Here is a 72089-nt window from a genome sequence, read left to right as displayed (position 1 = left end):
AGCTTCTAAAGATTGATTTAACTTGAGTAACGCCTGTGTCATTGAATCCATTGAAACAGCTGTCACTTTTTCTTGCCCAGCTGCTCCTGTCGGTGTTAGGCTTGATATTGAGCCTCTTTTCTTTTGTTGTTGTTGTTTTGCTTTAGCTCTGGTAGTTATCTCATCTGCTGGGCCGCTCATGTCCCAAGGACGTTCTCACAGGAGCAGTTTCCTGATGGAAAATCCCACTGTCTTAATCCGTTGCTCTGCAACTGTTACTTCTCAACCCTCTAGAGGGAGCAAACCAAAATGTCCAAGTGAAGGAAACAAAGAACAAAGAACAAAGAGACCAGGATTCCTCAATATAAGTGCTGCAACACTTTTTCTATATAATTACTCTGTCCACACTATCCAAAGAGTTGTTGCAGCAAAGTCCCAACACTGTAACAAGCAGAGCTTCCACAGTATAACTTTGTAACAAGTTGTATCAAGTTCTAAATACAGTTCCTGGTATCTTATTTTGGCAGTCCGTCTCAGGGGATTAAGGCAGCGGAAAACTTTTCTCTTTTAAAAAGTCATGCAGGTTATAAAGTCACTTTTTCTCCCCTCTGCCCCTGCCTGCTAGAGAGGAGATCATGTCCAATGCCAAGGTTAAGCAGTCATAAGATTATTTTCCTTCAGATGCAGCTTTGTGTTTTCGTTGCTTAGTCTGTCATGCAGTTGGGGGAAGGCAGACTTCCTTATTTTTTGCCTTTCCTGTTTCCGGCTGAATTTTAAATTTTAGTTTTAAAGTCCCAAATAATCTTTCAGTCCTACTCACGGGTTTTTCAGTCGAATTTCAATTTACAGGAAGGAATCGGCGCTCTCCGTTCATGGCAACGCGGCTTCACTCCGCGGGCTGGGTTGCGACTCTCAGCACCACGCTCACTCCCGATGCCGTTCCGGAGCCTTTAAAAAGGCTCTTTCGCAGTAAAGGGGGGCGCTTCTGGTTCCCACCGAGTCTCCTTGTTCACAGGCTTCTGCGCCTGTGATTTTAGGGGTCCCCCGCTTGCCGTAGCGGGTCAGACCCGAACTCACGGAGCAGTCCTTCTCCGGAGCTCGGAGAAAGGACCGCCATTAAACGCTGGTGCCGACTGGAAGTCTCCAAGGGGGGGATCGTGCTCGGGGGTGGACACGGACCGCTCTTACTGGTGGGACGATCAGCCAGAAGTGGGGTGGAGCAGGAGGTGGCTAAGGTGGCCTTGGCAAACAGCATCGCCCGAGGTAACAGGGGGAGAGGCGGACATGGACGTGTTGGGGGAGGAGCCCGGGTTCGAGCACACATACACTGAATTGGAAGCAGAGGAGATCGACGTAGACAAGGTCGTCAAGGACTGGCCGGATCCAGTTGGGGGGCGGCAGACCGGGGGAAATGAACTGTTTCCAGCATTACCCCCCACGGCAATGGAGCACCCGGAACCAGCACCCGAGCAGCGGGAGGGGGGAAGGGGGGGCTTCGAGGGGGGATGGATGTCAGGGGTTCAGGAGCAGAGGCACATGGGAGGCAGGAGAGGGAGGACTATTGGGAAGAGTCCGAGGACAGCGAGGAAGAGGAGGACGGTGGCCCGAGGGATTCCATGAGCCTTTCCAGCGAATCGGGGGATTCCCAGGAGGGGGCGCCTGTAGCCAAGACAAGAGGAGCCCCAGGGGGGACTCATCAGGGGGGAGGAGCAAATAGGGAATCCCAAAGCAGCAGCTGGAGATCGGGACCGGCTTCCCCTCCAGAGCGTAGCGAAGGGGGGGAGGTTCCAGTGTGTCAGGGGAAGCAGCTCCGTCGGCAGGAACGGAGGGGAGGTCAGAACAAGCTATCCTCCCGGAAGGGGAGGGGAGCAGTGAGAGGAGTGATGTAACGATCAGGAGAAAGGTTGGAAGCTGGGCGCGCGCGCCAAGTTCAAATGTGCAAGCGCGAGGGGAAACGGAGAGCCCGGGGGAGGAGCCAAGTCCCAAAGCCCGCAGGAGGGAGGGAGAGCCATCTGGGGATTCAGTGTCAGAGGAATCCAGGAGGGGCGAAACTCCAGCGGGCAGAAAGACCCTGCGGAAAAGGAAAGACAGGAGGAGGTGGAGCAAAGCAAGCATCTTAAACTGGTGCAGGGGAGGGACTGGTTCAGAGGGGACTTCAGCGGTCTAGCGTTACGGACGTGGGGCTGCGCGCCTCGGCTGTGAAACGAAAAATGAACTGCAATAAACGTTTCTGTATATAAAGAGAGACTGGCGTTGGTCCTTTGTGAGCTGGGACCTGAGGTAGCCCTGACAGGCGCGAAAATGATCCCGCCTTCCAGGATTCAAACGCATTTATCGAGGCTATGGACGCTTGTTTCAAATCAACGGTAGATGTGGATGTGGCCAGGAGGGAAACGCACGGGCTGCAGCAGGGCAAAGCCATGGTGAGACAATATCACTCCCGCTTTTTTGCGTTGGTAAATGTGCTGGGCTGGGAGAAGGACTCTGATGCCGTGAGGGATCTGTTCTGGGAGGGGCTAAATGGACCCGTGAAAAATGAGCTGGCGAGGGGGGAGAGACCTACCACTACCACAGAAGTCGTCCAGAGAGCGCTGATGATAGGGGTACGCCTGGAAGAACGCCCTTGGGGCAGGGATGAGGGTCGTCTGGCACGCACACCGGCCAAAACACCTCCCTTCATACCCAGAGAAACAGGGCACGCGCACTCCACGCCTCCACTGGGGGAGGGAGAAGAGCCGATGGAGATCGGTGGTGCCAAGGCTCAGACAGCGACCAGAGCCCAAACACCAGGAGCAGTCAAGACGAAGGCTCCTAGAGGGAGCAGGAAGTGTTACATCTGCGACACTGCACAGCACATGGCCAAAGAGTGTCCCAAGAGGATCCAGAAGCACACTGCAGCCTCAGCAACAGTAAGAGGAGCAGTTCAGCAGGGGGAACAGCTGCAGGGAAACGACGAAGCCTGGCTGGAGGCAGAGGCACTGGGGCCCAGCCAGGCGAGTCAGTGAAGCAGTCCCCAGAGATTTTGCAGCCCACAGACCCCCTCCCACCCAAACCAGTGGTGCAACTCACCGCATCACTCCAGCTGCCAAATGGATTCACCCTGGAAGTCCCTATTACCATTGACTCTGGTAGTAATGCAGACTTTGTGGGGGTGGACTTCATCAGGCGACATCGCATAGCGCTCCTACCAGCCACGATGCCCCTAAACGTTGTCACGGTCGATGGCAGGGAGCTACTGGGTGGACAGGTGGTACAGCAAACGCCGCCTATGGTACTGCAAATTGGAAATCACTGCGAAGTCATCAGCTTCAATGTCACCCACCTGTCGGACACGGCCATAGTGTTGGGCATGAGTTGGCTGGATAGGCACAGCCCGGCATTAGCATGGTACCAGCGGCAATTGACCTTCTGCTCCTCCTACTGCGCAGAACACTGCATCCGAACCGGCCAGGAAGAGGAGGGACAGGAAGATGAACAGCAGCTACACCTAGGCATGGTGCAGGCGGTGCCCAACAAGTACAAGGCAATTTTGGAGGTCTTCTGCGAGAAGGAAGCGGACAAGCTGCCTCCCCACCTGCCCTACGACTGCACGATTGACCTCCTACCGGGGGCGACACTGCCGACTGGAAAACTATATTCCATGTCTGAGGACGAACTGCAAGAACTCAGGGAGTTCATAGATCACAACTTGAATCCAAAGCAGTGGGGGGCAGTCCCCTGTTTTTCGTGAAGAAGAAAGACACGCCCCAACGGAGAATCGTAGTTGATTCCAGGATCATAAATTCCAGGACAAAGCCCACAGCATTCCCCATGCCCAAGATCGACGACCTGCTTGCGACGGTGAGGAAGGGACGGATCTTCACCAAGTTGGATCTACGAGGGGCGTACAACCTTATACGCATGCGGGAGGGCGATGAGTGGAAGACGGCCATGTTTACGCCTTTAGGCACCTATGAATATAGAGTTATGCCGTTTGGTCTGCAAAATGGCTCCCATTGTTTCCAAGCCTTCATGCACCACGTGTTAGCGGGCCTCCTCTACAAGAAGTGCGTATGCTTCCTAGACGACATCCTGATCTTCTCGGAATCGCAGGAGGCTCACGAGGGAGATGTCAAGGAGGTCCTGCAGAGACTACGGGAGCACAGACTTTACGCCAAACTGGAGAAGTGCCAGTTCGACGTGACGGAGGTGGATTTCCTGGGCTACAAGCTGTCCGACAAGGGACTCGCCATGGACAGCGCCAAGGTCCGCTCGGTGTTGGACTGGAAGAGCCCGCGCAATCGGAAGGAGGTCCAGAAGTTCGTCGGCTTCGCCAACTTTTACCGCAAGTTCATCAAGGGGTTCGCGAAGGAGACGGTGGCTATCACGGACACCCTCAGCTCCAAGAAGAAGAAGTTCACCTGGACGGACCAGGCGGAACAGTCTTTTCGGAGACTCAAGCATCTCTTCGCGTCCGAAGAACAGCTGCTACACGTAAACCCCGGCAAACCAATGAGGGTTGAGACTGATGCATCAGACAGAGCGGTGGTGGCGGTCCTGTTGCAGCAAGATCCGCAAGGGAACTGGAGGCCCTGCGCATTCTACTCCAGGAAACTCAGCAAGTCGGAACAGAACTACACCATCTGGGACAGGGAGTTGCTGGCCATTCATGCAGCCTTCAAGGCGTGGCGGCACTTCCTCATTAGAGCCAGACACACTGTGCAGGTCCGCACGGACCATAAGAACCTGGAGTACTGGCGCACGGCGCGGTTCCTGAACCAGAGACACATCCGCTGGGCGGAGTTCTTTGCGGATTTCGACTTCCGGATAGAATACATCCCGGGAGACAACAACGTCATGGCAGATGCACTATCCAGGAAATCGCAGTATCTTGAGGAAGCGGCACTGGTGGCGGCCAAACACATTTTTGCACCGAAAGCGTGGGCATGCGCTTCAGCCACCGTGGACCTGGACGCAGTGCGTCGCGCACTGCAGACGGATGCCTTCACACAATCCAAGATGGAGGAGGTGCGAAGAGGCACAGCGAAGGATGACGAGTTCCAGATACGCGACGGACTGCTCACCCGCAAAGGAGCTCTCTACGTGCCTGGGGACGACCTCCGAGCTAAAGTCCTGCAGCAGTTACACGACGCGCCCAGTGCTGGGCACTTCGGCAAGGACAAGACGGCGGAATTGGTGGCCAGAGACTTTTGGTGGCCCCAGATGAGGGGAGAAGTCGCGGATTACGTCTCTAGGTGTGACACATGCCAAAGGGCCAAACCAGTGCACAAGAAGCCGGCGGGACTGCTGGAACCGCTACAGACGCCGCTCGAACCGTGGGAGAAAGTGGCCCTGGACTTTGTCACAGATCTGCCCAGCTCGCGAGGCAAAACAGCGGTACTCGTGGTCGTAGACCTGTTCACCAAGATGGCGCACTTCATTCCTTGCGCGAAGGTGGCCACAGTGGAACACACTGCCAAACTGTTCATAGACCACGTGTTCAAAGTTCACGGCTTACCACGGTCCATCCTGTCCGACCAGGGTCGCCAATTCGTCTCGAGCTTCTGGCAGAAGCTGCTGGGCATCCTGAACGTCAAGATCAACTTAGCGTCGGCACGACACCCGCAGACCAACGGACAAGCGGAGTGGGTCAACGCCATCATGCAGCAGTACCTGCGATGCTACGCGAATCAACAGCCCTTGACCTGGGTGGACTACCTACCGCTGGCCGAGTTTGCCTACAACAACACGAAGCACGGGTCTACAGGGGTGACACCGTTCTTCGCCAACAATGGACGGCATCCCAGAACCTTCCCGGGGTTAGAGACGAAGGGGGAGGGGGAGCCACGGGGAGCAGAGCACTTGGCAGCAGAGTTACAGGAGGTCCACGAGCAACTCCGAAGGACCTTGGAACTAGCAAAACACGCCTACAAAATGCAGGCAGACAGGCACAGGAGAGTCGGGGAAGACATCCAGGTGGGGGACTGGGTCTGGTTAGCGGCCCAGGCAGTGCCGGCCAGAACGTTAGCTAAGAAGAAGCTCAAACACAAGCAGTTAGGGCCTTACCAAGTCGAGGCACAAATCAACCCAGTGGCCTTCCGGTTGACACTCCCGGAGGGCTCCAGAATGCACCCGGTATTTCATAGGTCAGTCCTCACACCCTACAAGGAACCCCACAGGTTTCAGGCGCCAGGGACCGCACCTCGCCCACTTAGAAAGTCGCCAACGGGGGAGGGGTCACCGAGGGCGGCGCCACTCAACGAGGTCACGGAGATTTTAGACTCAAGATGGGGGAAAGAGGGAGTTGAATATCTCCACGCCAGGGAAGGTACCCCGGCCAGCGCCAACAGGTGGGTGCCGGACTATGCCTTGGAGGAGCACTACCTCAAAGACGAGTTCCATGCACTCTTCCCACACAGACCTATGCCGGCAGATTTTCACACCCACACTTTCAACCAGCACGTTCCAGGGGTTCTCATCTGCTGAGGAAACGGCGCCAGACACAAGCTCCCTGGAGGGATCACTCTTGGGGTCTGCCACGGACCGCTCTTATTGGTGGGACACTCAACCGGAGGTGGGGTGGAGCAGGGAACTGCTAAGGGGGCCCTGGCACGCAGCATCACCCGAGGTAACAGGGTGAGAGACGGACATGGACGTGTTAGGGGAGGACCTTGGGTTCGAACACGAATGCAGAGAGATGGAAGCAGAGGACATCGACGTCGGCGAGCCCATTACGGGCTGGCCAGATCCAACTGGTCGGCTGCACGCCAGGGGGAAGGAACTGTATCCCGCACTCACCCCCACAGCACTGGAGCACCCGGAACCCGCCCCAGAAGAGGGGGAGGGGGGAAGGGGGGCTTCGAGGGTGGGATGGATGTCAGGGGCTCAGGAGCAGAGGTACAGGGGAGAGAGGAGATGGAGAGCAAAGGGGAAGGATCTGAGGGCAGCGTAGGGGGCAAGGGGGGGTCCCAGGGGAGACACACCAGAAATAAGGGGCCAGCGGGGACTCCCAAAGCAGCAGCTGGAGATCAGGACCAGCTTCCCCACCAGAGCATAGTGGGGGGGAAGAGTCCCAGGTGTCAGGGGCAGCGTCTCCTCCAGCAGGGAGAGAAGAAGAGTCGGGACTGACCACGCCTCTGTCGGAGAGTGGGGGAACAGAGGGGAGGTCAGGTCCAGCTGGCCTCCCCGAAGGGGGAAGCAGTGACAGGAGCAGTGTAACGGTCAGGAGGAGGGTTGCCGGCTGGGCGCGCGCGCTAAGTTCGAATGTACAGGCGCGCGGGACAGCAGAAAACCCGGATGGGGAACCAGGTCCTAAAGCCCGCCGGAGGCAGGGGGAAGACTCAGGGGACTCAGCGTCAGAAGAGTCTAGGAAGGGCGAGACCCCAGCTGACAGGCGGACCCAGAGGAGGAAAGAGCAAAGGAAGAGGTGGAGCAAGGCTAGGGTCTTAAACTGGTGTCTGGAGGGAGGAGACTCAGACGGAGCTTCGGCGGTCTAGAGTCTCAGACGTAGAGCTGCACGCTCCTGATGTGAAAGACAAACTGAACTTCAATAAAGACTTTTGTATATAACAACGGACTGGCGTTGGTCCTTTGTGAGCTGGGACCCTGGGCAGCTCTGACAATAATGAACTAAAAAAGGTATTTAAATATACCTTCCCTAAGAAACCAGAGGCCTTCCTTTTGGGCATTGTTGGCCAGAGGGTGCTAAAGAAGGACAGAATTTTATTTATGTATGCGACAACAGCAGCAAGAATACTCATCGCAAAGTACTGGAAGACAGAAGATTTGCCCACTCTGGAAGAATGGCAGATGCAACTGATTGACTACGTGGAATTGGCAGAAATGACTGGCAGAATGCGAGACCTGGGAGAAGAGACAGTGGAAGAGGACTGGAAAAAATTTAAGGACTATTTGCAAAAGTACTGTAAAATGTATGAATGTTAGAATGATGCAGGATATAAAGACAACATGGCATTAGTAACCTAGTTGAACGAAATATGAAAATAACTGAACTATAAGAACAAAGATGAAATTTGAATAATATTATGTCAAGTTTAAATATCTAAATATTTGATAACAAAGGGTAAAATTGGAGACATAATAGCTGAAATGTTTAATTTAAAACAAATTCTGAGAGAAGGTGAAGCATTGCTGAACATGATTTGGTAAATGGGAACACAGGAAAGGGAGAGGCGAGGGGGGTCAAGAAAGAGGGTTATGGAAGTTTGGTTTAACTATGTTGTATGTTTTATGTCTGTATTTTTGTATCGTATTGTTTTTTGTTTTGTGTGATTTCGTACTTTTTTTGTCTTTTACTGTGAAAATTTAATAAAATATCTTTAAAAAAAACATAAAAAACAAACAAAAACACCAATTTGAAATAAGCCCAATCAGAGCTTTATCATCTTTTTATGTAGATGGAACCCAAAATACCTTTTTCCATTGGTTTGGGGTGATTCTGGCACACACCCAAATAACACCATGCGAATTGAAAAAAGCCCAATCAAAGCTTATATGTCTTCTCTCTATGCATATGGAAGCGAAAAGATGGTGTTGTGTTATTTTGGTCTCATTACACACACTTTGCGATTTCTGTGTCAATGTGCATTAAAAGCAAAAAACACGAAATGAAGTAAACGCAATCCAAAATTCTTTTTTCTATGTAGTTGGAAAACAAAACAACCTGTTTGGCTTTGTTTAGGCTTATTGCACCACTTTGCTATTTGTGGGTGAATGAACACCGAAAGAGCAATCGAAGCTTATTCGTCCTTTTACTATTGAGATGGAACCAAAACACCTATGCTTGATTTGGGCTGGTAACAAACATGTCACCTGCGATTTTTGGTTGAATGTGCATTCTAACCCCAAAAACACCAATTTGAAAAAAGCCCAATCAGAGCTTTATCATCTTTGAATCATAGAATCATAGAATTGGAAGAGACCACAAGGGCCATCGAGTCCAACCCCCTGCCAAGCAGGAAACACCATCAGAGCACTCCTGACATATGGTTGTCAAGCCTCTGCTTAAAGACCTCCAAAGTAGGAGACTCCACCACACTCCTTGGCAGCAAATTCCACTGTCGAACAGCTCTCACTGTCAGGAAGTTCTTCCTAATGTTTAGGTGGAATCTTCTTTCTTGTAGTTTGGATCCATTGCTCCGTGTCCGCTTCTCTGGAGCAGCAGAAAACAACCTTTCTCTCTCCTCTATATGACATCCTTTTCTATATTTGAACATGGCTATCATATAACCCCTTAACCTCCTCTTCTCCAAGCTAAACATGCCCAGCTCCCTTAGCCGTTCCTCATAAGGCATCGTTTCCAGGCCTTTGACCATTTTGGTTGCCCTCCTCTGGACACGTTCCAGTTTGTCAGTGTCCTTCTTGTACTGTGGTGCCCAGAACTGGACACAGTACTCCAGGTGAGGTCTGACCAGAGCAGAATACAGTGGCACTATTACTTCCCTTGATCTAGATGCTATACTCCTATTGATGCAGCCCAGAATTGCATTGGCTTTTTTAGCTGCCGCGTCACACTGTTGGCTCATGTCAAGTTTGTGGTCAACCAAGACTCCTAGATCCTTTTCACATGTACTGCTCTCAAGCCAGGTGTCACCCATCTTGTATTTGTGCCTCTCATTTTTTTGGCCCAAGTGCAATACTTTACATTTCTCCCTGTTAAAATTCATCTTGTTTGTTTTGGCCCAGTTCTCTAATCTGTCAAGGTCGTTTTGAAGTGTGATCCTGTCCTCTGGGGTGTTAGCCACCCCTCCCAGTTTGGTGTCATCTGCAAATTTGATCAGGATGCCCTTGAATCCATCATCCAAGTTGTTGATAAAGATGTTGAATAAGACCGGGCCCAAGACAGAACCCTGTGGCACCCCACTAGTCACTCTTCTCCAGGATGAAGAGGAAGCATTGATGAGCACCCTTTGGTTTCGGTCAGTCAGCCAGTTAAAAATCCACTGAGTGGTAGCATAGTCAAGACCGCATTTTACCAGCTTCTTTATAAGAATATCATGGGGCACCTTGTCAAATGCCTTGCTGAAATCAAGGTAGGCTACATCCACTGCGTTCCCTTCATCTACCAGGTTTGTAATTCTGTCAAAAAACGAGATCAGGTTAGTCTGACATGACTTATTTTTCAGAAATCCATGCTGACTATTGGTGATCACAGCTTTCCTTTCTAGGTGCTCACAGACTGTTTGCTTAATGATCTGCTCCATAATCTTCCCTGGTATTGATGTCAGACTGACTGGGCTGTAATTATTTGGGTCCTCTCGTTTCCCCTTTTTGAAAATAGGGACAACATTTGCCCTCCACCAGTCTGCCGGGACTTCGCCTGTTCTCCAGGAATTCTCAAAGATGACTGCCAGTGGTTCTGAGATCGCATCTGCCAGTTCTTTTAATACTCTTGGATGAAGTTCATCTGGCCCTGGAGACTTGAATACATCTAAACTAGCCAAGTATTCTTGTACTATCTCCTTAGTTATTCTGGGCTGTGTTTCCTTTGCTGAATCATTTGCTCCAAATTCTTCAGGTCGGGCATTGTTTTCTTTATTGGAGAAGACTGAGGCAAAGAAGGCATTGAGGAGTTCAGCCCTTTCTGTGTCACCATCTTCTCCTCTGAGTGACCCCACTGTTTCTTTGTTCTTCCTTTTGCTACGAACATACCCATAAAAGCCTTTTTTGTTGCTTTTAACCTCTCTAGCAAGCCTGAGTTCATTCTGTGCTTTAGCTTTTCTGACTTTGTGTCTACACGTGCTGGCTATTTGTTTGAATTCCTCTTTGGTGGTTCCCCCCCTTTTCCATTTTTTGTACACATCCTTTTTTAATCTTAACTCAGTTAAAAGTTATTTAGATAGCCACCCTGGCTTCTTTAGGTCACCTTCCATGTTTCCATCTCATTGGTATTGCCTGACGTTGTGCTTTTACTATCTCCCTCTTAACAAACTCCCAGCCATCATGAACTCCCTTTCCTTTTAGTATTACTGTCCATGGGATCTCACCCAGCACTTCCCTAAGTTTTATGAAGTCGGCTTTCTTAAAGTCAAGAAATTGAGTCCTAGTATGCTTGGCTGCTCCTTTCCGCTGTATAGTAAACTTCAGAAGAGCATGATCACTCGCGCCTAATGATCCTTCCACTTCTACCCCACTAACCAGGTCATCAACATTGGTTAGGACCAGATCTAAAATGGCTGTTCCTCTTGTTGCTTCTCCCACTTTCTGGACAATGAAGTTGTCTGCAAGGCCAGTGAGGAATCTGTTTGACCTTATGCTCTTGGCCGGGTTTGAAATCCAACAAATATCTGGGTAACTGAAGTCCCCCATTACTACTATCTCCCTTCCTTTTGCATGCTTGGCCATCTGTTCCAGGAAGGCATCATCTATGTCCTCCGTTTGGCTTGGGGATCTATACTAAACTCCCACAATGAGGTCTCTGTTATGTTTCTCTCCCTTAATTTTGACCCAAATGCTCTCACTTTGGCTTTGAGGTTCTAAATCTTGGATCTCTTCACAGGTATACACATCCCTGACATATAACGCTTCCAGTGAAATCAGCGGAGAGAGCACAGGACCTCCGCTTGGCATGCCCACGCTGCGCAGAAGGCTTCCACGCAGAGAATCTAGGAGGAGACTTGGAGTCAAGCAACTTTTATGTTGGAAGAAATTTAGGTCACACCCACTGACGGATTCTGCCAGTGACTAAGACAGTCGCGTTTCAAGGGCTGTCAAACCAGGGAAAGTTTTAGCTATACGACTAGCTTGCAGCAGTTAGCAGTTTACGCACAAGCAACCCCAATTCCCATTACAGCAATCCGTCAGTCCCTTGTTGCTTGTGCGGAGAGCAGCAGAGGCAGTGTCATGAGTCAAGCTGGAGGAGCAGGCGCCGGAGAGGGGGCCAGGAAGGAACCAACGCTCGAAGAGAGAAACAGAGAGTTGGAGCAGCAACTGGCTATAGTAGCGGCGCGGCTGGATGAAAGGCGGACTCAGGATGCCCAGGGGAAGCCCAACCCCATCGCAAGGAAGGTACCGGGACTAGTGCAGAAGTTTTCAGGCAACCCCAGAGACTATAATGCTTTTAAGACAGATGTGCAATATGCGCTGGACCTGCAGTATGAGGACTTTGCAGACGATGGGGGGAGGGTCGCTTTTGTGATAGGGCACCTGGAAGGCGGGGCCAGAGAATAAATTAGGCCCTTAATGGCATCGGAGAATGCCGCCTTAAAGAACTTGAGGAAATTTTTTAGCGCCATGGGCCATATGTTCTCAAGTGATGTGGAGCAAAGCGTGACACGCCAGCAGCTGATGGGGTGCAAACAAGGGAACCAATCAGTGAGAGAGTACTGGTCACGATTTGCAATGCTAATCCACAAACTCGGGTGGGAACTGGGTTCAGAACCAGTGCAAATGCTATTTGAGGAAGGCTTAGCCTCTTGGGTAAAAGATGAACTTTCCCGCTCGCCCCGCCCGCAATCGATGGACCAGCTGACTAAAATGGCGCTTGCTGTGGGAGTACGCCAAGAGGCGCGCGCTCTGGAAAGGCGGGAAGGGAGAGTGGAGCGTTGGCATGACAATCGCATTCCAGACGTGCCTGGGCCACCTGCACCGCCCGTGCTGCCCGCGGAACCAATGGAAATTGGAGGAGCACGCGTGCGCGGGGTTTCAAACTCCGGCGAGGTTCGCAAGAAAGAGGGGAAAACGACCAGGAAGTGTTTTCTCTGCCTACAGCCGGGACATTTTGCCAGAGTCTGCCCTCAGAGAAAAGCGTGGTAAGGAATGGTGGGGGCCGCGGGGGGAGAGCAGGAGCAGGGAAACGGCAAGGCTTGGCTGCAGGAGAGCGGGCACAGCAGCCAGGCGAGCAACCAGTGAAGGTGCCCAAACCAGACCCCCCCCCGGGCAGCAATAGCCATAGAGGTGGTGTTAGAACTCCCCAACGGACACCCTATTAAGGTGAAGGCATTGCTGGATTCTGGCAGCTCTTGCAACTTCTTTAGCAGGGATTTTGCACTAGAACACCAACTCCAGGTGGTGCCTCTCGAACACCCCCTGCAAGTAACAACCATTGATGGGAGAGAACTCTTGGGGGGGAGTGACCCACTAGACCCCTCCCATGAAAACGAGGGTCTCCAGACACACTGAGACAATTGCCTTTCACGTTGCCACATTAGCAGGGCCACCAATCATACTGGGAATGAGCTGGCTGGCACTGCACGATCCAGTAGTGGGGTGGCACCAGCGGACAGTCACCTTTGGGTCAGCTCACTGCGTAGAGCACTGCCACGAAGGGGAAGCCCCAAGGATGGCAGTAGCCAGGGTGGCAGGGATAGCGGTGGGAGAAAAGGTGAGAGTACTGTTATTGGTTTCAGAACTCACAGGGTTAAGGAGTTCTGTGTGACGTCTCTTACCTGAGGCGTGGTTAGAAACTCTTATGGGAGTGGATTGACTCTGAGAGTTTCAGTCTGGTTTCGCTTTTGCGGAGAGAGGACGCAAGATGGGTGAGCTTTCACCAGGTTTGAAGTTATGCTGTTAAACTTCATGATTAAAGGCTAAGAAGATAAGGAACGCCTTTGTGTCTGAATTTATTACTGCAATTGCTTCACCGCTGTGTTTATCTCTGCTACCGGCAAGAGGGAGAGGCAGGAAGGATTTTTGGATCAGCACGGACAGACAGCAGAGCTGCGCAAAGGGAAGCGTGCTGGACTCCATGTTTGTTTTTCTTGGAACTCATGGCAACTTTGGCCTCTCCGTTGCCATAGGTTATGGGTGCTTGCCAACGCTTTGAAGCATTGCAGGAACGTCCCACGTGTGTGTGGGGGAAGCCAGCAGGAGAGTTGCTGGGTCCAGCTGGAGCTCTGGAGCTGTTTCTCTGAGGCTGGAAGGAGCTCGCTGGGAGGAGAAGCCGATCTGCCAGAGGCCGGAGGAAGCTGATACCAGTCGTGAGTAAGCTTACCCCGGGGGAGAAGGAGATGGCTCAGTCCCAGGAACATGGCTTTGAGCTTAAGCTGCCATGTGAGAAGTTAACCACTAAAACGTGGTTGGAGTGGAGTTATTTAGCAGAGTTGTCCTTAGTTGGAGCCAAGCTCTGGGAATTGGTGAAGCCGATGTCTTCGTCAGCTGGGGCTGTTGCAAGCCAACGTGAAGCTGAGGAGCGTGTTCTGGCTTTTCTGGCTGAGAATGTAAGTGCTGATTTAAGGCCTATAGTTCTGGATGCAAGGAAACCTGCGGTCGCTTGGCTAGCTCTACAGGAAGTGTGCAAAGCTGGGGGCGGAAGCAAGGGCCGGGAGATGGCTGCATCAGAACAGGAGAGGCAAGAGGGCACTGACCACCTTCGTGGAAGCCGGTGCACAGCTGGGAAAGGCTGTGGGACCCCTGAGGGGGACAAAGGGACTATTGCCACTGCTGCTGTTGCTGCCAGTTTCGCAGGGTCTCAAAGCTGCGCAGGTGATGCAACATGTCTGCGTGAGGAGCTTGGAGAGAGGCAAGCTGCTGGGGGCCCTTTACCCACCACTGGGGGTGCAGGAAAGCGTCCTGGGAGCCCTGGGAGCAGTGGGGGGGCGGTGAGCAGTAAAAGCACAGAAAAGCCTCTTTTTCCAAAGGCTGCCAAGAGTTGTTTGCGTCGTAAGTCGAAGCCTGGGAAACAGGACAGAGCTAGATGCGTCAAGGTCAGCCATCTGCTGCAGAGGGAGATAACGGCTGCAGAGTTGTCTGGGAACTCTGAGATAAGTCCAGTCTTCGGAGCAACGAGAGAAGTTGCGGTTTCGGACGCTGCCAAGGACAGGGGGTGCAGCGGGACGTTTGTTGGCATGGCAACACTACAGAACAATTCCAGCAGGGACACAGCTGTGAAGTTTATAATCGACAGTGGAGCGAGTCATCACCTGATTGGAGAGACACCTGCTGGGGGGCTGCGGGACTGCAGGGCTGTTTTGGATGGGAAAATTGTGCAGTTTGCAAACGGTTCCCAAAAGCAAGTTTCTGACATTGTTGACGTGTATGTTCCTTTTTTGCAGGCGCAGCTGGAGATCTACGTTGTGCCGGGAATGTATTGTTGTCTGTTATCTGTACCAGCTCTTGTAAAAGAAGGGTACAAAATTTGTTTTGAAAATAACACCTGTTCTATTTCCAGAGGGGGGAAGCTGCTTGTCAACGTGGAAGGCAAGGACAATCTCTTTGTTCTGGAGACACCTCTAGAGGGTGGGGGGAATGCAGGAAAAGCACAGGCGCAGTGTGCTAGTGTTCCCAGTCATGATTCATGTGTTCATGTATGGCACAAGAGAATGTCTCATGCTTGTTCGGAAGATGTTAAAAGGTTGCCCGGCTGCACCAAAGGTTGTAAAATCACACCATGTGAGGGATCCCTAGTGTGCAGGGCATGCAGCAAGGTTCAAAGGTGCAGGTTTCCCGGGGTAAAGAGGGTAACCACAAAACCTTTTGAGTTGGTTCACACAGACCTTACAGGACCCATGAAGTGTGAGAGTCTGGGTGGGGCCAGGTTTCTGCTAACAATGGCAGATGATTTTTCTCAGAATTTATGGTGTTTCTCTCTCAGGTCACAGAGGGAGGCAGCGCAACTGATCCAGGATTGGGTTGCGGAGGTGGAACTAAGGTTCTCCACCAAGGTGCAAGAGTTCAGGAGCGACCGTGGGTCACAGTTCACTGGGTCTGCTCTGAAGGAATTCTTCAAGGAAAAGGGAATTCGTCACCAGGTGACGGGTGCAAAGTCTCCTCAAGAGAGAGGCGTGGCAGAGCACAGGAATGAAACACTGGCTGAAGCTGTCAGGGTTTTGCTGTGTGACTCTGGGCTGCCTCAGAGCTTTTGGAGTGAGGCTTGGAAGTTTGCCAGCTTTGTTTTTAACAGGTCCTACAATCACGATGTAGGTGACACACCGTATTTTCTGTTGCACAAGAGGAAGCCACAGGTGCATTTCTTCCGTTCGTTTGGTTCTAGGGCTTCAGTGCCGATACCAACAGCGCAACGGAAGGAGGGTGGTCCTAGGTGCCAGGACATGATCTTCTGTGGGTATGATCCTGCGACAAATGGGTGGAAGTTTGCATACCCAGAGGGTGATCAGACCAAGCTGCTGGTCAGCAAGCATGCTGAGTTCTTTGAGCAGGGTGGTTGGTCACGGCCTAAGGTTGGTTCTGATTTTCTCTCAGAATGTCTGTCCGATTCTGAGGGGGAGGAAGAAAGGGAGGAAGGAGAGGCAAAGGCGGAGCCTGTTGCTGAAGACCAGGTTGCTGATGATGGTCAAGCACAGGGGTGGGTTTCTCCACAGGTTAAGATGGAACCCAAGAGCGAGCCTTCATCTCCTGTTAGCCATGTGCAGGAGGCCCGAAGACGCAGCAAGTCAGAGGGGGAATCTTCTGAGCTTGCTGGAGACACACTTGCTGACCCCAGTGGGTCAGGAGGAGCGCCCGAGGTTGTACTCCGGCGGTCAACTCGGACCACAAAGGGGATTCCACCTGAGAGGTTTCAGGTCACCAGTGCGTGGGTTGGTTTCGCACAGTGTGATTCTGGGAGTGTGGAAGGGATTCAACAATTGCCTGGGATAGATGCCAGTGGGAGGCAAAAGGCAATGGGAGGTGAGTTGAACTCAAAGAGGTCTGTAAATAGGGGTTCACAGTTTCCCTCAGGGTTCGAGACGAGAGGGGGTGTTATTGGTTTCAGAACTCACAGGGTTAAGGAGTTCTGTGTGACGTCTCTTACCTGAGGCGTGGTTAGAAACTCTTATGGGAGTGGATTGACTCTGAGAGTTTCAGTCTGGTTTCGCTTTTGCGGAGAGAGGACGCAAGATGGGTGAGCTTTCACCAGGTTTGAAGTTATGCTGTTAAACTTCATGATTAAAGGCTAAGAAGATAAGGAACGCCTTTGTGTCTGAATTTATTACTGCAATTGCTTCACCGCTGTGTTTATCTCTGCTACCGGCAAGAGGGAGAGGCAGGAAGGATTTTTGGATCAGCACGGACAGACAGCAGAGCTGCGCAAAGGGAAGCGTGCTGGACTCCATGTTTGTTTTTCTTGGAACTCATGGCAACTTTGGCCTCTCCGTTGCCATAAGTACCACCTCAGTATGCAGACCTGGAAGAAGTTTTCAGTGAGAAAGAGGCGGATAGACTACCCCCTCACAGGCCCTTTGACTGTCAGATCAACCTACTCCCAGGGGCTCAGTTACCAGTGGGTAAGCTGTACGCCATGTCAGACAGGGAGATGCAGGAGTTGCGGAAGTTCATTGACAAGAACCTGAAGAGGGGCTTTATACGAGAATCAAGGGCGGTGGGGGGCAGTCCAGTGTTCTTTGTGGACAAAAGAGACTCCAAGGAGCCCCGCTTGGTCGTAGATTATAGGTCGGTCAACCGGGTATCGGAACCAGTGACCTTTCCTATGCCCAGAATTGATGACATTTTGGCCAGGGTAAGGAAAGGGAAGGTTTTTACCAAGTTGGACCTTCAAGGGGCGTACAATTTGATAAGGATGAGGGAGGGGGATGAATGGAAAACCACGATGTTCACCCCTCTGGGGGCCTTTGAGTACCTCGTGATGCCCTTCGGATTACAATCGGGTTCCAGCACATTTCAAGCTTTCATGAACCACGTGTTGGGGTCCCTGCTGTACAAGAATTGTGTGGCCTTCCTGGACGACATACTTATCTACTCAGAGAACGAGGAGCAGCATCTGAAAGATGTCAAGAAAGTGCTGAAAAGGCTGCAGGAGCATCAGCTGTGGGTCAAACTGGAGAAATGCCAATTCCACGCCCGAGAGGTGGGGGGAGAGCTTCCAAGATGGCGCCGGCAAGGGCAGCCCTGCTCTAAGCTCCATGCTAGTCGTGCAGTTTTTTATTAGTTTTTAACAGTTTTATTAATTTCTTTTTACCTGTTTTAATTGCTAGCTAAGGCATTTAAACCTACAAGTGACACAGCAATTTGTCTCCTTTGTTGGAAGGACACTGAATCACCGGCTACACAAGGAACTAGAAGGCAAGCGTTGGTTAAAATTACTCCCGGGCACTGGATCACCGCTGCTGTAGCTGTAGCCTGGAGACAGTGTCTGAGCGGAGTCTCAATACTTGGGGAAGGGAAAGAAGCCAAGCCGAAGTTTTGAAGCCAGGCCAGGGGAGGACCAGAGGAGACCATAGGAGTCCTCAGGTGCCTGGACAAGCAGCTGAACCCGACGGGCTTGAGGACCCAGCCTCCCTCCCGAGCCGCTTTCTCCAGCTGCACTTCGTCATCCTACCAGCTAGTGTGGAAAGCTGTGAGGCTGTGAGGCTTCGGGTTGCTGAAATTACACTTTGAGAGGCGAAGAAGAAGTCTACGGCAGAGAGAGGTGAGAAGAAAGGAGACGGAAGTTCCAATTAAACAAAACAAAAGCCTGGAAGTTCGCAAAGCGGTGAGACCCTTCTGTTTTAAGTAAAGCCTGCCTTCACTTACCCCAGAGACCGAATAGGGGAGGGACGGGGGACCGGATAAAGATTTAAATTGAGAGCCCTTGACTTGTATAATTAACCGTGAAGAGGGCTGAGCTGGAGAAGATTTACTAGAGCCCTCAACAGGAGTAAATCTCTATCGGAATTTTACTCTTATTATAGCTCTTCAACGAACTGTGGAGAAATCCCTGGAGTTAAATACTCAGCTGCACAGCTAAATCACTGACTGTGGTAGGAAGTTCCCTTCTTCTCTCCTGTATTATTTATATTATTTAGTTCATATCTACTGTGGCTATGGGCAAGAGGAAACGCCTCAGAGAAGCAGAGGAATTACTGCTTCTCCCTATCCCCAAGCTACAAGCTAAGGGAAGAAGAGTCCAGTCAAATCCTCAAGCAGCAGTTACTACACACAATAGATTTCTTCCACTAAGTGACTTGGATGTAGCCATTCCCAAGCCCCAAAATACCATCTTACACACTTGTAATCTAACGAGCACTCCCATTAAAGGTGGGTCCGACGTGGATGGAAAAAAGATCCAGGATAAAGAGAACCAGCTGGGAAATGAGTCCTCCCATTTACAATTAGTCATTAGGACACTGGACTGTATATTTAAAAAGATAGACTTTCTGACGTGCTCAATTTCCAAGCTAACTGAAAAAGTGATGGATATGGATGCCAAAATTGCCCTCAAAAATAACTACCAGAGGGGACCTCCACGGATAGCCCCACCAAAATCTGGGGCAAAGGGGATGAGAAAATACAAACTAAACAATCTCATGTGTAAGCAAAATCTAACACTGCAACCAAAGAAGGTGTGCCTAACGATAAGGTCAGAGATATGGGACTGGTCAAGCTTAGAAGGAGCTAAAATTGCCCTAAGTAAAATCCTGAGAATAAGCACAGTTCATATCGATCTTCGTGCTTTACTTCCGCTAACTCAATCAAATGGCCCTTACAAAGTTATTTTAGCCTTCCATTCGCTGAGATTACCCTTATTAATAATAAGAGAAAAATGGAAATTCATAAAAACAAAAATCATACCCACAAGGGTTTTTGCGGACAGCATAGTAAATCCACTACTTGTGGAAAAAGGGAAAGAGACATTAGATTCAGAAACAAGCTCTATAAAATCGCCAGACAAAGAGATCTTGCTCTCCCCACAGAGAACGGAGGAGATCGTCTGCAGCCCACAACTAGGAATGAATTTGGGTAGTTCCAGAATATCCAGTGGTGAAAGCGCCCTTATGAATTCATTTGATGAATTACAATCACAAGAAAAAGAAAAAATAATAAATAAATTAGACAAATTAAGAGAGAAGATGTTTCAGGCCAAAAGTAAAATAGGAAACAAAGAAATTCAAACAAACAGGGCCATTGAAGGCTCGGTGGACCTTCTCCAATTTAGCCCACAGCCCCAAAATAGGTCTATAAAATCCAAGGCAACGATACAGACAATCGTCCCGCCACCTTCATTAGTTAATTTGGAACCAGCTCATCCTGTACCAACCGGAATGGATATATCTACTAAAGAACAGCAAAATGTAAACAAAATTTTGACACATTCCTCAATGCCTGACCTGGAGTCATCATTATCGGACGGAGAATCCCTAGCTGATGATCTAGAAGTTCAATCTGTTAACGATACGGACTGGACAGAAGACCCCTTGGGCCATATAAATAAGATGATATACCCATGGAAGGAAAATCTAATAATAGCTAAAACTTGTACCGACCTAATCTCTGCCCCCCTAGGTGATAAGCTCTCTGATAAAACAAGGGATTTCAGAGAGGAGATCAGACCAAACCAGGACACTACCCCTATAGGACCGAGCGAGCAGAGCATAATTATAAACAGCTCAAGTGGCACACCTGCGTCAAAAGGAGAGAAGTCATCTACTATTAGTCAAAGGAAAATTACTGACTTCTTTAAATCTGACAACCCAAGATCAGCGTTCCCCCCTTCTCCATTGTGACTACCCAAACCCCAGTCAAATCTCTCCCCCCCCCCCCCCCGTTCTCCTTTTTAAGCTGGAACATAGCAGGTTGGAAGGGGAAAAAATCTGACCCGGACCTTGTAAAACTAATAAACTTACACCAAGTAATTCTTTTACAAGAAACATGGGAAGAGGGGAGAGTAGATATTAATGGTTTTGATGTTACATCATTACCGGCATGCCCGTCTACTAAAGGAGGCCGGCCTAGTGGAGGATTAGTTATAGCAATTTCCTTGAAAATACAGGCAAAACTCACGCTTGTAAATGCTTCCACCTTTGCAATTACAGCCCTGATTACGGGGAAAAATTTTGAACTTGTTATAACAAATGTCTATCTTCCTCCTGGAGGCAACACTGCAGACTTATACAATAAATGGGGAATTTTGGAGGAACATCTTACTCTTTGTCTCTCCAAATACCCCAATATACCCAATGTTATAGCAGGGGACTTCAATGCTCGCATTGCAACAAACTGGGAGTCTTTAATCAAAGCCAAATGGTGGATAACTCCAGAATTCATTAATGACCTCGCCCTCCATACTCAAAGACTTTCCAAAGACAAAAGGGTAAATGAAGCAGGAACCCTTCTTTACCAATTGGTACTACGTCTAAACTTAGTGATTCTAAACGGGAACTGCCCGCCAGACGTACCGGGTGATTTTACACACATAAGCTCCTCTGCAAACAGTGTCCTGGATTATATGTTAGTATCTCATGACATTTTCCCCAAATTTTCCCATTTTAAAGTTGAAAATATTCAACTGAGCGACCACCTACCGTTGGTCGCCACAATGACTATAGACTGGACCCCAGATGGAGACAGGCACCCAACACATCTGATTACGAACTCAGTATTGCAAATCAAAAGTGTTAAATGGTCCGAATTACAGGCCCCAAAATACTCAGCATATTTCCAACAAGGGCTAAAACAAGCATATTCAGGCTTAATTGAGGACTACTACGATTATGACCAAACTCTAAGACTATTCTCGAATCTGTCAGAAGATCTATCGTCCTTCTTCTCTGTTCCGACGCATAAAATAAATCGAACACAAAGGAAGATAGGTGCATTGTGGTTCAATAGTGCTTGTAAACAGGCTAGACAACTTCTTGGTAACATCTACAAAGAATATAAAGCAACGGTCCTGCCAAAAGAATATTTCCAAGCAAAATCGGCCTACAAGCAAATTCAAAAGGGAGCTAGACAGGAATGGCAAGTGAATCAATGGCGGGCAATCATAGAAGCCTCATCATTACGGAACTCCAGACAATTTTGGCTCCTGGTAAATCAAAGAACTAAAAGATACCCTTTAACTATTATTCCTGCCCCGGTTTGGGAATCATACTTAAAAAATTATTTTGCCACAACTGACTGTACTGCTAACACAAGAGATGAATTTCAAGAACAGCTTCCCCTCTGGCCCCCCACTGATCCGGAGGACATCCATGATTTGATCGTTAAACTCAAAACAGGGAAAGCGCCTGGGCCAGACCTGATCCCGGCAGAAGCTATAAAATACCATGCGGACTGGTGGGCTTAAGTCCTGGCGACCATTTTTGATGCCGTTAACAACTCTGGAATGATCCCGGAAGTATGGAAGGACGCTATTATCGTTCCAATCCACAAAAAGGGCTCACCAGACGACCCAGGAAATTATAGAAATATCAGTCTGCTCTCAATAGTGGGGAAACTGTATGCCCGCTTCCTGTTGAACAGACTTACCCAATGGGCCGAAGAGAAAAAATTAATTGGGCCCGAACAAGCTGGATTTCGCCCAAAACAGTCAACAATTAATCATATTCTAATTTTACAGCATCTTGCCTGGAAATATTCCACCCCAAAGGGTGGCCAACTCTGTGTGGCATTCATTGATCTAAAGGCAGCATTCGATAGTATCCCCAGGAACATCCTCTGGGAAAAACTCACCCGCTGGGGCATCGACAGAAGGCTTCTCTGGCTAATAATTAAACTCCATGAGAACTCAGTGGCCAGAGTGAGACTCACTCCGGAGGGCGATCTCACCAATTCAATTCCCATTAACAGAGGTGTCCGACAGGGCTGTATATTGGCTCCATTCCTGTTTAATTTATTCATAAGCGACATGAGGACTCCCCTAACAGAGGCTCAAGAAAGGATTCACGCACCCCGCCTAGCACTTTATCGTTGCCCTCTGTTACTATATGCGGATGACGCAGTCATCCTCTCCTTTTCTAGAGTAGGTCTCAGGAGGGCCTTAAAATTTTTTGGATCATATTGTAACACAAATTCCCTTACAATTAATTATGGAAAATCTAAGATCCTAGTTTTCTCAAAGAGCCGGAAACTCCATAATTGGAGAATTGATGGGAGAGTCATCGAACCAGTTTATAGATTCCAATACTTGGGAGTTTGGTTACAACATAACCTTAGATGGAAGGCCCATGTAGCTTATGTTACAAACAGAGCCAAAGCTATCTCCTTGGCGATCTTGCGATTCTTCTTCACCGATGGAGCCCTCCACATCCCATCGGCGTTGAAAGTGTTCAAGGCCAAGGTGATCCCGACAATTGCTTATGCCATCTCAACTTGGGGGACTTTTGTCAACCTATCTCACCTACAGGTTATTCAAAATCAGTTTTTAAGAGGGATATTGAAACTGCCCAACTGTGTAAGTAATACAGCGTTACACATGGAACTTAATATTGTATCCCTGGAAAACGCCCTGTGGAAGCACATACTCTGTCACTGGTTATCTCTATGGCACAATCTCCCAAACTTGTATTTGATACAATGTATGTGGAGAGATGATTTCCAGAGCCCATGGGTAAAAAATTTACAACTGAAAATTACGGCAATGGGAATCTCCCCATCTAAATTACTAGAGCAGGACATAGTTCCAGCTAAAAGAACAGTAACCTGTAAACTAGAGAAGATGGATTTGCAGCAGAAAATGGTGTTGGGCAATGGTACCTGCTCACCTCAAAACCTTGGTTTATTACCCCTCTTAAGGCTCCCAAACTATTTGAATTCCTTAACTTCTTCGACTCATAGATATGCCTTTATAAAGGCAAGATTCAGCGCCTTCCCATCGAACGTGCTGAGAAATAGATTTTCCAATGGACAGATATCGCTCTTATGTGATTGTAATTGTGGGGCACCGGAATCGTTGCATCACATAATCTTTGATTGTGCTTCTCACTCATCGGCCAGGAGCAAGTTTCTTGATCCATATCTAAAGGGAATCGCCGATGATTGGAATGAAGCCAAACTGAGATATCTACTAAATGATGAAGATCCCCTAAGATCACTCACGGTTGCCAGATTCTTGATCAGCGTCCTATCCCTAAAGAAGAAAAACGGACTCCTGTGTGGCTCGGATGACCCTTTTAAACCATGATATATGTTTTAGGATGTAACTAGGTGATATCACCACTGATGTCTTTTATTAATTTATGAGCAGAAGACGATGTCTATGTTGCAAATTTATTGTAATGTATGTTGTTGGGTCTTTTGCTTATTTTGCTTTGGTTCTTGTCTGTTCTTGTAAGTTTTTAGCTGTTTTAAATTTGGAGGTTTAAGTATATATATGTTGGTGGGAAACTGTCGTGTGACGGGCCAATGGCCGTAATAAATATCAATCAAGAATGGAAATAAAAAGTCCATTGTATAAAATACATTTGAGGGTCACTTGAGCAGGAAGCACGTGAGGCGCAGCAAAACACAGGCCGATAAACAGTAGACAAAGCCCATCTTTCCCAAACATCGCAGGAAAAGGCCAGAATTTACGAAGCGCATGAACCATCACAGCTTTCCTCAATGATGAAGCAATTGCTAATATATAATCATAGAACTAGGGAGTTTGAAAGGGCCACGAGGCTCATCTAGGCTTACCCCCTGCAATGTGGGAATCTTTGCCAAAGAGCTTCCCTCTTGTGGCTTATCCCCACAACAGATACTGACTTTGGGTTTTAGTCAAGCAAACAGTCTAATCCAGGCATTCCCAACCTGCGGCCCTCCAGATGTTTTTGTCCTACAACTCCCATGATCCCTACCTCACAGGACCAGTGGTCAGGGATGATGGGAATTGTAGTCCAAAACATCTGAAGGGCCGACGGCTGGGGATGCCTGGTCTAATCTGTCAGTGCCTAAATGATCTCAAGTGTCAGAACAACTTGACTGCCATCAGGAAATTTCCCACCGTCCCATTTCGACTCTCCAGCACCTGATCTGCATCACCAAGCAATCCCAAAATGCCGACAGCTTTGAACCTTGCAAGATCAAATGTCTCGCCCTGGACTGGACTCGAGGGACGATTCCGACATATTCCACATGGGAAACGCTCATGTCCCATGTAGCACCAAATCAGTAGTGCATGTGCTTTATAAAAAGCCTTGAGGAGATGATTGTGTTGTTGTTTAGTCGTGTCCAACTCTTCGTGACCCCCTGGACCAGAGCATGCCAGGCACTTCTGTCTTCCACTGCCTCCCGCAGTTTGGTCCAACTCATGCTGGTAGCTTCGAGAACACTTTCCCACCATCTCGTCCTCCGTTGTCCCCTTCTCCTTGTGCCCTCCATCTTTCCCAACACCAGGGTCTTTTCCAGGAAATCCAGGAAATGCTGGGTGAGATCCCATGGACAGTAATACTAAAAGGAAAGGGAGTTCATGATGGCTGGGAGTTTGTTAAGAGGGAGATAGTAAAAGCACAACGTCAGGCAATACCAATGAGACGGAAACATGGAAGGTGCCTAAAGAAGCCAGGGTGGCTATCTAAAGAACTTTTAACTGAGTTAAGATTAAAAAAGGATGTGTACAAAAACTGGAAAAGGGGGGAAACCACCAAAGAGGAATTCAAACAAATAGCCAGCACGTGTAGACACAAAGTCAGAAAAGCTAAAGCACAGAATGAACTCAGGCTGGCTAGAGAGGTTAAAAGCAACAAAAAAGGCTTTTATGGGTATGTTCGTAGCAAAAGGAAGAACAAAGAAACAGTGGGGTCACTCAGAGGAGAAGATGGTGAAATGCAAACAGGGGACACAGAAAGGGCTGAACTCCTCAATGCCTTCTTTGCCTCAGTCTTCTCCGATAAAGAAAACAATGCCCGACCTGAAGAATTTGGAGCAAATGATTCAGCAAAGGAAACACAGCCCAGAATAACTAAGGAGATAGTACAAGAATACTTGGCTAGTTTAGATGTATTCAAGTCTCCAGGGCCAGATGAACTGCATCCAAGAGTATTAAAAGAACTGGCAGATGTGATCTCAGAACCACTGGCAGTCATCTTTGAGAATTCCTGGAGAACAGGCAAAGTCCCGGCAGACTGGAGGAGGGCAAATGTTGTCCCCATTTTCAAAAAGGGGAAAAGAGAGGACCCAAATAATTATTGCCCAGTCAGTCTGACATCAATACCAGGGAAGATTCTGGAGCAGATCATTAAGCAAACAGTCTGTGAGCACCTAGAAAGGAATGCTGTGATACCAATAGTCAGCATGGATTTCTGAAAAATAAGTCATGTCAGACTAACCTGATCTCCTTTTTTGACAGAATTACAAGCCTGGTAGATGAAGGGAACACAGTGGATGTAGCCTACCTTGATTTCAGCAAGGCATTTGACAAGGTGCCCCATGATATTCTTGTAAAGAAGCTGGTAAAATGCGGTCTTGACTATGCTACCACTCAGTGGATTTGTAACTGGCTGACTGACCGAACCCAAAGGGTTCTCATCAATGGTTCCTCTTCATCCTGGAGAAGAGCGACTAGTGGGGTGCCACAGGGTTCTGTCTTGGGCCCGGTCTTATTCAACATCTTTATCAACGACTTGGATGATGGATTCAAGGGCATCCTGATCAAATTTGCAGATGACACCAAAGTGGGAGGGGTGGCTAACACCCCAGAGGACAGGATCACACTTCAAAACGACCTTGACAGATTAGAGAACTGGGCAAAAACAAACAAGATGAATTTTAACAGGGAGAAATGTAAAGTATTACACTTGGGCAAAAAAAATGAGAGGCACAAAAACAAGATGGGGGACACCTGGCTTGAGAGCAGTACATGTGAAAAGGATCTAGGAGTCTTGGTTGACCATAAACTTGACATGAGCCAACAGTGTGACGCAGCAGCTAAAAAAGCCAATGCAATTCTGGGCTGCATCAATAGGAGTATAGCATCTAGATCAAGGGAAGTAATAGTGCCACTGTATTCTGCTCTGGTCAGACCTCACCTAGAGTATTGTGTCCAGTTCTGGGCACCACAATTCAAGAAGGACACTGACAAACTGGAACGTGTCCAGAGGAGGGCAACCAAAATGGTCAAAGGCCTGGAAACGATGCCTTATGAGGAACGGCTAAGGGAGCTGGGCATGTTTAGCCTGGAGAAGAGGAGGTTAAGGGGTGATATGATAGCCATGTTCAAATATATAAAAGGATGTCACATAGAGGAGGGAGAAAGGTTGTTTTCTGCTGCTCCAGAGAAGCGGACACGGAGCAATGGATCCAAACTACAAGAAAGAAGATTCCACCTAAACATTAGGAAGAACTTCCTGACAGTAAGAGCTGTTTGACAGTGGAATTTGCTGCCAAGGAGTGTGGTGGAGTCTCCTACTTTGGAGGTCTTTAAGCAGAGGCTTGACAACCATATGTCAGGAGTGCTCTGATGGTGTTTCCTGCTTGGCAGGGGGTTGGACTCGATGGCCCTTGTGGTCTATTCCAACTCTATGATTCTATGATTCTCTTCTCATGAGGTGGCCAAAGTCTTGGAGCCTCAGCTTCAGGATGTCCTTCCAGTGAGCACTCTGGGCTGATTTCCTTCAGAATGGATAGGTTTGATCTTCTTGCAGTCGATGGGACTCTCAAGAGTCTCCTCCAGCATCATAATTCAAAAGCATCAATTCTTCGGCGATCAGCCTTCTTTATGGTCCAGCTCTCACTTCCATACATCACTACTGGGAAAACATAGCTTTTACTATACTGACCTTGTTGGCAAGGTGGTGTCTCTGCTTTTTAAGATGCTGTCTAGGTTTGTCGTGAGATGATTACCCCTCCTTTATTGCCTGTTCCGGGTTGCCCAACCACTACCCCAGAGTCCTCTCTTGGCAGATCAAGAGGAGCAGGTGACGGCAAAGGCGGCCGGGTTTTGAGCTGGGGCAGTCAGAATAAGGTCCACTCTTGATTCAAAACCCTCAAATGTATTTGATATCATTGATTTTTCATTTCTATTCCTTGCAGATCATCTCGTTCTTTTATTGCTACAACCAAGGGCTGATGCAAATTAAGAGGATAATGATAATAATAATAATAATAATAATAATAATAATAATAATAATAATAATAATAATAATAATAAACTTTTATTTGTATCCTGCCCTCCCCGTCCGAAACCGGGCTCAGGGAGGCTAACACCAAATATGTAACACTGGTATAAAATCAAGCAATAACGAAATTACCTCCTGAAAACAAGCCAGGATCAAATTCAAATCCAATTAGATGGCTTTCCGCAGGATTAGGGTTGGGAACAGTAAACGCTCATCAGGCCCAACTCTTATATGGGCCTGTGAGAACACTGGGAGGCCTCTTTCATACTAGTCCTTACACAAAAAGAGAAGGGGAGTCAGGTTGAACCAAAGGCCCGGCGGAACAACTCCATCTTACAGGCCCTGCAGAAAGATGTCAGATCCCACAGGGTCCTGATCTCTTGTGGCAGAGAGTTCCACCAGGCCGGGGCCAAGGCTGAAAAGGCCCTGGCCCTGGTCGAGGCCAGCCTAATCTCCCTGAAGCCCAGGACCTCTAACATTTTTTTATTTGCAGACTGTTAGATCCTCCGTGGAGAGGCGGTCCTAGGCTGTATTCATTCGTTTGGCCCAACGTGGGGCTCGTACCCATGACCCCAAGATTCAGAGTCTCAGCGCTCTGCCGCCTGAGCTACTCACACAGCTGCCCTCTTGTGCACCTCACCTCAAATTTGTCCGAATTGTGCATGCCTGGGATTCACTGCATGAGATGGGAGGTGGGGTGGTTCCCAAAGTCAGAGCTCACGTAGCCAATGCGGAGCCGGCCCTCACTGCCTTTCAGGTCCTTGGGGTGCTCGTAAGGCGGCTTGTGGAGCACGTTGATCTAGCAAGGGGATTCAAGAAAGCCGGGTTACGGAAATGACATGGGGGTGGGGGACATGAGGCCACATCTTTGAAGTTGTTCCAATGTTACAAATATACATACCTTTGACTTGACAGCCCAAGAAAGACACGCAGAAAATCTATGCTTTAACCGACTCTCCTCATTCCGCCATTTGAACGAATTTGGGCTCCACCTCCCTCCATGAGCCAAGAAGCAGGAAGTCATGTAGGCAGCAGGAACAGGGCATCCCGCCAGAATTCCCCAAGCCTGAGAGCACATACATGGCACCCCACCGAGGGAGGGACCAAGGGGGCAACCATAGACATCTGCCAAGGCAGTTTAGCAAGGCAGGTGTTCTGAATGCCCATCTCCAGACAAGTCCAGTGGGAAAGGACGTGTCAAGAGTTTTATTGTTCTTTCAGTGATGGAGATTTAAGGGGTCTGATAAAGGGACCTCATAGTGAATGCATAACCCTTGTATACCCCTCCTCATTTGTGATGTGCTAGTGATGTAGTGATGATGTATCAACGATGCTGCTTGAAGTGTATTCTGGGGGGAAGAAGGAAGTTTTAAAAGTTGACATTGCCCCATGCTCGGGGTTCTTACTCCTGGGCAGACCTGTAGTGCAACAGTAAGAATCATGGTCTACTGACCACTGTTTTGCTCCAAATTACCGGGCTGGGACTTCCTCCTTTTACTGACAGCATGGACCCATGGGGGACAAGTGCCCCGGTGAGCTAGGCTGTCAAGGAGTCACTCACCCTGGAATTTTTTCGCTTAACAGCCATTGGCGCCAATACAGAGCAGGCTTCCTAAACCTTGGCCCTCCAGCAGTTTTCAAACTACAGTGCCCATCATCCCTGACCACTAGACCTGCTAGCTAGGGACCATGGAGCTGTAGGCCAAAAGCATCAGGAGGGCCAAGGTTGAGGAAGCCTGATAGAGAGCTCTACCTCTCTTTCAAATCAGAGCCGGCAAAGGCGGTGGAGTTCCTGCGCGGATGCCTCGAGGCAGTTGGAGGATGGATGGCAGCTAACTGGTTGAGGTTGAATCCTGACAAGACTGAAGTTCTGTGGTGTGTGGGCGGGTGGGGGGGACTCCCTGGTCCTGAACGGGGCAACTGTGCCCCTGAAGGACCAGCTGCACAGTCTGGGGGTCATTTTGGACCCATGGAGGCACAGGTCTGTTCTGTGTCCAGGGCAGCTCTATTTGGGATGCAGGATAAGACCCTCCCTGCCCACGGACTCTCTTGCCAGAGTGGCGCATGCTCTTGTTATCTCCAGCTTGGACGACTGCAATGCGCTCTATGTGGGGCTACCTTACTGCAATTAATCCAGAATGTGGTAGCCAGACTGGGGGCCGTGAACAGCCGCAGAGACCACATAACACCAGTCTTGAAAGACCCGCATTGACTCCCAGTACGTTTCCGGGCACAATTCAAAGTGTTGGTGCTGACCTTGAAAGCCCTAAACAGCCCAGCAGATGAAACTTTCCTCTGGTTGTCAATATTAAGAGGATGCCAGCAAGATCAAACCTTTCTGTAAAATAAAGGATTTAAATCCAGTCTGACTGAGACCACATACCACCGGTCCCAAGAGATCTGCTTTGGCTCCCAGTACGTTTCCAAGCACAATTCATAGTGTCGGTGCTGACCTTGAAAGCCCTCAATGGCCTCGGCCCAGTAGACCTGAAGGAGCATCTCCACCCCGGACACCGGGGTCCCTCTCCCGAGGGCCTTCTGGCGCTTCCCTCCCTGCAAGAAGCCAAGTTACAGGGAAGCAGGCAGAGGGCCTTCTCGTGGTGACGGCCGCCCTGTGGAACGCCCTTCCATCAGATGTCAAAGAAATAAGCAATTATCTCACTTTTAAAAGACATCTGAAGGCAGCCCTGTTTAGGGAAGTTTTTAAATATTTAATGCTGTCTTGTGTTTTTAATATTTGGTTGGCAGCCACCCAGAGTGGCTGAGGATACCCAGACAGATGGGCAGGGTAGAAATAATAAATTATTATATATTATTATATATCCAAAGCCAACATGAAAGCATTCAAACTCTGACGAAACGGAGCGGCGAACACCTCTTCACAGCATAGACCCACCTTGTCCAGGCAAAGGTTCCCATGTCTCTCGGCAATAGCCTTTCGGAAGCCGTGAGACAGTGGATACAGCATGCTGTGATGCGGGTGCACCGAAGGGAGCCGGTTCTTCTCCAGCTGGTCAGCCACAATACTGACAAGCTTCTTCATTCTCTCGTCGTAATCGGTCCAATCACAGACGATCTGAAAGGGGGCAAAGAAAACCAGGGTTCTAGATTCAGGTAGGTAGCCGTATTGGTCTGATGAAGTCAAAATATATATAAAAATTGTCCAGTAGTGCCTTAGAGACCAACAAAGTTTGTTCTTGGTATAAGCCAGGCACCCCAAGCCTTCGGCCCTCCAGATGTTTTAGACTACAATTCCCATCATCCCCGACCACTGGTCCTGTTAGCTAGGGATCATGGGAGTTGTAGGCCAAAACATCGGGGGGGGGCGCAGGTTGGGGGTGCCTGATATAAGCTTTTGTGTGCATGCACACTTCTTCAGATACACTGAAGCGGAAGTCCCCAGACCCTGATATACAGAGGGAGAAGTCCCCAGACCCTGCTATATAAGAGTAAGGAGAAGCCCCCAGACCCTGATATATAGTGGGAGGGTGAGTTGGGGTTTTTCTCCGAAGGGTAGTAGGAGTCAATGGGTATGGTCCACCTGCTGGCAACTGTGAATGACTGAAAAAACAAGGGATGGTACACAGATGACCTGAAATAGTTTTAGGATATGTAATGAGACACAGTCGTCCACAGGTTGACCATACCGATTGAGTCCTACTACCGTTCAGAGAAATACCCCGCCCCACCCTCCCTCTAAATATCAGGGTGTGGGGACTTCCGCTTCAGTGTATCTGAATAAGTCTGCCTGCACATGAAAGCTTAGACACAGAACAAACTGAGTTGGTCTCTAAAGTGACATTGGACAATTCCTGAATTAGGTGACGCTTTTACCATTACCGTGGTACCTTGGGACTCAAACGCCTCGGTTCCCAAATGCCGGAACCCTGGGAGTGTTGGCCCTTAAAACTCTTCCTCACCTGCAAACAGTGCGCCAGGTTGCAGTAAGCGTCAGGAAAATCCGGCTTCAGTTTCAAGGCGGTGCAATACGAAGCAATTGCCTCTGGGATGTTTCCGGAATCCTAGAAAGGGAGGGATATTTCAGCAATTGCCACTAGCTTTTTTTCTCAACCATCAAAACCAAAGATGAAGAACAGACAGAAGGCACGATGATCCACACCTGGTAGACTTATAAAGTAACATTCAACAATCATTGGAATAGAACAGGGGTCGGCAAACTTTTTCAGCAGGGGGCCGTCCACTGTCCCTTAGACCTTGTGGGGGCCAGACTAGATTTTGGGGAGGGGGAAAAAGGAACGCATTCCTATGTCCCACAAATAACCCAGAGGTGCATTTTAAATAAAAGGACACATTATACTCGTGTCAAAACATGCCGACTCCCGGCTAGATTGAGAAGGCCATGGGGCCGTAGTTTGCCTCCCCATGCTATAGAATAATATTGAGTATCAGCATGTAAAAATTCAATAGAAACCTACTCTTAACAATTACAATAAATTGTAATTAATCGTACAATAAATGAATATTACAATGAATGATTATTGTAATTGATCATAGAATAAATGTTACAATAAATGGTTATAAAACAATGGCAAGTCACAGTGTCTACAATAGCCGCAGCGAGAATCTTAACAGACAAAGGATGGAAAGGAGAATCCCATCCCTACTAAGTTGGCGTAGCTAGCAAAAAGGCTAAAATACGCAGAATTAGCAAGATTATAATACAGGCAGAATTACGAGAGGTTTTGGAAGAAACATTTCATAGAGAACAGGACACTTGCAGAGTACAGTGGTACCTCTGGATGTGAATGGGATCCGTTCCGGAGCCCCGTTCGCATCCTGAAGCGAATGCAACCCGCATCTGCACGTCGCAATTCGCCGCTTCTGCGCATGACATCATTTTGAGGGTCTGTGCATGCGGCGAAACCCGCAAGTAACGTGCTCCGTTACTTCTGGGTCACTGCGGAGCGCAACCCAAAAATATTCATCCTGAAGCATATTTAACCCGAGATAGGACTGTATTGTCTAAATTTACAGGGGTGCCCAAATTTTCCCAAAGAGGGCCAGATTTGACATGAGGGCGGGGCAAATTTGTTGAGCTGTTTTAGGATTTAACCCCAAGGTTGTTGAGCTCTTTTTAGGATTGAAGTTGTTGAGCATTGGGGGGGGGGGGGTTGCCCCAGTAAGTAAACCAGGTTACGCTCCCTGGCCACACGCTGGACATGTGTGGTCTAAAAAAAAATGTTGGGAAAATTTAAATTCTTTGGCAGGTGTGGATTGACAAAGGACAGCAGGAAATATGACAAAACCAATGCATTTTGAGATCTAGGAGAGACGAGCAAAAGGGCGCCATCGGAAATGTGACGTAGGGGTGATTGGAAGTCACAATGAGATTTTTGGGTGTGGAACTCCACCATACTTTCCGTCTATATAAGCCACCCTCTATTTGGGGGGGGCTCAAATTTAAGAAAATGAGCCATTCACCCACCCAATCACCCGTATAAGACCTCCCCCCCCATTTTTATTTCAAAGTAAAAATAGCAATTTTTTCATTTTCCTTTTAAAAAAATTATTTACAAACAAACACATAGACACAAAACAAAATTCGTATTACCCTACCACCCAAAATTTCAGACATTAAAACCACCCTTGTGGCTTCCCTCCACCGCCCCTCACCCTCCTATATAATATTTCACATTGCCATTTTTATTTCCCCCCTATTTATTTATTTATTTTTGATTTCATTTTACATGCTAGTTGCCGTACATTTTCAACACTATACATTACTTATATGGATTCCCCACATCTAACCCTATACACAACTCAGCATTTACCCAAATACCCACGTGACTTCCTTCACTCACATTCACATTGCAATTTTTATCTAAATTTATATTTCTTAACTCTTTTAACTTACTATTTATTATTATTATAAACCAGATTTACAAACATTAAACCAAACATATCAACATGTTAGTTTTTGAGCAGTACTTGAACACATAATCTTCAAACCATTTCCATTATATTTTTATTTTCCAGTTTGATTGGTACTGAAAGGGACTTCAGAAATACAGACCAGGAATGTAAAAATCAGGCAGCAAAGTTTCTTAAAGAAAAAGTTTTTTATTTGGTTTTGTCAGACAAAAGCAAATGTGGGTGCATTTAGGAAAATGAGAAAATGCCCACCTCTCCTTGGGGGCAGCTTACCTATATACCTTTCTGCAAAGCATAGTTCAGCCCCTTGGCATCCCTTTAGCCAATGATTGACAATTTCCTATGGTCATTGATGCATATTCATTAAAGCCCAACCAATTAATAAATTGGTGTGTCCTTTCGGTTCCAAGTTGCCTATTCCACTAGGTGGCGCTACTGGCTTATAATCTACTTAACCTCTTTACTAATTCCAGGAAGTACCCCTGAACCCCTTGCTTCCAAGAAATGTACTTGTGGTTTAGCCACTTCACACCTAAGAGTTATATCTGGACCCTGGCGGTCAGCAAACATCCTGCTACTTGCCTTTGTCAGGGGTCGTTTCTCGAAAATGGCTTAACCTCAACTGGCAAACTTCCTGCAGGGGCAAGCTAGCTGCACCTGCAGAATCTACTTGCTGTTTGCAAAGCTTGCTGTTTGCAAGGCAAGAGAGAGAAAAATAGTTTTAGCTGCTTGCGTTTATGAAATGGCTTTTAGAGGTTAAACCTGGCTCTGGCCTGGCTCTCAACTGGTCATTCTGACCTTCACCCCTCCATTCCCCCCTTTCCATCACGAAAATGCTGACCGGTCACGGTTCTCCACTTTCGCTTGATGGACCTATAGGTACAATATCATAGAGAGCCAGGATATAGGTACGTGTTGCTGCATTAACTGAGCGGCTTACCATTTGGCGTACAATCTGAATAAGGCAAGGCAAAAAGCATGATAAGAGTAATACGGTAACGAAGAGAAGTAAAATCACAAGCAAAATCTCTTTTAACCATGACCAACCTGGGAGCTAAGAACTAATTCAACTACATACACTGGGGAGACCTGCACCATCTAGACTAATTTTGTGGTACAAATCAGCCTGTAACACTCAGACCTGTTCAGGCTCTTAGCTACAGCTGTTGTCATATTCAGGAAGGTGTTTTTCTTCCACCCTGTGGCCATTTGAGAGGTGAGAACCATCAGGAGGCAGGGTATGATCCACATCCTGATGCGAGGGATGTTCGGTGCCCCAGAACAAAGAACTGTACCACCAACACAGAAATACCACAAAAAGGGTAATACCACAAGCCAAAGGGATGGGGGCCCACGAAGGCCAGGTCATGTGGGCCTCTAACTCCTGGCCCTACTGAGGCGTGAACAGCGTCTACACACAAAACGTTCCCACTCTACACATGGAAAAGTGGCCGTCTGGGACTGATACACTGTTAGGCCTCGGGAGCTATAGGGATGGCAATAGACTCTGTAAAGTTCAAAGGCTGGTCCTACTGGGTGGAGGTCACCTACGTGGTCTCTGACCAGGGCAAATGGAGGCTGAAGCCTGGGGTGGCAACCCTTATGTAGCCACAAGAATACCCTACCACATTCAAGGGTATTATGTGTGGAGTTACCAGGCCAGGTATTCTTCTGGGATTATGGGAGGCTCGAGCCACCACGACAACCACAGGTGGGGCTGCAGGATTTACTGGCACTTGTTCAGCAATTTCAATGCACACCTGGTTCAGGCTCCCTCCCCTGCAATATTTGCATTAAGATAGGCTCTGTCCCATGCAACACCTGGATTAAGATTAGGACCTGGTCTACCAGATGGGGTTGGTACAGTGCTCTACCCCCCCAAGTGACAGTTGGTTACCCCCCCCCCACAACAGCAAGAGCTGTCCAGAACTCGGTAGATTTCGACCGTCTCTGCAACTTCCCGTAGGAGCAGTACCCATGTGCGCTGGACAGTGGTGTGGAAGAGAAGCCACAGTGGGGTAGTGGGATGTTTCAATACGGCAACCTCATCAAAGCCCTGTTCCCAATAGCCAATGAGCACGCCATTTCTTACCACTGGCAAGACGATCCAGTCATAGCAGAGGTCCGCAGGCCAATAGGGTCGGTATGGCTCAGTGGGGTCAGGACAATAGGACATAGAGCAAAAAGGGCAGTAGGACATAGAGCAAATCAATACAGAACATAATAGAGAAAAGGGGAAAGTCCTTGTGAAAGTCCTTGTGATGATCAGTCGCAGGATCTTGTTGCCCGTGGCCCAACGCGTTCCCGGTAGCGTCAGACACAAGGTGATGATCAGACGCGTGTGATGCACCCAGGGAATCATGTCGGCTACTCTCACCGCAGTTGGGATGGAGAGGAGGACGGTATACGGGCCTCGCCACTTAGGGATGAGGGGGTTGCGCTTCCACGCTGTCACCCGGCTGGAACTGGTGGACCGGCTCAGCGAGACTGCACGGTGTAGCCTCGAGGTAGTACCTGGAAAGGGAAGCAAACACACACGGGGACAGGAATTGCACTTGTTCCTGAGTGATGTGATCTCCCACCCGCCCCAAACTGGCGGGGATGTCTCGGACGAAAGGGGTTGGTCTGCCATACAAAAGTTCAAAGGGTGATAGTCTCAGTCTCTTGGTTAGAGCGCTCCGAATCCGAAACAAGGCAATGGGCAGAACATCTATCCAGTGTAGTCCCGACTCCTGGGTCAGCTTGGCCAAGTGGGTCTTCAAGGTGCGATTCATACGCTCAGGTTTTCCCGAACTCTGGGGTCTGTAGGCTGCGTGTAGCCTCCAGTTGGGTATGACTTCATTCAGCAATTTCTTGGTCACCTCACAAGCCTTCTCTATCCTAGTGGGGTACGCCTCTGTCCAGCCCGTCAGCATGAAGACAAACACAAGCAGGTATTTGATACCCCTAGCTGGAGGCAATTCAGTGAAGTCCACAATCAGGCTCTCCATAGGGGTGAAGCCCACGTGTTGTACGCCCGGCGGAGGGAGGTGGCCTTGTCTGGGGGTGTTCTTGGCGCACAGGACACACCTCTGGGATATAGCAGCAACTAGTTGAGAAAGGTCAGTGATATAGAAAAGTCTCCCAAGGTGTGCTCTGGCAGCTGGACCCCCTACATGAGTGGACTCGTGGTAATTCTTCACAATCACGGTAGCCAGATGTTGGGGCACAAAAACACGGTTTTCTGGTAGACGGAACCATCCCTCCTGGAGTGTTGCTCCTTCCTGGCGTGCCCACTGTTGCTCCTCCGATGTGTAGCGTGGTTCCACATCGTCTGGAGTGAGTTGTGGGATGAGGGCTGCGTTGAGTGCTGGTGGAGGTTTCAAAGCTGCTTCACGAGCTGCGTTGTCTGCCTTCCGGTTGCTCCTAGTGACCATGTCCCGGCCTCTCCCATGGCCTTTGCAGTGCATCACGGCAATCTCTTCGGGGCCCCATACTGCTTCCAGTAACATCTCAACTTCTGGACGTTAGCCTTGCATCTAGCTGCCAATTGCAGGGCAATGCCTTTTGCTGTTGGACTTCGCCTCAGAGCACAAACAACTCTTGGAGACTTTGGCTTTCTTAGAACTCTTGGAACGGCTTGCCTGGCTTGCCTGGCTTGCACCCCCACTTCTGGGTGCTCTGCTGCCTGAGGAACAACTTGTAACTGCCTTCCTCTTCCCAGGTCTCAGCCTCTCTCTAGCCCACAGTCCATCATACAGATTTATTGAAGCATAGAAACAGCTTCCCAAAACAGCCTCAGCCCCCTCTGGGCTTGGTACTTTTCTGGGCATCCTCTAGTCCCCTCTGGGCTTTCTGGGCGTCCTACAGCCCAGCCCCCTCTGGGCTGGCTGCCACTGTGGCCTGACATGCTGTCTTCAGTTCCTGCCACGCGACCCAGGGCTTCCTCCCTTGGAGTATTGGCAACAGCCAAGAATCAAGGCTGGCCCTTAAAATGGCTAGGACCCTTTGGTCTCTCTAGACCATCAGGCACGTCTGTTTCACAAACTTCCACTGCGCCTGCAGACTTCTCAATGGGTTGGGCAAAGCCTGTTTCAGCCTCCTTATATTCCATAAGGGTGAGAACCGAATGGGGAACATTCACATGCATCTCCTGGCCAGACATGAACTTGTCTGCTTCTTCCACTAGTGTGGCGGTGGCAGTGACAGCCCACAGACAGGGTGGCCAGCCTTTCACTGTGGAATCTAATTGCTTGATAGTCTAAAAGGCTTCTTGTTGGGCCGGTCCCCACTCAAAGGGGTCTCTTTCCCTTCCTCTGGTAACTTCATTTAGAGGTTTTGCTCTTTTAGGGATATCACAATCTCTGCCTTTTCTTGCAGTGACCTTTTGACAATTTCTAGATGGTCAGTATGTTCAGCAAGTTGTCTGGATAAATTAGCTAAATCTTCATCCCCTTTTTTTGCATTTTGTAAAGTGAACTGGTTGTGTGAATCTTTCACTGATTTCAGTTCATTCACAAAACTTTGTTCTTTGTTTTTCTTTTAATTTTAGTAACTTGTTCAATTTCTCCTTTACAGAGATATGTTCATCGACCTGGGATTTAAGATGGTCTGTTCCTCCTTACATTCTATTTCTGTTTCTTGCAATTTTTAGCTGATTTACTTATTTGTTCTTTAAGCAATTTAATTTGTGAGTCACACTCCATGAGTTTGTTGTTGTAAGTAACATCACAAGTCTTAATTGCAGAATGAAGATCTTTAACTATTTGGCTAGTCTCTTTGATTTGCCTAACAAATTCTTCATTCTCTTTTGTTTTACTAGCGTTTTCAATTTTTTTTTCCTCAGCCAGTTCTGATTTTATTGCACTTAACTGTTCAGAAAGTTCTGAAAGCTTTCTGCCTCCACTGTTCACACCTTTGGTTTGTAGATCTTTCAGTAACTGGACTTCCCTTTCAGCCTTAGACAACACTATTTCCCTGTCTTGCATTTCATCCTCTTTGCACTTGATCTGACATTTCAGAATATTAATCTGCTCAGAATACACATTTGTATTTGAAATAATAGCAGAAATTTCTTTGTCTTTCTCAGCTAAAACCTCTCTGAGGTTGTCAAATTCTCTTCCATGCCTCTGGAGGTCTTGAATTAGTTGAGACCTCTCTTCTAAATGACTTGTGTTTAATCTATTAAGTCCTTCATTTGTCTGTTCAAGATCCTGTTACATTAATTCTATAGCAGCATCCTGTTTCATGCTCTTTTCTTTTATTTTCCTCTGTTAATGCAGTAATAACTGCTTACTGTTCTGTACACTCTTCTACATAAACACTGCACTTCTTCTGGACGTCTTCCCTCTCCAAAAGTTGACATGAGGGAGCTGTCCCTGTCCTCCCAAGGGGGGGGGGGCACCACGGCCTCTGGAACATATGGGGCTGGGGCCAGGACTTCTGCCTCGGGTCCCTGATAAATGGGCTTCTTGAGACATCTTCCTGCCTGCCCTCCTCTAATTTCAGCCCTAAGGGCCATGACTTTGCAATGTTCAGTCCTGCATTTCTTCAACCGGGGGGGGGGGGTGTCATCTACCACCTTCAGTCAGTTGTCTATATAGGGGATCTGGTCAGAATGTCCCCCCTGGTCTATGCCATAGTCTCCGCTGAATCCTTTCTTGAAGTTGTTTAACATGCATTGAAGGGGAATTACTGGACCTTTCAAGGCTTTCGAGCCTCCCCCTCCCATTTTCAGTATGGCCCTGTACAGCGTCCCCACACCAAACACTCACACATTCACTTCGCAAGGAGTACTTATTGCTACGACCCCAGGGGAATGCCCTGGGGTAACACACATACATGCACAAAATGCCTCTTTCGCTGGACGGTTGTACCATACGCTAACCACCCTGTGCCCCCCCTTTCTCTCCTTCCTAATACTAAAGCGTGGGTGGTTGTCAGGGGTCAACCCTTCTCCTTAATGCTGTTGATATAGCAGAGTCCTGTGCACAACGGAATGACGAACAGTACGTGCCACATGCTTAAAGTTGCTTTATTTTCAGTTCATTGTTGAGAAATTACAAACATGCATCTTGCCTCTGCTGGAGCAGAGAAGCAACCGTCCTTCTCCTCGGAATGAAGAACACCGAGAGAACTGTGAAAAACAGGAAACCAGTGTACGTCACATCCAGCTTCCCATTCCCGTGGGAAAACCCAACAGTACTCTGACTGTGGAATGTAAACATTGTCTTGTGACAAGCACTTTGCTGCACAGTGAAGAGAGCAGAAACCAACATTCTCCCCCTTTCTGTGAACATCACTGGGCAGCATGTTCGTACAATATCAGTACAAACCCAACTTCTGTACATAGGTACAGTGTTGATCCCTTGATACAATCTTGGACAATACATCAGCAGGAATTTCATTACCTGGCATATAGGACACCGTTACGAGTCCCTTCTGAATATGTTCCCTAGCATGATGCAACTTCAATTGCAAGTGCTTCGTGCTTTGCTTACAACCTTCCGAATTCAGCAAAGCCAAACATGCTTTGTTGTCCTGGTAAACCTGGATTGGACATTTGACAGGAATTTTCATGTCTTTGCACAATTGTAACAACCATTCACAATCCTTAAGTGAATAAGACAGTGCATTCAGTTCAGCTTCACAAGTACTTAAGCTAATTGTTGTTTGCTTCTTGCATGACCAATCAAATAGACCCTGATTGTACATGTAGCAAACTCCAGACGTACTTTTCCTGTCTGTAGTGTCACTTCCAAAACTTGCATCTGCAAAAATTTCAAGACCACCAGACTTCTGATTGTTAAATCTCAGTCTGTAATGCATAGTGCCTTTCAAATAGCGCGCTATGCGTTTCAGAGCTTTCCAATCCTTAACGGTAGGATTGTTAACTTGTCTGCTTAGCAAATTACAGCTAACAGCAATGTCAGGTCTTGAACATCTGGCAATGAAGTTTAGCTTGCCTAGCACACTTCTGTACAGTGTAGTGTCAGAAAATGCTTCTTCAGTGTCTTCTACCTGATAACCTGTTGTCATCGGTGTGTCTACAGGGTTAGCATCCATCAGGTTCAGTTTGCTTAACACATCAGCAATTTTCCGTGACTGGTGTACTAGAATGTTACCACTTTGATCTTTCTCTATTTCCAGAGATAGGTAATTGTTTACCTCGCCAAGATCTTTCATGTCAAAGTGCTCTTTTAGTTGAGCTAGGGCATTATTGTACATTGTGACATCTTTCCAAAAGAATAAAATATCATCAACATAAAACAAACAATACAGCTTCTTTTGCCCTTCCTCTTTGACAAACACACATGGATCAGCTTTCCCTTGCTGAAAACCTAGAGAAAACAATGCTTCAGTGAGTTTTGTGTGCCAACACCGTGCACTTTGTTTGAGACCATAAAGGGACTTTTTCAGAGCACAAACAAATCCCTGTTTTACCTGTACGCCATCAGGTGGAAGCATATAAAGTGATTCACCTAGAGATCCGTACAAAAACGCTGTATTTACATCGTGGTGACTAATGTGTAGATTCTCCTCTGCAGCTAGCTTGAGCATAAGCCTAATGCTCTCATACCTCACTGTGGGTGAGTAGGTCTCGTGATAGTCTTCACCTGGTACCTGTGCAAAACCTCTGGCTACCAATCTGGCTTTGTGTCTGACTATCTTGCCATTTTGATCTGTCTTCGCTTTGAAGACCCATTTGCTTCCAAGCAGTTTCATTCCTGGAACTACTGGAACTAGCTCCCAAGTTTTGTTCTTTTCTAAGGAATCAAGCTCAGCCTTCATAGCATTTAACCATGGCTCAGCTTCGTTTGAATCCAAATCCTGGATTTCTTGGAAACTTGAAGGTTCAAAAACCTTCTTGGAGCTTTTAACAGCTGCCACTGCTGTCTTGGCAAATTCATCAGCAAATCTCTTTGGCGATCTGCTTTGTGACCTTCGAATCAGCCTTTGGTCTTCAACACTCTCCTCTTCCTTCTTAGGAGAAAAGTGACCTATTGTGAACAACGGTTCTTCCAATTCCTGATCAGAGCTTTCAGAGGGTCGCATAGAGGCTTTCGCACTCTTGAAATCCTCTGAAGTATCCGATTCAGTTTCAGACTCAGAATCAGAACCTTCATCAGTGGGTGTGGGTTGTTGTTGCTTATCCTCAGTCTCATCACTGTCATCAGGATAACATTGAAAAATTCCCACGTTCTCCCCCCACTTGGCATTGTACTCAACACTTCTTGTGAGCTTAATTGTCTTAGAGTCAGTCATCATTATTCTGTAAGAACCTTTCTGATAACCTAGAAAGATACCATGCAATCCACGTTTGCCTAATTTGGAGCTTTGTTGTGAATGAATCCACATGTCAGAACCAAAAATTTTCATGTGTTTGATGTATGGTTTCTTGCCAAACATCTTCTCATACGGGGTACAACCAATCGCTGAAGATAACCTGCGATTGTAACTGTAAATAAAACACGAGAGAGCTTCGGCCCAATAACTCTCTGGAAGATTTGCATCATGCAGCAAGGTTTTTAACCCTTGAAGCAATGTTTGATTTGCCCTTTCGCAAAGTCCATTCTGCCATGGCGAGCGAGGACTGGACAAATCGTGTTGAATTCCTTTCTCAGTCAGAAAAGCTTCAAACTGCTGAGAAGTGAATTCTCCCCCGCGATCTGTGAAAAGAATTTTTATCTTCTTACCATGCACATTCTCCAACCAAGCACAGAATTCCTTGAACCTTGGAAAAGCCTCTGATTTCTGCTTGAGATTGTACACGTAAATATACCTGGAAAATGCATCAATGAGAACCATGAAGAACCTATTGCCACCCAAAGAGGGCGATAGTGGACCAACTAAATCAGCATGAACAATCTGGTATGGTTCTGTAGCTTGCCTACTAGACACCTTACCTTTCACAGCCATTTTCACCTTGTTTGCTGCGCATGCCTTGCACTTCATGTGGTACCTGCAGGGTTTAATAGTCATACCTTCAACCAAGGTAGGCATCTTAGATACTGCCTCAAAATGCAAATGACCAAATTTCCTGTGAAAATCATGAATACATCCTGCATGCAAACTTTTGTTAGAACCTGCAATGCAACAAGTATCATCCTGCACAACATCATCATAATACAAAACAAACAAACGATCAACACATTCAGCATGCAATACATAATCGTCTTTCTTTGTGATGGTGCATTTCTTGTTCTTGAAGGAAACGTCAATGTTCCGTTCATTCAGCTGCATCACACTTAGAAGATTGTGTGTGGCATCTGGAACATAAAGTACATCCTGTATCGATAAGTCCAAACTATGAAGAACAACAGTTCCGTAGCCTTGACTGGGAATCGTGTGGTCATCCGCCTGGTGAATCGCACCTTCCTGCGGTGTAAAAGACATGAACAGTCTCTTATCATTGCACATGTGGTGGGTAGCTGCTGAATCAACAACGAAGAAAGATCTAGACGTCTTCTGGACCTTTGCAACCTTTGGAGTGAAACGTGAGACCATTGCCTTGTGCTGCGTTGTCCTGGACACCGGACCTTTGCCTTTGCTTTGGCCTTTTCCACGCGTTGAACTTCCGCTGCGCTGCTCTGTCTTGGCCTTGGGATATTTGCATTCCCTCTTCATATGGCCTAGACGTCCACACGAGTAGCATTTCACTGCCTTCAAAGCTTTGGCGCCCTCTGGTGGTTCCACTGCACTCTGGGATGACGTCTGTGAAGACTCCCCCATACCCATGCAGCTAGCACCCCGGCGATCTGCTTCATTCTGGATCACGGCAGTAACATAGGCTACTGTGAGCTGAGCAGTTGGTTGAACAGCAATCTGAGTGGCAACGGACTCCCAACTTGGACCCAAAGAATGTAGTATCATGAAGGAATACACAGCCTCTGGAAAGTTGAGTCCTCTCTGTTGCAGCTCGTGTCTCAGATTCTGCATCTCCATCAGGTGTTTACGCACATCTCCACCTTCAGCAAGAGCCATACCATGCAGCTTGGCATAGTAGTACATTGAGGAACCAGCTTCTGTCCTCAAGTGAGCCGCTCTTAAAGAGTTCCAAATTTCTCTGGCTGTGGTCTTTCCACGCAACAGACAGAGCTCTTCTGGGGATACTATCAACGTAAGCGTTCCCCGTGCTTTGGAATCCTTAGCATTCCATACAGCTGTAATTGGAGCTGGGGGGTTGTCTGTAATAACATTAAACAGACCTTCTTTCCGCAGAATTGCCTCTGCATATTGCACCCACTCCGTGTAATTTTTCTTATTGAGCTTAGGAATCCCAAAAGCATCAACCAGCTTTGCATCAGCCATCATTGCTGCTTTAATCGAGCTGCGTCACAGTACTGCAGCTTCTTCCAAAAGCACTTTTAAAAAGTACTTTCGTTTTCCCCAGCCATTGCCTTAATCGCGGCAAAACGGCTTTAAAAGTTCCAAGTCCAGCCATTAAAGCCATAAACTAGAAACTGGGAGGCTTCCCGGAGCATGAGCACATACCTTCATCAATCAAAACTTGACGCGCAGAGCAGATAACGCGATCCGTTCCTCTGTACCTCTGCCGGCATTCCGACTCGACTGCTGGAGTCTTTGATCTTCAGTTTGATTTACGTCTTTCTGGGCCCGGAACCAAAATGTTGATATAGCAGAGTCCTGTGCACAACGGAATGACGAACAGTACGTGCCACATGCTTAAAGTTGCTTTATTTTCAGTTCATTGTTGAGAAATTACAAACATGCATCTTGCCTCTGCTGGAGCAGAGAAGCAACCGTCCTTCTCCTCGGAATGAAGAACACCGAGAGAACTGTGAAAAACAGGAAACCAGTGTATGTCACATCCAGCTTCCCATTCCCGTGGGAAAACCCAACAGTACTCTGACTGTGGAATGTAAACATTGTCTTATGACAAGCACTTTGCTGCACAGTGAAGAGAGCAGAAACCAACAAATGCCACTATCCACGCTGGAGATTTGATCAGGATCTCCCTTCTCCTTAATTAAAAGGAGGATTTCCTATCCCCTCAGGGCTTGTTGCCATGTACTCACCCCAGCCGGCTGTTCTCTGCCCTGTCCTCCCAACCTCGGCTCTTCAAATCCGTTGTCCTCTGTCCCAGGATACAGCAAGAGGGTCAAGTTGCCTTCTGTCCCCCTCCGAAGAAAAAGTTCGGTGTGCACTTGGAAGCCAGGAGGTCCGTTGGCCCTCCGCCGTCTCTGCCCAGAGGGCAAGGGAGCTGCCTCCTGGTCTCTAAGGACACTTAAAGTCCTTCTGATCCGAGTCACGGCACCAGAAATGAAAGGGACTTCAGAAATACAGACCAGGAATGTAAAAATCAGGCAGCAAAGTTTCTTAAAGAAAAAGTTTTTTATTTGGTTTTGTCAGACAAAAGCAAATGTGGGTGCATTTAGGAAAATGAGAAAATGCCCACCTCTCCTTGGGGGCAGCTTACCTATATACCTTTCTGCAAAGCATAGTTCAGCCCCTTGGCATCCCTTTAGCCAATGATTGACAATTTCCTATGGTCATTGATGCATATTCATTAAAGCCCAACCAATTAATAAATTGGTGTGTCCTTTCGGTTCCAAGTTGCCTATTCCACTAGGTGGCGCTACTGGCTTATAATCTACTTAACCTCTTTACTAATTCCAGGAAGTACCCCTGAACCCCTTGCTTCCAAGAAATGTACTTGTGGTTTAGCCACTTCACACCTAAGAGTTATATCTGGACCCTGGCGGTCAGCAAACATCCTGCTACTTGCCTTTGTCAGGGGTCGTTTCTCGAAAATGGCTTAACCTCAACTGGCAAACTTCCTGCAGGGGCAAGCTAGCTGCACCTGCAGAATCTACTTGCTGTTTGCAAAGCTTGCTGTTTGCAAGGCAAGAGAGAGAAAAATAGTTTTAGCTGCTTGCGTTTATGAAATGGCTTTTAGAGGTTAAACCTGGCTCTGGCCTGGCTCTCAACTGGTCATTCTGACCTTCACCCCTCCAGTACCTTATTACTGCACTTGACCTTGCCAGTTCTATAAATTCAATTAGTTTCTTTATCCAGTCATCCTTTGTGGGTATATATTTCCTGTTCCAGTTTTGTGCAAGGAGTAGCCTTGCTGCAGCTGTCGCGTATAAGAATAATATCTTCCCATCTTGTGGTATTTCTTTACCTCTTATACTCAGTAAATATGCCTCTGGTTTTCCCCTCTAAATTAATTCTGATCATCTTTTTTATTTCCTCATGAATTTTTTAACGTTTCTGTAGCCCCACCATAAACGTATCGGCGTGCCCTTTGCCTCCTCACACTTCCAGCATAAATTCCAATTCTCCCCTTTTTCTTTTTGTGCCCCATCTCGGTTTGGGACGGCTTTTGCCAGTTGTTTTCCTTTTGTAAAAACTAAGATTCCCCTGCTGCCCCCCCCCCCCAGTTTTTTTTAAAAAATAGATTTAGCAGAGACACAAAGCTTACCTTATGGATGGAAGCGAGGTTGCTGTGGGCATCGGCAAACGCAGGATTTATCTGGATTGCTCTTGTGTAGCATTGCAGAGCTCCCTGGACGTCTTGCATTTCCTTCAAGGTGTTCCCCATGTTGGAATAGGCGTCTGCAAAAGTGGGGCTGATTCTGACATGGAGGGCGAGAGAAAAAGTGCCATTTTGGTACAAAAATACTCTGAAGTTATGCTGGAAATGTAAGGGTCAAGAAGGCTCTTTCTATCCTATACGGTGGTCTTTAGGGCAGTTCATTAAAAAAACTTTTTTAAAAAATGCCTTCTCCAAAGCCTTCACAAAATAGGAAAACGTCCAAGAAAACAGCTATTTTCATGGAGGGTTGAGATATTAACTGATATGCACAAAATTTCAGATATAGCTATATAATCCCTAGTGTAGTAAGATAAGACCTTGGGAGCAGGCATCTTCAAAAAAGTGTTTTTTATGAACCACCCTAGTGGTCATGTGAGACAGTGAGACCTTGGTTCTCAAATGTTTTTTATACAGGTTTCTTTATACAGAAGGTTTTTTATACAGAAAGGTTCAGCATTGTGGCATCCTCTTCATACGGACAAGCAGCACTTTCCTTTTGGGAAATTCCATGCTCCTCAATTCTGGCAATTATTAATCACTCTCAATTCCACCCTAATAATTGCCACCTGCCCGGATTTTAACTTGTCTGAATTAATTTTTATTTGAATTACTTGATGTCTGCTTTTAGGCTCGTTGTGTTGTTTTTATGATGTTAGCTGCTCTGAGCCCAGCCTTGGCCGGCGAGGGTGGGATACAAACAAAAACAAATTATTATTATTATTATTACTACTACTCAAACGCTTTGGTTCCCAAATGCCGAAAACCCAGAAAAAGTGTTCCAGTTTCCAGGCGTTTTTCGGAAGCCAAACATCAAATTTGGCTGTCAGCTATTCTTTCTGGGGCGCCTGCACCAATCAAACAGACTTCGGGAACAGATTAAGTTTGGTGCTTTGGTTTTTGCAATTTATGTGGTGTTTTTGTTTCGGAGGCTTTTTTGGTTCATTTGTTTTTGCGACTGTGCGGATCCCAGTTTAGTTACTGATTGATTGATTGATTGATTGATTGTGTGATTGCAGAAACGGATAGAAGCCCATCCGAACAATGACTATCATCAGTGCAGGTGAGGAAAAAAAATAATTTTCATTTTTATCATTTACAAGACTGTTGTATTTATTTTAGAGTACAGTACATGGATGACTGCTTTCATTTTAGGGATCAGTGGTCTCGTTAGATAGTAAAATTCATGTTAAATGGCTGTTTTAGGGATTGTTTTTCAAAGTCTGGTACGGATTAATCCGTTTTGCATGACTTTCTATGGGAAAGTGCACCTTGGTTTTGGAACACATTCAGTTTGAGAACCAAGGTACCACTGTATAATTAACTGGGGGGGGGGGGAGAGAACATTTGTGTAAAAACCAGAAGCCTTTCTAATAGGTTTAACGGGTGAAGAAATACCAAGAGACCTAAAAAGACAGTGTATTCTATTTATGCCAGAATGTTCTTAGCCCGGATGTGGAAGGAAGAGAAGGTCCCAACAAAAGAAGAGTGGATTATCAAAATGACTGTGAAGATCAGACATCAAGATGATAGGAAATTTAAGCAAAGAAAAAAGTTAAAAGGACAAAATGGGGAAAATAATGAAGATGAAATGTGAAAAAGCATGGTGCAAAAACCTTAAGGATATAACCATCGTTAGTTCAAAGATGGCAAAATTAAGGGAGAATGAGATAGGCAGGAGAAGTAAATATTTAAAAAACCAGAAGAGGGAAGCTGGGGGAGATTGGGATTCATCTATGCTGTCTGCAAGAATGATGTTTGTGTTGAATATAAAATGCTAAAACTTAATAAAAACTATTTATATATATAAAAAAATTAAACAAGAATGGGAAAAATTTATTGAATACCTTAAAGATACATATTTAGAAATAATAATAATAATAATAATAATAATAATAATAATAATAATAATAATAATAATTGTATCCCGCCCTCCCTGGCCGAAACCGGTCTTAGGGCGGCTAACATCAAATATATAACATTAGTATAAAATCAAACAATAATTAAATTACCTCCTAAAAACAAATCGGGATCAAATTAAAATCGAATTAGATGGTTTTCCACAGGCAGGATTGATATAACATTGATGAAGCCAAAGTAGCAAATACGGAAATGGAATAGAACGAATCATTGTAATTACATGCAAGAAAAGATGGCAAAATATGGAAACGGGGGGTGGGGGGTGGGGGAGAGTCCAAGGGGTTTGTATAATCCCAGTATTGTATATATTGAAAATGTTTGGAGTGTATGGAAATAAAATGATAAAATAAAAAACTGAATAATAATAATAATAATAATAATAATAATAATAATAATAATAATAAAATTTATTTATATCCTGCCCTCCCCAGCCGAAGCCGGGCTCAGGGCGGCTAACAACAATCAAAATAGTCCAACATTTTAAAACATTCAGTATAAAATTAATTAAATCAAATTAAAATCAAATTAATGGCAACCATCAAGCAAAATTCTGTGCAGGTTGCCAGAGGAGGGAGTCAGTCTGTGCCCTGACCAAAGGCCTGGTGGAACAGCTCTGTCTTGCAGGCCCTACGGAAGGATGTCAGGTCCCACAGGGCCCTAGTCTCTTGTGACAGAGCGTTCCACCAGATTGGAGCCGCAGCCGAGAAGGCCCTGGCTCTAGTTGAGGCCAACCTAACCTCTCTGTGACCTGGGATCTTTAGGGTCTTTTTATTTGCAGACCGTAAATTTCTCTGTGGGACATACCAGGAGAGGCAGTCCCATAGGTACGAGGGTCCTAGGCCGTATAGGGCTTTAAAGGTTAAAACCAGCACCTTAAACCTGATCCTGTACTCCACCGGGAGCCAGTGCAGCTGGTACAGCACCGGATGGATATGATCTCGCAGCAAAGACCCCGTAAGGAGTATCGCCGCGGCATTCTGCACCCGCTGGAGTTTCTGGGTCAGTCTCAAGGGCAGCCCCACGTAGAGCGAGTTACAATAATCCAGTCTGGAGGTGACCGTCGCGTGGATCACAGTGGCTAGGTCAGGGTGAGAGAGATAAGGAGCCAACTGCTTAGCTTGGCGGAGATGAAAAAATGCCGCCTTTGTTATAGCTGTAATCTGCGCCTCCATGGAAAGGGAGGTGTCGAAGATTACACCCAAACTCTTAACGGACGATGCTGGCACTAATTGCACCCATGCAAGAGATGGGAGTTGCCCCCTCAATCCCATATCGCTCCGTCCCAGCCAGAGGACCTCTGTCTTCGAAGGATTTAACTTCAACCGGCTCCCACGTAACCATCCAGCCACAGCTTCCAGACATCTGGTCAGTGTATCTGGGGCCGAGTAAGGATGGCCATCCATCAACAGATAGAGTTGGGTGTCATCGGCATACTGATGGCAACCCAGCCCAAAACTCCGGACAAGCTGGGCGAGGGGGCGCATAAAGATGTTAAAAAGCATCGGGGAGAGTATCGCACTCTGAGGCACTCCACACACCAAGGAGTGGCGCGATGACAATTCCCCCCCAAGCGCCACCCTCTGTCCCCGACCGGAGAGAAACGAGCGCAGCCATTGAAGGACTGTGCCCTGGATCCCCACGTCGGCAAGGCGGTGGTCCAGAAGTTCGTGATCGACCATGTCGAAGGCTGCTGACAGGTCTAGAAGAATCAGCAGCCCCGACCCGCCTCGATCCAGCTGCCTGCGGAGATCATCTGTTAGGGCGACCAGAGCCGTCTCGGTCCCATGACCAGCGCGGAAGCCGGACTGGAATGGATCGAGAGCAGATGTTTCATCCAGAAACCTACCAAGCTGTTCAGCAACCGCTCTCTCAATCACCTTACCCAGGAATGGAAGATTCGAAACCGGGCGGTAATTGGATAGATCTAAAGGATCTAATGATGTTTTCTTTAAGAGCAGACACACCACTGCCTCCTTCAGTTCCCCTGGGAATATCCCAGTGCCAAGGGACAAATTGATGATATCCCCCAGGGGGGCCCGCACCTCGTCTGGACACGCTCTAATCAGCCAGGACGGGCACGGGTCAAGAGGACAGGTGGTGGGCTTTCCAGCTCGGAGGAGTCTGTCCACATCGGCTGGGGATATCCGGTCAAAGTGGTCCAATACTGGACCCGAGGACAGTCGAGGGGCCTCCAGTTCCTTTATTGTATCCAAATTGGCAGGGAGGTCATGGCGGAGCAACAGGACCTTCTCCGCAAAAAAGCTCGCAAATGCCTCGCAGCTGTGTGTCGAATTGTTATTTAAATTTGGCTGTCCTTCAAGGGACAAAAAATAAAATAAAAATAAAAATAAAAAATAAAAAAACCTAAAAGAAAAAGAGAAAGTGCTTTATCCACAAGAGGAGAGCTTTCCCACAGGCACCAGACCAGCGCATGAGGAGTAATAATAATTATTATTAACAACAACAATAATTTATTATTTATACCCAGCCACTCTGGGCGGCTTCCAGCAAAAGATTAAAATACAGTAAGGAGGAGCTCTTTCAATCTATTTTCCCCATGGCTTTGGAAGCTCACCTGATGGCCTCCTTGTAGTGCATGAGGGCCTCCTGGAGCTTCCCCTGCTGTTGCAAAACACTGGCTAAATTTGAATGCGCAGCTGCAAACTCCGGGAAGACCTGCGGGGAAGAAGCTCACTCTTAGTTTCCCTGAGAAGCATTCTAAAGAGACGGAGGCCGCTCTTTGAGGCTCAAAGGTTGTGGGCGTGAAATAAATCCTCATTTGGATTGACTTGCAAAAATTAAGGAGGAGGAGGAACCTATGGACTGCCTTTTTAGCATGCATAGGAAATACTGTTGGGAGATCAGACTGTCAAATGACCAATGCCGTATTTTAAAGAGCCCCTCTTTGATGCTCAAATGTGGCAGGGGCTGGCTGCAAAATAAATCACCGTTTGGAATGATTTGTGGTAATGATAATAATAATAATAATAATAATAATAATAATAATAATAATAATAATAATAATAATAATGGGCCTATGAACTGCCTTTTTCGTACGCATAGGAAATACTGTTAGAAAATAAGACTGTCAGGGGTCAAGCTCAGCCGACACAGAGAACAGCATGTGCCCAGCTTTTATTTCAATTTCTGTACCGTTCCTTAACACCTTGCATTGTTCTTCTGATGAAAAAGCAGATTTTTGGTCATTCCAGGAGGCCTAGGAATATAAAAAGGGGGACAGACCCTCTTCCTTCCAAAAGGGACTTATCGGACCATGCTTTGTCGAGCCTCAAAATGCTACTTCACTTTCACTTCTTCACCATTATTTCCGTTATTGATCAAGAAAAATTTGATCGGCGATTTTTAAAAAGACCCAGACTAGGAGTCCAGGGTACGCATGCCTAACCCTTATATGTCAATTTAATTGTTGTAATTCTCCACGCACGTACCTCAAGAGCTTTCCGGTAGAGGCGGACAGCCTTCTCGATATTCCCTTGTTCTCGCTTGATGTTCGCCAGGTTATTAAGAGAATCCGCGTGAGTCGGACATAAACGGAGAGCTGTATTGTAGCATTCCTCGGCTTCGGCAACCTTCGAAACACAAAACAGAGTTTTTACACGAATATTAGTATGTCTTTCACAGGAGCCCAAAAGGCTGCTCTGTGATGTGATGGCTGGATTGAGGTTTGATACGGCCCCTCAGCTCCTGACGGTAACTTGGTATTAGAGCGGTTCATAAAAAACTCTTTTTTTGAAAATGCCTGCTCCAAAGTTCTTCTCTTACCAACAGTAGAGATTATATAGCTATATCTGGAATGGCATGCATATCAGTTAATATCTTTTATATATATATGCCAGCTGTCCTTTGTCAACAACCAATTGTTGCTGTTTTTTATATTGAATATATGCTATATGGTAACTGTTGCACCTCATAGGTAACTCAAGCCTTCTGCACGTCACAAAAGATGTATTTTATCAAAGTCATTGTTGAACTGAAATACAATTAAGAAGTATATTAATAGTGAAATGCAATTAAGAAGAAGCATATTAACAGTAAAACCCCACAATTGTTGAGCCTTTTTTAAGGATTTGACCCCAGAGGTGCTGACCTTTTTTTAGGATTAAAGTTCTTGAGCTTTTTGGGGGGAAGTTTTGCCCTAGTAAATAAACCGCCACGAGGGCCGGATTAAATCGACCAGAGGGCCAGATTAGGCCCCTGAACTGGACTTTGGACATGCCTGGTCTAAAAGAACATTGGGAAAATTTAAATTCTTTGGCAGGATAGCAGGAAATATGACAAAACCAATGCATTTTGAGATCTAGGAGAGATGGGTGGAAGGCCCCCAAAGTGGACTTTGGACATGCTTGGTTTAGGGGAACATAAATACAAGAGCAGACTAATCCGATTCAAACTCTCTTTCCCGCACACTTACCGTCTTTTGCAAGATGTATTTAAGGAAGACAGTAAGGGAAATGGTTTTGGTCATACTAAATCAAAATTAAGAGACAGAGTTGCTAGATAATAAAAGAAAATCATTGCCAAAAACGTATAAGAATGGCATACAAAGGATGAAGAAGTTAAGTCGGTTATGATTAAATGGGCTCAAGATTTTGGTCATAACATTGAATTAGATAAGTGGGAAAGATTATGGGCAAAAACAATTTATTGAATGTACAGCACTAATTAAAAATTTAATGAAGGTGACGTATAGGTGGTATTTGACGCCGACTAAACTTGCTAAAATATATATAACTCAAGATAAGGCACGCTAGAAATGCAAGGAGAAGGAAGGGAATTTCGTCCATAGGTGGTGGATGTGCACTAAAGTCAAAGTCTACTGGGATATGATTTACAAAGAATTGAAAAAGATCTTTAAATATACTGTTATTAAAAAAACCAGAGGCTAATTTTTGAAAGTGATTTACAAATGCTAAAGTAAATTGTTTTAAGTAGAGTAAGAAGGTAAATAGGGCGATATATGTTCAGGTAGGCAGCTGTGGTGGTCTAACGCAGTTGAAATATATAAAAAATATATAAATTGTCCAGTAGCACATTGCAGACCAACTCAGTTTGGTCTTGGTAGAAGCTTTTGTATCTGAAGAAGTGGACCTGCATACAAAAAATTATACCAAGAAGAAGCCAAGTTTAGCAAGCCCTGTTTAGGGAAGCTTTTAATGTTTGACGGACTATTGTATTTTAATATTTTGTCGCCAAGAGTGGCTGGGGAAACCCAGCCAGATAGGCGGGGTATAAATATTATTATTATTATTATTATTATTATTATTATTATTATTATTATTATTATTATTATTATTATCAGGTGCTACTGGACAATTTTTAAAGGGTGATATAGAAATGCTAAGAGGATCGTGACTGCTTAAGAAAGCCAGGGAGTGGGAGCGGGGGAGGGGGGAGGGGAGTCGACGCTTGGTATGAGCAAAGTTGTATGTGACGATATGACAAAGGAAAAAATAAAAGAGGACTTCTTCTAGGTTCTGTACCCCAAATCCCCCCCCCCCCAAAGAGCCCAATTTCGAGGTCACCATCATCCGGAAGGCTTTTTTCAGCAAACCCTCTGACATACAGAAAGCAAAAGGGACCGGTTTCATTTTCTTTTTTTAATTTTTATTTTATTTATAACATAGTCCACAACAACTCATACATACAAACAGACCCACCACCATTGACTAATTATCAAAATTAAACTCCTATCCCCTTACACAAAGAAAACATAACATAAAAATAAAAGACTTTATTCTGTTAAATGGCCGCCTTATTTACCTCTTGTATACTATTTCTTTTGTATGGGATTATTACAATTTTTCCTAATTATGACTTAAACCACAAAGTCTCCTGTAGAAATTAATTGAAACAAGTCCAAGTGTATATTTTGGGGCACTGTTTGGTAAAGTATTCTCTGCATTTTCCCCATTCCTTTTGGAATTCTTGTCTGGGTTGTGCCCTAATTGTCTCTGTTAATCTGGCCAATTCAGCATGGGGTAAAAGCCTAAGAAAAAGCTAAACAACTTCAATCCTAAAAAAAGTTCAACAATTTAAACCCTAAGAAAAGAGCTCAACAACTTCAATCCTTAAAAAAAGTAAACAACTTTGGTCGGCCCTTATGGCCCTTCACTTCATCAAATCTGGCCCTCTTTGAAAAAAGTTTGGACACCACTGCCTAATAGGAAAGTTTCTGTATTTTTTTTTCACAGGCCCACCAGAAATGTATAAGTGTCCCTTCTTCTTTACTGCACCTCCAGCACAGTTTTTTTGTTTTATACATTTTAGCTATTTTGGCAGGTGTTAAGTACCATCTATAAAACATCTTTTATATAGATGTTCCCCCCACCCCAAGGCAAAAGGGACCAGTTTCTTACGCTGCCTTTCTCTTTCAGCGCGTTGGCCAGGTTGCAGTAGGCGTCAGGGAAGTGGGGCTGGAGCTCAATGGCCCTCTTGTAGGTATCGATTGCCAGATCGATCAGCCCCTGTTCGTAATACACACATGCCAGGTTGCCGTGGACAACAGCGTGGTTGGGACTCAGGCTCAGGGCCCGTAGGTAGGCTGCAACGGCTCTGAAATGAGATCAAGGACTGGTTCAGTTTCATTGTCACCAGGGTGGATAAAAATCTGTTTTTTAAAAAATAAAATGCTTTGGGAGGACGATTAAGAGGATCGAGGCGGGCCGGGACTGCTGATTCTTTTAGATTTGTTAGCGGCCTTCGACATGGTCGATCACAAACTTTTGGACCACCGCCTTGCCAACGTGGGGATTCAGGGCACAGTCAGACAATGGCTGTGCTCCTTTATCTCAGGTCGGGGACAGAGGGTGGCGCTAGGGAGGGAGTTGTCGCTGCGGCACTCCTTGTTGTGTGGAGTGCCGCAGGGCACAATCCTTTCCCAGATGCTTTTCAATATCTTTATGCGCCCCCTTGCCCAGATTGTCTGGAGTTTAGGGCTGAGTTGTCGTCAATATGCTGATGACACCCAACTTTATCTGTCAATGGACTCGGCCCCAGACACACTGACCAGATGCTTGGAAGCCGTGGCTGGGTGGCTGCGTGGGAGCCAGTTGAAGTTAAATCCTTCGAAGACAGAGGTCCTCTGGCTGGGTCAGGACAACATGGGGTTGGGGGGCCAACTCCCATCTCTTGTGGGGGCGCAATTAGTGCCAGAGCCTTCTGTCAAGAGCTTGGGTGTAACCTTCGATGCCTCTCTTTCCATGGAGGCACAGGTTGCAGCCACAGCAAAGGTGGCATTTTTCCACCTCCGCCGTATTAAGGAATTGGTTCCTTACCTTTCTCGCCCTGATCTGGCCAGTGATCCATGCGATGGTCACCTCCAGGCTTGATTATTTTAACTCGCTCTATGCTTAGACTCACTCTGACACCCTATATGGGATTTGGTATATAAATTTTCCCGTGGCTTTTTTTGCTGGCCCATGTAGCACCAGCATGGATAGCTGGCTTGGGTGAATAGCTGATGTTTCCTCCCTTTGTAGTCTTGATGAGGCTGCATTTTAAGCTGTATTTTAATTAACTGGGGTTTTTTTCTATTCTATTTTATTGTAATTTATATTTGGTGTTAGCCGCCCTGAGCCCGGCCCTGGCCAGTGAGAGCGGGGTAGAAATAAATAAATAAATAAATAATTCGGGGAAGAATTATTTGTTTTAAGTTTTTCATGTGTGCGAAAACTCAGTCCAAGTTTTTCTTGGGGAAAAAATGTTTCAGCACATCAGTTAAGCAACATGGATACATATGCTACCATGTTACTGTTTTAGTGAAATAAATTGCTTAAATTGTTATGAAGGAATGACCGCTCCCCGCTTAAAATGGGGGGCGCCCTTTGCGTGGACACGTGCAGCCCCTAGATCTGGAGCGGCTCCAACAGCATAGGCTTGGCTTTGCCTTCCCTCAGGTGAGATACCTGGAGGTCTCCACCTACCTCAGTCAGTTGTCCAATCCCACCTGGGGGAAGCGTTGCCAAGGAGACTAGGCCAGGTAGGGGAGGGATTACCTGCCCACACAATAGAGGGAGGATCTTACCTAGGAATCCACACTTGGCTCCAGAGCTTCTCCCACCCTACCCACCCTCAGTTAAGGTCTTATTTTGCAGGTTAACTTTTCTTCACAGGTTTTGCAGGTTAACTTTTCTTCACAGGTATGCGGGCGCTGCTACGTTAAGGTCGCTGTTAAAGGGCCGGAAAGGAATTTCCCTGCATTGGCAGGTTTCGCCTTTCCCGTAGCAAAACGTCACAACTTTGGCGGTATCAGGCCTTGGGCGGAATCCTTTTGTCCATCTTCCTCTTGCGGCGGCGATACCAGGGTTCCCCGTTAAAGGGGTTTTCTGGAGGGAGGCTTTGGCCGTACACCGAAAGGTCGTCATTGCTCCCTCCTGCGGCGGCGTTACGGGGGCGGCCATCTCTGCTTGAACATATGTTCTCCAGAGCCGGCCCATCCCCCCCCCACACTGGATAACCCTGATGCTCCCTAGGTCCCCGGCTGGGGACCGGGGAGGGAGAACGCCCAATGCCTGAGCCAAGGTCTACCCACATTTGAAATTTAATAAAGTTGTGGCCAATTTAATCCCATAGCACGTTGTCTTGAGTCGTTATTCACATGACGGGGGGACCGTGCAGGATCTGGGGACTCCGCCTGTCCACGCAAATGTTTCTTTTCTCCTTCCAATCAAGTACAGCAGAAAAGTTGTTCAAATAAAAAGTGTTCACTTATTAAAACTCACCATCATTTCGTCACAATCGGGCTGTATATAGCAGAACCAAATCATTTTGATATAACTGTAGAAAAGACTCTGAAGTTAGGATTCCAAAAAGGAAACCTGCCTCCGATTGTCAATATTAAGAGGATGCCAGCAAGGCTGAACCTTCCGGTAAAAGGGGGATTTAAATCAAGTCTTATGGATTTGGGATTTAAATCAATTTGCTTTAAATAAAATCAACCCTCTAGGCAACAATGGGAGTTAGTTTGGGTATGGGTGCAACCACTAAACTGAGAATATAAGACGTAATGTGATTATACGCAAAACCAATAAAAAACATTTATATAAAAAAGAGAATATAAGCTCTATGCCTATTTGCTTACCTGTCAAATATACGCGCCTCCTTCAAGACGTTCCCCAGATTAATGTAAGCATCCAGGAAGTTGGGGTCCAGGGTCACCGCCTGAAAATATTTAAGATAATAGATTTTTGTTACTAATACAGTCATACCTCAGGTTGAAGTAGCTGCGGGTTAAGCATTTTCGGGTTGTGCTCCGTGGCGACCTAGAAGTAACAGAGCCCGTTACTTCCGGGTTCTGCAGCTTGCGCACGTGCAGACACTCAAAATGATGCCACACGCATCTACGGAAGCAGCAAATTGTGACCCGAGCATAGAATCATAGAATAGAATCATAGAATCATAGAGTTGGAAGAGACCACAAGGGCCATCGAGTCCAACCCCCTGCCAAGCAGGAAACACCATCAGAGCACTCCTGACATATGGTTGTCAAGCCTCTGCTTAAAGACCTCCAAAGTAGGAGACTCCACCACACTCCTTGGCAGCAAATTCCACTGTCGAACAGCTCTTACTGTCAGGAAGTTCTTCCTAATGTTTAGGTGGAATCTTCTTTCTTGTAGTTTGGATCCATTGCTCCGTGTCCGCTTCTCCGGAGCAGCAGAAAACAACCTTTCTCCCTCCTCTATGTGACATCCTTTTATATATTTGAACATGGCTATCATATCACCCCTTAACCTCCTCTTCTCCAGGCTAAACATGCCCAGCTCCCTTAGCCGTTCCTCATAAGGCATCGTTTCCAGGCCCTTGACCATTTTGGTTGCCCTCCTCTGGACACGTTCCAGTTTGTCAGTGTCCTTCTTGAATTGTGGTGCCCAGAACTGGACACAGTACTCCAGGTGTGGTCTGACCAGAGCAGAATACAGTGGCGCTATTACTTCCCTTGATCTAGATGCTATACTCCTATTGATGCAGCCCAGAATTGCATTGGCTTTTTTAGCTGCCGTGTCACACTGTTGGCTCATGTCAAGTTTGTGGTCAACCAAGACTCCTAGATCCTTTTCGCATGTACTGCTCTCAAGCCAGGTGTCACCCATCTTGTATTTGTGCCTCTCATTTTTTTTGCCCAAGTGCAATACTTTACATTTCTCCCTGTTAAAATTCATCTTCTTTGTTTTTGCCCAGTTCTCTAATCTATCAAGGTCGTTTTGAAGTGTGATCCTGTCCTCTGGGGTGTTAGCCACCCCTCCCAGTTTGGTGTCATCTGCAAATTTGATCAGGATGCCCTTGAGTCCATCATCCAAGTCGTTGATAAAGATGTTGAATAAGACCGGGCCCAAGACAGAACCCTGTGGCACCCCACTAGTCACTCTTCTCCAGGATGAAGAGGAACCATTGATGAGCACCCTTTGGGTTCGGTCAGTCAGCCAGTTACAAATCCACTGAGTGGTAGCATAGTCAAGACCGCATTTTACCAGCTTCTTTACAGGAATATCATGGGGCACCTTGTCAAATGCCTTGCTGAAATCAAGGTAGGCTACATCCACTGCGTTCCCTTCATCTACCAGGCTTGTAATTCTGTCAAAAAACGAGATCAGGTTAGTCTGACATGACTTATTTTTCAGAAATCCATGCTGACTATTGGTGATCACAGCATTCCTTTCTAGGTGCTCACAGACTGTTTGCTTAATGATCTGCTCCAGAATCTTCCCTGCTATTGATGTCAGACTGACTGGGCGGTAATTATTTGGGTCCTCTCTTTTCCCCTTTTTGAAAATAGGGACAACATTTGCCCTCCTCCAGTCTGCCGGGACTTCGCCTGTTCTCCAGGAATTCTCAAAGATGACTGCCAGTGGTTCTGAGATCACATCTGCCAGTTCTTTTAATACTCTTGGAGCATGTTCGCTTCAGGATGCGAACGGGGCCCCGGAACGGATCCCGTTCGCATCCAGAGGTACCACTGTATAACAGCATGGTTACTTTTAAATAAGTGGGTCAACTTTGACCTAGGCTGCCTCCTACCTACCTTCCTACCTTATCGATCTACCGACTTTATCTTATTATCTATCTACTTGCCTACCTATCTTATCTATCTATCTACCTACCCTATCTATCAAATCTATCTACCTACCTACCATCTAATCCAGGTGTGGCCCAACTTGGCCCTCCAACCCCCATCATCCCTACCTAACAGGACCAGTGGTCAGGGACAATGTGAGTTGTAGTCCCAAAACAGCTGGAGGGCCAGGTTTGGCCATGCCTGAATCTATCTACCTACTCAATCAATCAATCTAACTAATCTATCTATCCATCTACCAACCTTTCTTATATATGTATCTATCTAATCTACCTACCTAATCTATCTATCTAATCTAATCTAATCTAATCTAACTATCATCTATCTAATCTATCTATGCAAGGAATATCAACTGTACGAGAAATGGTACCAACTAATGGTACTAACAGGACACCGGAGGCCCATTGCAGCTGAAAAAATGCCTCCGGTTTTAATATAAAAAAGAATGGGAAACGTTTATTGCATATTGACAAAAGCAGTGCACACAGGTTAATACATTAGCAGGATTAATTTTTTTAAAAAAACCCACCTGTAATGGTTAAATTTAAAGTAGAATCATAGAATCATACAGCTGGAATAGACCACAAGGGCCATCGAGTCCAACCCCCTGCCAAGCAGGAAACACCATCAGAGCACTCCTGACATATGGTTGTCAAGCCTCTGCTTAAAGACCTCCAAAGTAGGAGACTCCACCACACTCCTTGGCAGCAAATTCCACTGTCAAACAGCTCTTACTGTCAGGAAGTTCTTCCTAATGTTTAGGTGGAATCTTCTTTCTTGTAGTTTGGATCCATTGCTCCGTGTCCGCTTCTCTGGAGCAGCAGAAAACAACCTTTCTCCCTCCTCTATGTGACATACTTTTCTATATTTGAACATGGCTATCATATCACCCCTTAACCTCCTCTTCTCCAGGCTAAACATGCCCAGCTCCCTTAGCCGTTCCTCATAAGGCATCGTTTCCAGGCCTTTGACCATTTTGGTTGCCCTCCTCTGGAGTAAGGACAGTCCCCGGATTTACAAATCAGTCCCCATACAAAATCCATTTAAGTTGAAAAGTATCCCCGGACTCATTGAAAAAAAATCTGATAACCTTAAATTAGTGATGATGATTTTATTGAAGAAGAAGAAGAGTTTGGATTTGATATCCCGCCTTTCACTCCCTTTAAGGAATCTCAAAGCGGCTAACATTCTCCTTTCCCTTCCTTCCCCACAACAAACACTCTGTGAGGTGAGTGGGGCTGAGAGACGTCAGAGAAGTGTGACTGGCCCAAGGTCACCCAGCAGCTGCATGTGGAGGAGTGGAGACGCGAACCCGGTTCCCCAGATTATGAGTCTACCGCTCTTAACCACTACACCACACTGGCTCTCCAGTGATGATAATGAATGATGATAATACAAAGGAACCAGGGGAGGCAAGTCAAATAATCCCATAATGTGGGATTAACATTGATTGTGTATACAGTTGTTTTTTAAAAAAATATTATTTAATTTAATGATTTGGTTTTTTGTGAAAACTAAAAAAATATTATACAGTGGTAGCTTGGGTTAAGTACTTAATTCGTTCCGGAGGTCTGTTCTTAACCTGAAATTGTTCTTTTTTAAAATAATAATAATAATAATTTTTATTAAATTTTCCTATTTACAAATTCGCCATCCCAAACAGTATTCACAAATTTCAACTTTTTGGACTTCCACGAGCTTTTCCACCAATCCATATTTTCTATTTTTATGCATTCTCTAAATTTATATTGCCATTTAATATTATCCTTTCAGTTCTATTTCTTTTTTACAATACATCTTTAACTTTCACAAAGCCTCTTTAAATCCCACTAGCGTTGTCTGTTCGTCACATATGCTTTTCCGATAATCTGTAAACTTTCCCGAGTCCTCGATGAACTTGTGATCCCATTGATATCTAATCTTCCCAGTCAGTTTATCCAGTTCTGCATAGTCCATAAGTTTCATTCTCCACTCTTCAAGGGTCGGTAGCTCCTCTTGTTTCCATTTTTGGGCCATTAATATTCTTGCCGCTGTTACTGCGTATTGGAAAAGTTTGTAATCCTTTCTATTTATCTCTCTTCCAGTTATTCCTAACAAAAAGGCTTCTGGTTTCCTTACAAATGTGTATTTAAGCATCTTCTTCAACTCATTATATATCATTTCCCAGAAACCCTTTACCTTCTTACATTCCCACCACATATGGAAAAAAGATCCTTCTTTTTCTTTACATTTCCAACACTTATTACATGTTTTGAACATTTTTGCTAACTTAACCGGTGTTATGTACCATCTATATACCATTTTCATAATATTTTCCTTTTTCCATTTTCATAATATTTTTCCCAGTCAGCCAATTGTATATTATAACCAAAGTCTCTGGCCCAATGTATCATAACCGACTTTACCTCCTCGTCCATCGTTTGCCAATCCAACAACATTTTATACATTTTTGACAATATCTTATAATCATTGTTTATCATCTCTATTTGAAATTTCGATTCTTTTTCCGTATATCCACTCTTTTAAATCCTTTTTAAACATTTCATTTACCTGAAAATAATGCAACCAATCAAACACATGTTCTTTTACTTGTTCATATGGCTTCATTTTCCATTTCCCCCCTTCTTTAATTATTAGCTCTCCGTAAGTGATCCAATTCCCTCTCATATTGATTTTCTTTACACTCATAACCTCTAATGGAGACAACCAGTGTGGAACTTTGGGTTCTAATATATTTTTATACCTATCCCATATTTCTATTATGGAGCTCCTGAAAATGTGATTCTCAAAACCCTTGTGACTTTTCTTCTTCTCCAACCACAAATACACGTGCCACCCAAATCTATTATCAAATCCTTCTAACTCTAACAGTTTATTGTTTTTTAATTTTATCCATTCCCTTAACCAGCAGAGACAAGACGCTTCATAATATAATTTCAAATCTGGCAGCGCAAAGCCTCCTCTTTCCTTTGCATCTGTCAATAACTTACATTGTATTCTTGGCTTTTTGCCCTGCCAGATATATCTTGAATTTGCCACTCTTTGAAAGTCGTTGTCCCCCTAATTATAGGAATCATTTGGAACAAAAATAACATCTTTGGAAGCACACTCATTTTGATCGTTGAGATTCTACCCCCAAAAGAAAGTTTCATCCTTCCCCAAACTTACAAAACTTTTTTGATTCTGTTCCACACCGGTATATAGTTGTTTTGAAATAAATCAATATTTCTTGGAGTTAACCATATTCCCAGATATTTTACCTTCTTCGCCACTTCAATCCCTGATTCTCGTTGCATTACTTCTATTGCACTTTGGTCCATATTCTTAATCATTACTTTGGTTTTTTTCTTATTTAATTGTGGGAGCCAGGAAGTCATGGAAAAGGCTTGTAGTGCCACCTGGTGCCTTGCTGACCTCGGTGACCAGCACTCTGAGCTTACAATGTATTAGAATGTATTGACCCTATAAGGAGTTAGGTTCCCCCCTCTGGGCACTGTAACCCTATATGGTTTGTGGGTGGGTTAAAGCTTGACCGGATGAGGTAACGTGAGACATTGGAATGCAGCCATGCGGCTGGAGAGAACAAAGGATAATAAAATCGGAGGAGAGAGAGGAAGGAGCTTTTTTGCCCTCCGTCCATGGAGACATTTGCCTTTGTGTGTGTTTTTTCTTTGCCTTGCACCCCAAAATGACGGCTGGTTTCCGTCAACTGGTTCCCACAAGTGGTGCCCTCTCTGAGGCAGAATAAAAGGATACGGCTGAGGTTTTTAAAAGGGAAAAAAGAAGCAACTGGAAGCAAACAGTCTGAGGCAGACTAAGAGGATTTTAAAAGAAACTGTGAGAGGATTTTTGATCCAAGCAGTGGTTATCATCGACTCACTACGTCCGGCAAGGATTGCAAAGCGCTCTACAACTTTAAAAAAGATCCCGGTGAGTTCGATCCCTTCTATTATATTGATTTTTGAAAAATGGGCAGCTCTTTGACTACTCCCCAACAGAAATTTTTAAAAGACTGAACAGCTTATCTCTGAACAATTGACTTTCGGCCACATTGAACCATCTTCATCCCACTGGCTCCAGCAGACAAGGAACAGTTTGCTTTTACATTGCCAGTATATCACGATTCGCAACGTTATCAGTGGATTGTCCTCAAGGCATGCGGAACTCCCCTACACTTTGTCAACATTTTGTGGTGAAGCATTGAAACCTTTCCACATGCGCCACCTAGAGGTGCTGCACACGAGCTGCACCTGGCCGTATTTGCTACATCGTTGCCAACAGGAATTTTATATGCTCAGGCGGAACAAGAAGAAGACTATCTGCATTATAGAATGGTTACATCTACCACATACCCCACCGAAGAACATTTATTCAGTAATTGAATCCACATCAGACATTGTTATCAAAGGACGTTCACGTGCAAATTGCTTTAGCTGATTTTATAGGTGTCATCATTTTTAACCCTCCAAAGGATGACCGTTTGACATTTCTGACACAGGTCACCTATGTTTGGCTACCCCCTTGTCTCTCACACCTCTCCCCTCTGCACTAACCCTCTTCACGGATAGAACAAGAAGTAGGGGGGTGGTGACATGGGAGGAGGGAGGGAAATGGAAATGTTTATATACCCCTCCACAGTCTTCTGCCCAGTGAGCTGAGCTAGCAGCTGTGATTCTTGCCTTTCAATCCTTTCCTACTCAACCTTTCAATCTTATTGTGGATACTCAGTATGTATATCGCCTTTTTGCTAGTTTACCAATATCTTATATAACTCCTTCCTTGGATTCTGACTTGTTTTCCTTGTTTCTTGGCCTGCAGGCCTTACTTCAGCACAGAGAGTTATCTTATTATGTTGCACATCTTCGCTCCCACACATCACACCCAGGGTATTTAGCAGAGGGCAATGCAAGAGCAGATGTGGCTCTGAGGGACATTTCTACCTTTTCTCTCTTTTCTGACCCTATACTAGGTCATAACACCTTTCACCTTCCTGCGAAAGCATTGGCAAAGCATTTTTCTATTCCTTTGGCCCAAGCAAGGGATATAGTTTCCCAATGTGCTTCTTGTTCTAAATCTCAGCTGGCCATTCCTTTTGATGCTGTCAATCCTAGGGGCACGTCTGCATTGGCGTGTTGGCAGATGGATGTCACACACACACCTGTGTTGGCTCCACTCTCCAAGGTTCACCTCACGGTGGACACCCACTCTGGATTCATATGGGCTACGCCCATGAGGGGGGAAACATGCCCTCTTTCTTTATTTATTTAATCAGAGTCATATATGTCAGTACCAATACGGTTATATCGAGCGCGATAGGCGACTCTTGTGAGACCGGAAGCGGGCCGCGGACTGGAGAACCATGCAGTACATACAGAAATTAAAGAAGGAATACATTGTATACAGCAACACAAAATAATGCAAATAACTACTATAATGATCACTAAAATCAATAAATGTCGAAGCCAACTTCCATCCGGAAGCCAAGAATATAACCATGCCCATGGATCAACGGAAGGAGGGGGGGCAAACGGATTGTGGGCTACCATGGTTTCCATATGGTCGATTGTCGCAGATATGCTGACATTATTATCAGGAATAAACATGCAACAGTGAGAATGAACAAGCACACAAACTCCTCCTTTTGAAGCTAAAATCACATTCAAAGTATAACGATTCTGTAAAACCACTTCTCTCATTGCAGACACCTCCTGGTTGAGTTCCTTCAAAGCTTTTATGGTATCATTGAATAATCCTTCAGTCCAATTTGCTAGCCGATGGAGGTCCCTATAGTTCATTGCTGCACCCACCGAGGACAGCAAGGCCCGAGAGACCTGGGTCCTCTCTTCCCTCAACAGCTCCCACCATCCCTTGCCATTCCTTCCTCTGGGGGCAGACTCTGGCAAAGTGACCTGGCTGTTGGCAGAGATAGCATTTCCGGGCGCCTTTTCCCTCCTTCTTTCCCCCCTCACTGGGCTTTGAAACTGCGCGCGCGTGCGCTGTTCCGATTTCCATCGGCTCTGCCGGCGGGAAAGTTGTCTCTGGAATGTCAGGAATGCGGAACTCCTTCCAGCGTTCCCCCTTCCCTTCCCGCCTCTCCAAAGCTCTCGCCTCCTGGCGCGCTCCTATGGTCAGCGCAGATTTAGTCAGCTGATCCATAGAATCCGCCCTAGGACCCCGGGAAAGTTCGTCTTTCACAGCCGAAGCAAGGCCTTCTTCAAATAGCATTTGAATGGGTGCCGCCGATAAGTCCCACCCCAATCTGTGAACCAGCATGGTGAACTCAGTCCAGTACTCACGGACAGATCGGCTTCCCTGCTTGCAAGACATTAGCTGTCTGCGCACCACTCCCTCCTCAATATCGCTGGAAAACATGAGATCCATTGCACGAAAGAACTTCATGGTGTCCTTTAGGACGTCATTGTGCGTTGCCATCAGGGGTCTAACCCAGTCCCTCGCCCCTTTTTCAAGATGCCCAATCACAAAAGCCACTCGCGATTCCTCGTCAGGGAATTCATCAAACTGCACATTGAGGGCATATTGCATCTCTGTTCTAAAGGCATGGTAGTCCTTGGGGTCCCCCCCAAACTTCTGCACCAATCCTGGTACCTTTCTGGTGAAAAGGGTGGCTCTCCCCTTCTTGTCTGCATCCTGAGCCCTTCTCTCCTCAAGCCTCGCCGTCTGCAGCGCCAGTTGGATTTCCAACGCTCGGTACCTTTCTTCCAAGCTTGGACCCGCTCCAACTCCTGCCTCTCCGGTTCCGGCTGGGTCGCTCATGATGCCTTCTCCTGCACAGGCAGCTTACAAAGACTGTCGGAATGCTGTGATGGGATGATTAGCTGCTTGTGCGTAAAATCGTGGTCCCTCAGAGTTTGTGCAACTCCACAAACCTCTGTGTGTGACAGAGCTCCTCAGACATGTCTGCCCTAGTCACTTGCAGATTCCGACAGTGGTTGTTTTCGGAAGCGCTTCCAGCATAGAAGCTCCTTAACGGAAACACGTCTTCTGGACTCACGACGTGACAGCTTCCGGCGAGGAATGGGTCTCCCTATGGGAGCTTCTGACACCTCCCCACTGTTCTCGCTGGACGTGTCCCTGAGCCCTCCCTCTTGCTCGCTTTCCCTCAGAGATCCTCCCCTTTCCCTGCTAGTTCCTGCTTTAGCTGCTGCGTCTCTCTCAGCATTCGTGAGACCTTCCTCCAGAGACCCATCTCTCCCCCTGCTGGTCCCTGCTTCCGCTGCTGAGTCCCTCCCAGCCTCCGTGAGCCCTCTCCCCACCTGTTCCTCCGATGGCAGTTCCCTGACAGGAACTGATATGAAATTGCTCATCTGTGGCATTTGCTAAGCCAGGGATAGAAGAATTCAGACTCCAATTTGCATGGTAGGTTTCTTTCCTAGTTTTTAGCCATGCACTGGTATCGCTTCTAAAGCACTGAGATTGGTCACTGTATGTTCCTGTAAGAGAACAAGAGCTATTAAACATGAATTTCAATGTATATTGACAGTTTGGATATATGCCCCATGATTCTTTCCCCTCTTTAATTTGAAAACAAATGGGGGCAGGCTCATGGAGGGTCAATTGTACTGGAGGCCAAAATGTTTGCTTAGGAGATATAATATCAGTAAATTGAAAAGATCCATTGACAGGCACGCCATGAAGCATTATGCCTGAATGACTGGCAAAGGGCGGCATGTGCATACATAACCAACATTTAGAAGCATGCAATAAACTGGTAAACTTAATCATATCTTGTACAAAAATATTATTCCTCCATATCTTATGATAATTTTCTCCCCTAAAAGTCTTATTCAACAATGCTGTTCTTATAGTTCGAGAGTGGCTGAGCCGTGGATACTGCCAGCCAGAGTAGGATTCAGGCGACAGCTGCTTGCCAGCCGATAAGGTGAAATATGGTGGCTGCAACTGGATTGTGTCGTCTGCTTCTCATCCTTGTATAATGATGCAGCAAAAGATGGCAAGGCAAATGGTTAGGAAGGCACTTCTGTAGTTGAAGGGACTCGCCATGGCCGCACGCATCAAGCTGGAACCCACAAAGGCTTGTCCTCGACGTCCACTGCCGCATACCCTCGTCCCCACGTGATCAGCGGAACAGGTCCATGCCACGCGGGATCAGGCAAGCGTCGGTACACCACCAAGGGGTGGGGGAGTGCCTCCTCCTTCCTAAAATGCAATTCCGCGGGAGTATGGGTCCTATTATGTGGATATAAAAGATGGTTAAGTACAAAAAGAACTTGGTGAACAGCCGAAGGGATATCTGCCGTTGGTATGCTTCGGCCGCCAAGCTGTTTAAGCAATAGTGTTTTGAACGTCAGGTGTGCTCTTTCCACTATAGCTTGACCTGTGGAGTTAAAGGGTATGCCATGAGTTAATTTCACATTCCACAACATACAAAATTCCGAAAATGTTTTAGAAATATATGCTGGACCATTATCAGTTTTGATACGCGCAGGTTTACCCATGACTGAGAAACAGCGGATAGTGTGCTGAATGACATGTCGAGCTGTTTCCCCCCTCATGGGCGTAGCCCATATGAATCCAGAGTGGGTGTCCACCGTGAGGTGAACCTTGGAGAGTGGAGCCAACACAGGTGTGTGTGTGTGACATCCATCTGCCAACACGCCAATGCAGACGTGCCCCTAGGATTGACAGCATCAAAAGGAATGGCCAGCTGAGATTTAGAACAAGAAGCACATTGGGAAACTATATCCCTTGCTTGGGCCAAAGGAATAGAAAAATGCTTTGCCAATGCTTTCGCAGGAAGGTGAAAGGTGTTATGACCTAGTATAGGGTCAGAAAAGAGAGAAAAGGTAGAAATGTCCCTCAGAGCCACATCTGCTCTTGCATTGCCCTCTGCTAAATACCCTGGGTGTGATGTGTGGGAGCGAAGATGTGCAACATAATAAGATAACTCTCTGTGCTGAAGTAAGGCCTGCAGGCCAAGAAACAAGGAAAACAAGTCAGAATCCAAGGAAGGAGTTATATAAGATATTGGTAAACTAGCAAAAAGGCGATATACATACTGAGTATCCACAATAAGATTGAAAGGTTGAGTAGGAAAGGATTGAAAGGCAAGAATCACAGCTGCTAGCTCAGCTCACTGGGCAGAAGACTGTGGAGGGGTATATAAACATTTCCATTTCCCTCCCTCCTCCCATGTCACCACCCCCCTACTTCTTGTTCTATCCGTGAAGAGGGTTAGTGCAGAGGGGAGAGGTGTGAGAGACAAGGGGGTAGCCAAACATAGGTGACCTGTGTCAGAAATGTCAAACGGTCATCCTTTGGAGGGTTAAAAATGATGACACCTATAAAATCAGCTAAAGCAATTTGCACGTGAACGTCCTTTGATAACAATGTCTGATGTGGATTCAATTACTGAATAAATGTTCTTCGGTGGGGTATGTGGTAGATGTAACCATTCTATAATGCAGATAGTCTTCTTCTTGTTCCGCCTGAGCATATAAAATTCCTGTTGGCAACGATGTAGCAAATACGGCCAGGTGCAGCTCGTGTGCAGCACCTCTAGGTGGCGCATGTGGAAAGGTTTCAATGCTTCACCACAAAATGTTGACAAAGTGTAGGGGAGTTCCGCATGCCTTGAGGACAATCCACTGATAACGTTGCGAATCGTGATATACTGGCAATGTAAAAGCAAACTGTTCCTTGTCTGCTGGAGCCAGTGGGATGAAGATGGTTCAATGTGGCCGAAAGTCAATTGTTCAGAGATAAGCTGTTCAGTCTTTTAAAAATTTCTGTTGGGGAGTAGTCAAAGAGCTGCCCATTTTTCAAAAATCAATATAATAGAAGGGATCGAACTCACCGGGATCTTTTTTAAAGTTGTAGAGCGCTTTGCAATCCTTGCCGGACGTAGTGAGTCGATGATAACCACTGCTTGGATCAAAAATCCTCTCACAGTTTCTTTTAAAATCCTCTTAGTCTGCCTCAGACTGTTTGCTTCCAGTTGCTTCTTTTTTCCCTTTTAAAAACCTCAGCCGTATCCTTTTATTCTGCCTCAGAGAGGGCACCACTTGTGGGAACCAGTTGACGGAAACCAGCCGTCATTTTGGGGTGCAAGGCAAAGAAAAAACACACACAAAGGCAAATGTCTCCATGGACGGAGGGCAAAAAAGCTCCTTCCTCTCTCTCCTCCGATTTTATTATCCTTTGTTCTCTCCAGCCGCATGGCTGCATTCCAATGTCTCACGTTACCTCATCCGGTCAAGCTTTAACCCACCCACAAACCATATAGGGTTACAGTGCCCAGAGGGGGGAACCTAACTCCTTATAGGGTCAATACATTCTAATACATTGTAAGCTCAGAGTGCTGGTCACCGAGGTCAGCAAGGCACCAGGTGGCACTACAAGCCTTTTCCATGACTTCCTGGCTCCCACAATTAAATAAGAAAAAAACCAAAGTAATGATTAAGAATATGGACCAAAGTGCAATAGAAGTAATGCAACGAGAATCAGGGATTGAAGTGGCGAAGAAGGTAAAATATCTGGGAATATGGTTAACTCCAAGAAATATTGATTTATTTCAAAACAACTATATACCGGTGTGGAACAGAATCAAAAAAGTTTTGTAAGTTTGGGGAAGGATGAAACTTTCTTTTGGGGGTAGAATCTCAACGATCAAAATGAGTGTGCTTCCAAAGATGTTATTTTTGTTCCAAATGATTCCTATAATTAGGGGGACAACGACTTTCAAAGAGTGGCAAATTCAAGATATATCTGGCAGGGCAAAAAGCCAAGAATACAATGTAAGTTATTGACAGATGCAAAGGAAAGAGGAGGCTTTGCGCTGCCAGATTTGAAATTATATTATGAAGCGTCTTGTCTCTGCTGGTTAAGGGAATGGATAAAATTAAAAAACAATAAACTGTTAGAGTTAGAAGGATTTGATAATAGATTTGGGTGGCACGTGTATTTGTGGTTGGAGAAGAAGAAAAGTCACAAGGGTTTTGAGAATCACATTTTCAGGAGCTCCATAATAGAAATATGGGATAGGTATAAAAATATATTAGAACCCAAAGTTCCACACTGGTTGTCTCCATTAGAGGTTATGAGTGTAAAGAAAATCAATATGAGAGGGAATTGGATCACTTACGGAGAGCTAATAATTAAAGAAGGGGGGAAATGGAAAATGAAGCCATATGAACAAGTAAAAGAACATGTGTTTGATTGGTTGCATTATTTTCAGGTAAATGAAATGTTTAAAAAGGATTTAAAAGAGTGGATATACGGAAAAAGAATCGAAATTTCAAATAGAGATGATAAACAATGATTATAAGATATTGTCAAAAATGTATAAAATGTTGTTGGATTGGCAAACGATGGACGAGGAGGTAAAGTCGGTTATGATACATTGGGCCAGAGACTTTGGTTATAATATACAATTGGCTGACTGGGAAAAATATTATGAAAATGGAAAAAGGAAAATATTATGAAAATGGTATATAGATGGTACATAACACCGGTTAAGTTAGCAAAAATGTTCAAAACATGTAATAAGTGTTGGAAATGTAAAGAAAAAGAAGGATCTTTTTTCCATATGTGGTGGGAATGTAAGAAGGTAAAGGGTTTCTGGGAAATGATATATAATGAGTTGAAGAAGATGCTTAAATACACATTTGTAAGGAAACCAGAAGCCTTTTTGTTAGGAATAACTGGAAGAGAGATAAATAGAAAGGATTACAAACTTTTCCAATACGCAGTAACAGCGGCAAGAATATTAATGGCCCAAAAATGGAAACAAGAGGAGCTACCGACCCTTGAAGAGTGGAGAATGAAACTTATGGACTATGCAGAACTGGATAAACTGACTGGGAAGATTAGATATCAATGGGATCACAAGTTCATCGAGGACTCGGGAAAGTTTACAGATTATCGGAAAAGCATATGTGACGAACAGACAACGCTAGTGGGATTTAAAGAGGCTTTGTGAAAGTTAAAGATGTATTGTAAAAAAGAAATAGAACTGAAAGGATAATATTAAATGGCAATATAAATTTAGAGAATGCATAAAAATAGAAAATATGGATTGGTGGAAAAGCTCGTGGAAGTCCAAAAAGTTGAAATTTGTGAATACTGTTTGGGATGGCGAATTTGTAAATAGGAAAATTTAATAAAAATTATTATTATTATTATTTTAAAAAAGAACAATTTCAGGTTAAGAACAGACCTCCGGAACGAATTAAGTACTTAACCCAAGCTACCACTGTATAATATTTTTTTAGTTTTCACAAAAAACCAAATCATTAAATTAAATAATATTTTTTTAAAAAACAACTGTATACACAATCAATGTTAATCCCACATTATGGGATTATTTGACTTGCCTCCCCTGGTTCCTTTGTATTATCATCATTCATTATCATCACTGGAGAGCCAGTGTGGTGTAGTGGTTAAGAGCGGTAGACTCATAATCTGGGGAACCGGGTTCGCGTCTCCACTCCTCCACATGCAGCTGCTGGGTGACCTTGGGCCAGTCACACTTCTCTGACGTCTCTCAGCCCCACTCACCTCACAGAGTGTTTGTTGTGGGGAAGGAAGGGAAAGGAGAATGTTAGCCGCTTTGAGATTCCTTAAAGGGAGTGAAAGGCGGGATATCAAATCCAAACTCTTCTTCTTCTTCAATAAAATCATCATCACTAATTTAAGGTTATCAGATTTTTTTTCAATGAGTCCGGGGATACTTTTCAACTTAAATGGATTTTGTATGGGGACTGATTTGTAAATCCGGGGACTGTCCTTACTCCAGAGGAGGGCAACCAAAATGGTCAAAGGCCTGGAAACGATGCCTTATGAGGAACGGCTAAGGGAGCTGGGCATGTTTAGCCTGGAGAAGAGGAGGTTAAGGGGTGATATGATAGCCATGTTCAAATATAGAAAAGTATGTCACATAGAGGAGGGAGAAAGGTTGTTTTCTGCTGCTCCAGAGAAGCGGACACGGAGCAATGGATCCAAACTA

The 72089-nt window shown here is 46.1% G+C and overlaps 1 protein-coding gene across 1 annotated transcript; it reads right to left on the bottom strand.

The window, feature by feature from the left end:
- Positions 1-30509: 30509 nt before the first annotated feature.
- Positions 30510-57240, bottom strand: LOC308578186 (uncharacterized protein; the record flags this gene model as incomplete). The annotated part of the gene is made up of 7 exons (XM_081178440.1): positions 30510-30516; positions 31656-31687; positions 45985-46138; positions 50591-50691; positions 51465-51605; positions 54393-54588; positions 57116-57240. The coding sequence occupies 7 exons, from the start codon at positions 57238-57240 to the stop codon at positions 30510-30512; spliced, it is 756 nt and encodes a 251-aa protein (XP_081034566.1).
- Between the last annotated feature and the right edge of the window lie 14849 nt (positions 57241-72089).

Source organism: Podarcis bocagei, assembly GCF_964188305.1.
Source record: "Podarcis bocagei genome assembly, chromosome: W".
Lineage (NCBI taxonomy): Eukaryota > Metazoa > Chordata > Lepidosauria > Squamata > Lacertidae > Podarcis > Podarcis bocagei.
Note: the sequence above shows the minus strand (reverse complement) of the source record. Positions and strands in the feature narration are given on the sequence as shown.